This window comes from Pseudorasbora parva, chromosome 24 (assembly GCF_024679245.1).
Source record: "Pseudorasbora parva isolate DD20220531a chromosome 24, ASM2467924v1, whole genome shotgun sequence".
Lineage (NCBI taxonomy): Eukaryota > Metazoa > Chordata > Actinopteri > Cypriniformes > Gobionidae > Pseudorasbora > Pseudorasbora parva.
The window spans coordinates 26,400,383-26,472,471 of record NC_090195.1 but is presented as its reverse complement, the minus strand read 5'-3'; the positions used below and the strand labels follow the sequence as shown (position 1 = coordinate 26,472,471).

At 41.2% G+C, this 72,089-nt stretch overlaps 2 protein-coding genes across 3 annotated transcripts; both read right to left on the bottom strand.

The window, feature by feature from the left end:
• Window positions 1-195: 195 nt before the first annotated feature.
• On the bottom strand, window positions 196-2,084 carry LOC137064081 (uncharacterized). Of its 2 annotated transcripts, none has more exons than XM_067435415.1 (2): window positions 924-2,084; window positions 196-876 (listed from the first exon to the last, which is right to left on the bottom strand). In XM_067435415.1, exon 1 carries the CDS (start codon window positions 2,070-2,072, stop codon window positions 1,290-1,292), a length of 783 nt encoding a protein of 260 aa, XP_067291516.1. In that variant the 5' UTR covers window positions 2,073-2,084; the 3' UTR covers window positions 196-876; window positions 924-1,289. The 2 variants fall into 2 exon arrangements, with proteins under 2 accessions (XP_067291516.1, XP_067291517.1); XM_067435416.1 differs by having other exon boundaries at window positions 196-873.
• A 29,428-nt stretch (window positions 2,085-31,512) lies between these two features.
• bloc1s5 (biogenesis of lysosomal organelles complex-1, subunit 5, muted) lies at window positions 31,513-41,103 on the bottom strand. Its single transcript, XM_067434807.1, has 5 exons — window positions 40,908-41,103; window positions 39,492-39,574; window positions 39,225-39,354; window positions 35,753-35,811; window positions 31,513-31,806 (listed from the first exon to the last, which is right to left on the bottom strand). Exons 1-5 carry the CDS (start codon window positions 40,927-40,929, stop codon window positions 31,633-31,635), a joined length of 468 nt encoding a protein of 155 aa, XP_067290908.1. The 5' UTR covers window positions 40,930-41,103; the 3' UTR covers window positions 31,513-31,632.
• Window positions 41,104-72,089: the final 30,986 nt, after the last annotated feature.

Genomic DNA, 72,089 nt, shown 5'->3' with positions numbered 1-72,089 from the left:
GCACGAACTCATCAGCCAATGATGCTGCCCCCTCAGGAGACTGCACTTTATGTTCACTAATATACGTCGCAATTTGATCAGAAACAGAACCTTTAAACTACTCAGTTATGATCAATTCAAGGAAATTCTCAAACGTTTTAACATCAAGCGATGCACACCAACGTGCTGCATGTCGTCTTAAATCCCTCACAAACTCCAAATGTGTCTGTTCCCGGTCCTTTTTACACGACCTAAAACGCTGTCGATACGTTTCTGGCACACACTCGTATACTTTCAACACCGCAGATTTAACAACGTCATACTTTTTACACACCTCTATGCTTAAAGCAGAAAAGGCTAACTGCGCTTTACCAACTAACACACACTGCAGCAACGGCACACAATCAGTCTTAGACCAACCTTGCAATTCAGCAATGCGTTCAAACAGAGTAAAGAAAACATCCGGATCAGCCTCATTAAATTTAGGAACAAGTTTTAGACTTTGATGCAGTGGAAAGCTTCTACAAGCACCACTCTCCTCAAAACCGTAGCCACCAACTTTACTTTCCTTCAGGAGCTTAAATTTACAATACTCCAAGTCCATTTTTGCCTTTTCTAATTCAAGTCTACCCTGTTCAGACTTCTGCTTCATCCGTTCATATTCCATTTGTAACTTTAACAACTCTTTCTGTTGGTCAAACGTAAAAAGTAGAATGCAGAGAGGTTACACTCTGTACTCCCTGAATTTCATCCCCATAGTCCAATTTTAAAGTGAAGAGTAGGGTGAGGCGCGGGCTGTAGGTCTTTCCCCTCCGCGACCCTTACTTGAGCCCAGCAGTGTTTCAGACGGTCGTCCTCTTGCTGCTCGCGGGCGAACGCCCCGGCCCCCAACACCTGCTGGAAGAGATCATAGAAGAGGTTAGCAGATTGGGGGTTGGACTCACCATCCTGGGGCTGTCAGAGGCCAGCAGCACAGGACGCCGTCTGGATCTCCGTGCTGTCCGGCGCTTTGGGCGGTTCCCGGGCTGGCTGGCAGGCTGGGTAGCGGGGACGAGGAGACGGTTGTACCCCGGCCAATCTCTTCCCAGCAGTACTGGAACCGGCAGAACCGGCAGACAATCCCCACCTCGATGGGCCAGGTGCCTGGGGCAGCCGCGATGGCGACGCGGCGCGCCGGAACTTCTCGGGTATCGCCGTGCACACATACGATGGGTACGGAGGTCTTTGATTCCACTCGCGGCGGCAGGACAGCCGCTTGCACTAAGCTGATGGCGCTGCCGGAGTCCAGGAGAGCCAGGAAGGGACGGCCGTTAATCTTCACCTCCGCCCGTGGCGCGTTCTCGGTGTGCACGGCGCAGCCTGCCTACTGGTCGCAAGGTACCCTCCGGCGTGCGTTGCTCCTGGACCACCCTTCGGGGAAAAGGCGGTGCTCGCTCCCCGACCTCCCGTTGGTAGGTGGCATCCGCTAGCTCGATGGCCTCAACCAACTCGTCCTTGGTGGTGGGCTTCCGCATCCCGACGGCTTGACAGAGGTGGCGCGGGAGAGCCCGCAGAAGGCGGTCAACGACGTGCTCCGCTACCTGGATGGCGGTGGGACCCTCGACCAGCAACCAATGTTGAGCGAGTCGGGAGAGATCCGCGGCTTGGATTCGGGGTGGGCGCCGTGGGTCGTATGCCCAGTCATGGAAGAGTTGCGCCGCGCTGATCGGCGAGAGCCCGACGCGCCCCAGAATCTCTTTCTTTAACTCTGTATACGAAGTGCTTTGCGCGGGGGAAAGGGCAAAGTATGCTCGCTGGGCTTCCCCTGTCAGCAGCGGGGCGACGATGCGTGCCCACTCGTCCTCCGGCCAAGCCTCACGGGTGGCGATGGTTTCAAACATCTCGAGATACATTGCAACGTCATCGTTGTCTGTCATCCTCGGCAGCAGTTGGGTTGCTTGGATGCTAGGGTCAGGCAGCGGAGCGCGTTGGGCAGCCGTCGCACGGAGTGTGAGCAGCTCCCGCTCTGCGGTATCTTGCCGGGAGGCCATATGCTCCATGATCTGCTGCTGGCGGATGCTCACCTCGGTGAGGTGCTTTAAGAGTTCCTCCATCGCTGCAGGGAGGAGCGCCACCTGGGGAAACAGAAAAAAACAGTGAGTTTCTGTCGAATGTGCGCCGGGGGCGGATTTTTTCAAAATAAAATCCAGGAAAAAAAAACTCTCTGGGAAAAAAACCACTCCACGAGAAAACGTGGTACTTCTTCACGCTTCTGCCAGCATTCTCCACCAGTGTGATGGGGTGAAGAAGCACACGACACAGGATGGCAGATTCCAGATGGCAGATTCCCCGAAGGGTAGATTTTATTAGTGAAGTTGATGTAGAAAGTGAAAGTGTGGCGTGAAGAGTGCTCGGTGCTCGGCGTGTTCCTCTCTCTCTCCCTCTTTAGTGCTCGCGGTGATGTGGGTCCGTGCTCTTTCTTCCGTAGTGGGGCGGGGGGTGTATATATATACACACAGGTCCTTCTAAAAAAATTAGCACATTGTGATAAATTTCATTATTTTCCATAATGTAATGAGACAAATTAAACTTTCATATATTTTAGATTCATTGCACACCAACTGAAATTGAGATTTTGGCATACAGCTAATGAAAACCCAAAATTCCTGTCTCAAAAAATTAGCATATCATGAAAAGGTTCTCTAAACGAGCTATTAACCTAATCATCTGAATCAACTAATTAACTCTAAACACCTGCAAAAGATTCCTGAGGCTTTTAAAAACTCCCAGCCTGGTTCATTACTCAAAACCGCAATCATGGGTAAGACTGCCGACCTGACTGCTGCCCAGAAGGCCATTATTGACACACTCAAGCGAGAGGGTAAGACACAGAAAGAAATTTCTGAACGAATAGGCTGTTCTCAGAGTGCTGTATCAAGGCACCTCAGTGGGAAGTCTGTGGGAAGGAAAAAGTGTGGCAAAAAACGCTGCACACCGAACCAGCTGTGAAAACAGCCCTTGTAGTTGCTCTTAAAGACAACAAAGAGAGATGATCCGAAGAACACATGACCCGCTGCTGTGTCTTCACACCAACACCGACTGAAGAGATCTCTTCCAAAAGGCAGGCTCTTTCTCAGTCGTACTGCGACGTGAAGAGTGATATCTGCCATAAACAACAGACTGAGGCTCTCTATACAGGATGCGACAAAGCAACCATTGTAAATCCATTTTTTTGTTTGTACTAGAAATACATTAGAAATAGAACATGTCATCAGTTTACTCTCTGGAGTTTGTTGTCAATTCAACTTGCATCCAGTGTAGATAGCATCACACTGATTATAATGGAAATTATAATTATAATGTTCTTTTTGCTTTTGTCGTGTCATGTTTGAACCACTTGTGTCTTGTGTAGACAAGGTGTGAGGGCACATTATTTCAAAAAAATTATAACCACCGATAAATAATTTATAATAAACACTAGCCTGGGAAAACCCAGACAACTTCCGGCAAATTTAGATTTGCTTTGCAAGTAGTCTGGCAAAGAGCTAATTCAAACCCATTTCTAATCCATCGAAATCGCGGCAACGTTGGGGCGGGCTTTACAGATGGCGACAGCACAGTAACGGTAAAGCAGGATGCCGCTGTGGAATATCACTCGTTCGAATCAGCTATCACTTCTGTTTTAAGTGATTTAAACTTTAAAGGGGGGGTGAAACACTCAGTTTCAGTCAGTGTCATGTCAATCTTGAGTACCTATAGAGTAGCATTGCATCCTGCATATCTCCGAAAAGTCTTTATTTTTTTTATAATTATATAAGAAAGATGCGCTGTTCCGAGTCTTTCCGAAAAAAGCCGAGCGGGTGGGGGCGTGTCGTGTGAGCGGAGCTAAATAATGACGTGTGCTCGCTGCTGCTATTGTGTTGAGTCGAGTGCGTCGTTGTAACGGATTCACAGAGGCAGGATTCAAAAGCAAGTAATTCAGTTTATTTGACGGATAGTGTCACAGAAGTCAAAACTCAGAACAGTGAAGAAGTCCGGATAAGACAGAGCAGTGAGAGAGGCTCTGTTGGCGACACGGGCAGGCTGTGAGCAGCTGTGACTCGGGAGGTCGGTACAGGTAATCCGGGAAGGGATCCAGCGTTTCACGGAAGGGGGAAACGACAACCAACACGGAGACACAAGGGGAAACATCCAACAACGCTCTGACAAAGACAAGAGAGAAACAGAGAGACTAAATAGGGTGAAGGTGATGAGTTGCAGCTGGTGCAGGTGATCAGCCACAGGTGCGTGATGAGCCAATCCCAGGCTCCGCCCTCACCTACATTCAACACGCACCCAAGAGTGAGACAGGGAATCCATGAACCGTGACAGTACCCCTCCCCCTAGGAGCGTCCCCTGACGCTCCCAGCCGACCTTACCTGTTGATTGTAATCATCAATAAGGGAGTGATCCAGAATGTCCCTAGCAGGAACCCAACTTCTCTCCTCCGGACCGTAACCTTCCCAGTCCACCAAGTACTGGAAACCTCGTCCCCTCCGTCTAGAATCCAGAATGCGATTAACCGAATAAGTTGGTTCCCCATCTACGAGTCGCGGCGGTGGGGGAACCGGGACTGGCGGATTAAGGTGGGAGTGAAAAACAGGTTTGATTTTGGATACATGGAAGGCGGGATGAATCCTCCTGTACGCCGGAGGGAGTTTGAGGCGGACTGTCACCGGACTAATGATCTTGGTGACAGTGAACGGGCCGATAAATTTGGGAGCAAGTTTATTAGATACGGAGCGGAGAGGAATGTTCTTGGTAGAAAGCCACACTTTTTGACCGACGACGTAAACGGGAGGCTTAGACCGGTGGCGATCAGCTTTAGCCTTGGTGCGCGCTCCCACCTGGAGCAGAGTCTCACGGGCTCTGGTCCATGTGCGATGACACCTCTGGATAAAGGCGTGAACAGAGGGGACCGCGACCTCGGAATCCAGACTAGGAAAAATAGGTGGCTGGTAACCTACACTACACTCAAATGGCGAAAGGCCCGTAGATGACACTGGTAACGAGTTATGAGCGTACTCAACCATAGAGAGTTGCTGGCTCCAGGATGAAGGATTCTTGGATACCAAACATCGCAACACTCTCTCCAGATCCTGATTGGCTCTCTCGGTCTGACCGTTGCTTTGGGGGTGATAACCCGAAGACAGACTAACCGTGGCTCCTAGTAATTTACAAAACTCCTGCCAAAATTTGGACACAAATTGGGAACCTCTGTCGGAGACCACGTCCATCGGGAGGCCATGTAACCGAAAGACGTGATCTACTACAGATACCGCTGTCTCCTTGGCTGAGGGTAATTTGGGCAAGGGAATGAAATGTGCTGCCTTCGAGAATCGGTCCACGACGGTCAAAACGACCGTCTTGCCCTGGGAGGGCGGGAGGGCGGTAACAAAATCTAGAGCGATGTGGGACCAGGGTCTCGAAGGAACAGACAGCGGCTGAAGTAACCCCTGGGGAGGTTGGTTAGATGTCTTACCAACCGCACAGACCGAGCAAGCCAAAACGAAACTGCGAATGTCGCGAGCCATAAGTGGCCACCAAAATCGTTGTTTTATTAAACTGCAAGTGCGGTTTACCCCTGGATGACAGGCAATGTTGGAGCAGTGACCCCATTTGAGGACCTCGGATCTTAACCCCTCCGGAACGAATAAACAACTCGGTGGGCCGCCGGGCGGGGGCGTTACCCCTTCTAAGGCCACTTTGACCTTCGATTCGATCTCCCATGTGAGTGTAGAGATAACTATCTTCTCTGGCAAAATACACTCGGGAGTAACCGGGCGTTCGGAAGCATCAAAAATACGAGATAAAGAGTCGGGTTTGATGTTTTTAGACCCGGGGCGGTACGAGAGAACAAAGTCAAAACGTCCGAAAAAAAGTGCCCACCGAGCCTGCCTGGAGTTGAGTCTTTTAGCAGATCTAATATATTCAAGGTTCTTATGATCCGTCCATACAATAAAAGGTACCCCCGACCCTTCAAGCCAATGACGCCACTCCTCCAACGCTAACTTGACGGCCAACAACTCTCTGTTACCAATGTCATAATTGCGTTCGGCAGGAGAAAGACGATGGGAGAAAAACGCGCACGGGTGCATCTTGTCATCTGAGGGAGAGCGCTGTGAAAGAACCGCTCCTACCCCCACCTCTGACGCGTCGACCTCTACCACGAACTGACGTGTGGAATCAGGGGCGACTAAGATGGGAGCCGAAACAAAGCGGCTTTTGAGTTTGGCGAATACAGCCTCGGCTGTATCGGACCACCTGAACGTCGTTCGGGGAGAGGTCAAGGCAGTCAGAGGTGCGGCTAGTTGGCTGAAATTGCGAATAAAACGCCGATAGAAATTGGCGAACCCCAGAAACCTCTGTAGGGCCTTACGGGAATCTGGACTTGGCCAATCCATCACAGCCTTAACCTTGTCGGGATCCATGCACATTCCCTCCGATGACACGATGTACCCTAAAAAAGGAACAGACTGTGCATGAAAAGCGCATTTCTCCGCCTTGACAAAAAGCCCATTCTCTAGCAACCTCTGAAGCACTCGTCTGACGTGTCGAACATGTTCCTGGAGAGACGAAGAAAAAATCAAAATGTCATCCAGGTAGACATATATGAATTGGTCGACCATGTCTCTCAACACATCATTGACGAGTGCCTGGAAAACCGCTGGGGAGTTGGAAAGGCCGAAAGGCATGACCAAGTATTCAAAATGCCCCCTGGGGGTGTTAAATGCGGTTTTCCATTCATCCCCCTCCCTGATGCGAACCAAATGATAAGCGTTACGTAAGTCCAACTTCGTGAAGACGGATGCTCCCTGTAACCTCTCGAAAGCTGAAGACATCAACGGCAAAGGATAGGTATTCTTTACCGTGATGTTATTCAGCCCTCGGTAATCAATGCAAGGTCGCAGAGAACCATCCTTCTTCCCCACGAAGAAGAACCCCGCCCCCGCTGGAGAAGAGGAAGGGCGGATGAATTTGGAGGCTAGAGAATCAGAAATATATTTCTCCATGGCCTCCCTCTCTGGAATAGAAAGAGAGTATAGTTTGCCCTTAGGCGGAGACTTACCTGGGAGTAAATCTATAGCACAGTCATAGGGACGATGCGGAGGGAGAGAAGCAGCTCGGGACTTACTGAACACTTCCTTCAGGTCGAGGTACTCCGGAGGCACGTTAGACAGATTCACCGTCTCACTCTGAAAAACAGAACGAGAAACAGACGAACAAGCAGACACCAAACAAGACTCATAACATTTATCACTCCACGCAGACACAGAGTTTTGTCCCCAGTCAACCCTTGGATTGTGTAACTCCAGCCAAGGGTGACCGAGGACAACGGGAGCCAAAGGGGAGTCCAGGATGAAAAATGAAATGCGTTCGGTGTGGTTGCCGGAAGTGATCAGTGTAAGTGGTTCAGTGGTGAATGAAATGTCAGGGAGAACTTGTCCGTTGAGTGCGTTGACAGAGATGGTGTTCTTGAGTGCAATGGTGGGTATGTTAAGTTTGTGAGCAAGGGCAGAGTCAATGAAGTTACCTTCCGCTCCCGAGTCGAGGAGGGCGAGGCTGGAATAATCCTGAGCTGCCCACAGCAATCTCACCGGGAGGAGAGTGGAGGATGAGGTCTTTTCCACGGAGATCCCGCCCGACAGTAGCCTTCCTTTTACCGCCGGGCGTGGTCTTTTACCGGGCAGGAGTCTAGCAGGTGTCCGTTCCCGCCGCAGTACAGGCAAAGACCACGGGATCTCCGTCTCGCCTTCTCCTCCCGGGAGAGCCGAGCTCGACCCACCTGCATGGGCTCCGGGTCGAAGGTGTAGCTGACCGCATCCGTAGCGCTGGCCTGAGGGCATTCGACACTCCCATGCTGAGGCTCCATCCTGGACCTCAGCCGACTCAGACGAGCGTCCACCCTCAAAGCAAGATCAATGAGACCGTCAATCTTCTCCGGAAGGTCGATGGCGAATATCTCCTTCTGGATGCGGTCAGCCAGCCCATGCAGGAACATGTCCCACTGTGCCTCCTCGTTCCACTTGCACTCGGCGGCCAGGGTGCGGAACTCGATGGAATAGTCCGAGACCGAGCGGTTACCTTGGCGGAGTTCTGCGAGTTGACGTGCCGCTTCTCTTCCGGTCACCGCTCGGTCAAACACCCTTCTCATCTCTGCCGCCAGCGTCTGGAACGAGGAGCAGCAAGGATGTTGGTTCTCCCACACCGCCGTTCCCCAAAGTGCGGCTCGTCCGGAGAGCAGGGTGAGGACGAATGCCACCTTGGATCTCTCTGTGTTGAAAGTCTGCGGTTGAAGAGCGAAAAACAAGGAACACTTGGTAAGGAAGGCTCTGCAATAATTGCTCTCACCGGCATAATTCTCGGGGGTAGGCAGACGTGGTTCCGGTTGCCGCGATGCAGATGGTGTGTGGGGAATCGGCGGTGGGTCGGGCACAGTGGGACCGACGAGTTGTTGCATCTGTTGGGTCAGCTCGGCCACCCGTGCCACCAAGGTGTGTACTGCCTGTCCTGTGGCAGTTAAGTTCGCCTCCTGCTGGTCCAGTCTCTCGTTGCTGCTGGTCAGTAGGGCGTTGATACTCGCTGAATCCATGGTTGGTCAGAGCGTTCTGTAACGGATTCACAGAGGCAGGATTCAAAAGCAAGTAATTCAGTTTATTTGACGGATAGTGTCACAGAAGTCAAAACTCAGAACAGTGAAGAAGTCCGGATAAGACAGAGCAGTGAGAGAGGCTCTGTTGGCGACACGGGCAGGCTGTGAGCAGCTGTGACTCGGGAGGTCGGTACAGGTAATCCGGGAAGGGATCCAGCGTTTCACGGAAGGGGGAAACGACAACCAACACGGAGACACAAGGGGAAACATCCAACAACGCTCTGACAAAGACAAGAGAGAAACAGAGAGACTAAATAGGGTGAAGGTGATGAGTTGCAGCTGGTGCAGGTGATCAGCCACAGGTGCGTGATGAGCCAATCCCAGGCTCCGCCCTCACCTACATTCAACACGCACCCAAGAGTGAGACAGGGAATCCATGAACCGTGACAGTCGTAAAGCTGTGTCATCCCTAACAGCGGGAAAAAAACTTTATTCAAAATAAAAATATGGCTTTTAATCAGATACAGCCATACATCTATGATCCGGAATCAGACCCAGAGGCTGCAGTTGAACAGGAGCAGCAGCAAAAACGACTAGAGCAGGACGTCTCTATGTGGTACAAGTTATACACTAACTATATAATATGCTTAGCGACTTGTGTTATTTACATATTTATACTTGAATTATATCGTCGTATTTTTGTCTTTGAAGGTGTACATGTGGGAAGTGCAGTTGTGCACGTGTGTTTGTGTGTTTACGCGTGGTTTGTGTAGACAGTAAGCGGACTGGTTTTGCACGGCAGGTTAAGTTAGTGTTTACATAGAAAGACACGGAATAGTAGCGCATTTGAATGAAGAAGCGTGCTTATTTAGTTCAACATATTTCCCCCCTCTTTGTGTATTGTTGTTTGGAGTGCTTTTACAATACACAAACATAAAGTTACACATATAGTGGCCAGCTAAACAAATGTACACGCACTACACATCGCATGCTCCATTGATCAATTAACTATACGTGATCATGTTTGGGCTACTTGATGGGCATTGGCAAAAACACAGACATTTGAAGCAGTCTCACTCACCGCCTGCGGTTCTAACGTTGGGACTGCTCCATCATTCAGCATTAGGCGATCGGGAAAATCCGGCGTCGAGCTGGGCCTTGTTTATGAAACAGTCGGCACCGAAATGCAGCGAACAGATATAAACATTCGCGCAACTCAGTTGCTGATCCGGAAAAGCAAATTACATCCACTGTTGCCTTAACGCGGGGTTTTTGGGGAATCTGTGCAGGACTGTCTTGGTCTGGCAACCAAAAATGCACTTTTTTGGTGACATTTTTATGTGCACATCACCTGTCCAGCATCCTACAAGCCAGCGCTTTGATGGGCGTAGCCTGTTACTTTCGCTCTCTCCCTCTCTCTCTCTCACGCGCTTCCGGTAGAATTGTCCGTAAGGCCCATACAAGGAAATTCCGCCCCCATTAACGTCAAAGGGGACGCATGATCTCAAAAAACTTGCCGAAACTTATGACTAACCGGAAGTAGTATTTTTGACAAAGAAATACTCCCATCAAACGTCCACCTTAACTTTTGAAACTTTGTCTATGTTTAGTATGGGATTCCAAGTCTTTAACAGTGTAAAAAGATCAGTATGCATGAAACAATATTTCACCCCCCCTTTAAATTTTTGTTAAAACCCAAGCAAAAAACAACACTTGGCTACCAGATGTGGATTACACCAGCTACTTTGATGAGGAGAATGGGGAGTGTGATCATGTGCTTACACCACACAGCAGCTCTGGATCTGGCCTTTCTGTGCTTATTTCCTCAGACGAGATCTGGTAATCATGTAAAAATTGTAAATACTTGTAAATAAATAACTACCATAACTATGAAGTCTGAAATGTTCTAACACATCTGAAATGACTGAATTTAAATAAAGTTTGGGAGACACAATTTTCCAAAGACTCCTCAATATTATTTTATTTTCCTAATATTGAAAACCGCATTCTAATCGCAATACAAAAGCCTTACAACGGGGGCAAATGCGGTCAGGGCTTGCTGGTTTGTGTTCGACCATCAATCCAAGATGTTTCAGTTGGTCTGAGATGCTATTAGGTTTTTCAAATTTTGCAAAAATATTGATGGAGTGGCGATGGACACCAGCTATTATATATTTCTTTTACAACAACGGCAAAAGTTGTCAGAAGCCATTGCAACATCTTCCTCGAAATCACAAACAGAGAATTGCTGTCTCAGATGTTTCTCCGTCACTCTGCATTAGGGCTGTCCTCGACTAAGGATTAAGACATTCGAATCAGAATTGTCGAATCTCTCTATGGTCGACCGATAGTCAAATCATCTATGTGTGTGTGAATGGGTTGGGAGGGACATGACACACGACACAGCAGAAGGTTAAAACTATTTTTATTTACCTTTACACGTCTGCACACAGCAACAACTTTTAATAAAGCGACCAAAACTGCCTGCCAACTGACAGACGAACGGACAATGGCTTTATTATTTAGGTTTAAATAGCCTAAAAGGTAATGTGGTGGATAAACATTCATAAACCGTTTTCTCATAACATGTTAAAGCCGTGATTGAAATACAGAACATCACACAAATATATAAAAGAACATTTTGATAATAAATAAACCTAAAAAAAATACCTGCCTAGAGAGGAAAAGGGACCCACTTTATATTAGGTGGCCTAAACTACTATGTAATAACATTGTAATTAGTAATTTGATACAATGCACTTATTGTGTACATACATGTTTTTACATTGTACTTACATTTTAAAATATACCAGCATGTAATTACATCTGTAATTAATTTCTGTAGTTACATTTGTAATTACACAGTTGGCACTTCCCGTACACCTAACCCTACCCTTAAACTGACCCACACCACCACACCTGTCCCTAACTCTACCCGTATCCCACCTCAATATCAGCAAAGGTGCTTTGCAATACAATATGGGCACAGTAAGTACATTGTACTTATTTTTTGATGTAAGTACATAGTACTTAAGGCCACCTAATATAAAGTGGGGCCAGGAAAAGATCACTTTGAGTGCGTTTACAAGCACGTTTGTAAGCCGATTGTGCCTAAAGGGGGTGAAGAACGCGAAGCTCAGCCCCGCGCCTCAGGATCTCACACAGCCACCTGATGCGCACATTATATACACGCGAGCTCAATTTTGAATTGACTGACAAATGAGCTGCACGAAAGCGCTCTGTGGAGCAGGATTTTAAACAACTTCCTGAGTGGCCGCAGACAGGCGCTGAATGCTGCCGCCGGTGTGTGTACACTCATTGAACGTGTTCTAATTTTAAAGGTGTGGTGCGAAGCTCGGCGCCCTTAAAGGGGTTGCACACCGATGCTCAGCTCAGCGCCACGACACGTCTTTAAAATATTAAGCACCCCCATATTGCCAAAATGGTATGATCCTCGTTTCATAACACATGCGAAGATTCGACCGTGAGATCGGTGGTCGAATCAGGCTTCGCATATCAATGCATCGAATCTTCGACTATTCAGGGTCACCCCTACTCTGCATAGGCTATATAATCGTCCGTTGGTGAAATTATTTATCTATGAAGCTTTGCCAGAATATAACTCAGTTACTACTGAGAATGGTCTGGTTTTAACCAGGCTAAATAAACACTGCAATTGTCACAGATTAAGTGGCACCTCAGTCAGCACGAGATCACCATACTCCACACACTTGTTTGCGTGATTCCATCCCCCCCTAAACCAGTTCAGTGGAAACCGCCCTGAACTCATCATTCTTAAGATTTTATTGGTCATGTCAATCACAGTAATGATTGCCTACATCAAACACTGATCCCTAAACCCATCACTGTAGCCTTAACCAATTAAATTAGCTGCAGGGTGGGATTTCCACTGAACTGGTTTGGGGGGGGAAAGGCCACTCTTTCCCCAGAATACTAATTTCCTGCACCTGTACATAATCAGGACTCCTTATTTCACCTCCATTCCTCACTGCAGTGTCTGGTCTCGTCGCTCATGCACGCAACAGACTCCTGCCATACTTACCTGAGGTACTTACCTGCTAGATTCATCCTGTCAGTCTTCTGTCTACCTCCGCCACCCTAGAGGATCTTCTTAATCAGCCATCATCACCTGTTCACCTGCTGCTACTGTGGGGATCTACACAGGCAGGCACACAACACAGCTGCAACACATTCACCAAATACCTGGGATCACATGATGTTTTGGGAGGTCACATGACTAATCGGGAAGTGATAAGTGTTTGCTGGCTGCAAGTCAGACTCTTTTGTGTTGATGCTAGGCACGGTTGTGTGAGTTGGGCTCCCTTTCATTGCAGGGTGATTCTAGAAGCACCTGTCTACTCTCTTCACGGAGGACACAGGATTCTGAATGAAGGATTAACATTTATGCGATCACCCCCAGTGTGACGCGAGCTGCTAGGCTGCACTGCAACGGAACATTCACCTTTTTTTTGTGCTGTATCAATGTGCTGTGGGACAGTTGAGCATACTGAGAAGGGACCAGGCCAGCCACTGTTTGTTTTCTTTATTGTACCCTGTTGTTCTTGTTTTTTGTTTGATTGTATGTTTGGTTATTCGTGATTTTGCCCTTGGGCCCATCACTCATCTGTCACCTTCATAGTATTATTGTGTATCTTTTCATTTTGATTAATTGTGGTCAATAATGCGGGTGGTTCTCCTCCTTAACTATGTTTTCTGCGTAGAATATTCCTGTACAAGGCCGGATCATCACTGATGCTTTACCCCTTCCCGTCGGGGGACCACACTGGGAGAGACACTGTATTGGTGTGTACTTGTAGCTACAACATGGTGTGATATTTTGTAGTGGCTTCTAAAGATATTACGTGTGTAGTGCTTGCTGTGTTGCATGTTTCGACTGGTGTGGGGTTTCTGTCTCTCCAGGGGTCTCCGGAACAGGGGTTTTGCATTGGCTGATCTGACCTTCTTAGACCGAGGGAAACTCCACCAGTCATTTATTGCAGGATTTTTAAGATCCATTCTTAACAACCTGTTACATCTGTTTTTACCCAAGTGTAATACATTTTTATACTTTTTCATATATGCCTCATGTTGACTGTCCCTGTGTGGGGAAAAACTGAGTTAGCCACACTTTATTCACTGAAAGATTTGTGGATTCCTCCTGCCCATAATCAAGGGGTGTCGTAGTCAGACTAAAAAGACGGTACTGCTTGGCAGGTACCACACTACCAAAGAACGCGCAAGAGTTATTCAGCCTACAACCCAGAGCCTATCATCATTGGGTGCGTTTACATGCACGTTCTTAAGCCGATTATGCCTAATAAGCCAACAATGAACATGGTCATGTAAACGCAGTACCCGTTTTCGTTTATCAGAGTAAGGTCATAAACGGCATAAGCATAAACCGGTTGAAAGGTTTAAACCTTTGAGCAGCTTTAAACCCGAGCTAGCGTTTTGCATGAATTAAGGACATATATCACAAACGCTTACTCTTTTAAGACCCAGAAAATTGTAAAGATGTTCTCTCTTCTCATGCAGCAGAAGTAGAAGACGTCCAATCAAAACTCTGCATGATGGATATTATGAGCCGTAAACCTCTTGCTTCACCTCCGACCTCTGCTTTTTTGAATAAAGTGTTACTCTGATTCCAGTCACTGTATCTGTACTTTTTTGTTGCCTGACAGCAATTTTCCAGATTCTAGGTTTTGTTGTATGCATTGTTGTAAGTCTGATATAAATTTAACATTTTCCAAATTTAATTAGAAGTAATTTTAGGAACAAGCGCAGTTGATGACCTCAGTTTACTTGTATAATGTGAATAAGAAAAACAAATAGGGCCATTTTTGATTTCACATTGACCTTAATTCCCTTGACAGCCTAGACACCCCCTGCTAGATCTCTCATCTCTTTCACATGCTCTAAGGGTGAACATTTGCCACTGCCAAAGAATTTATTTCAACACCTGTTTTACTGAGCACTCAAGAACCCTGTAGTGCAGTAATGCAGAGTTATTAAGCTGGTCACAGCCCACCTCTCACTGCTGTTTTCATTTGGAGAGGCTCATAATTGCTATTGCTATAGAGAGACACAATAGAGGTAGTGTGAATGGCAAGCTCAAATACCTCATAATGAATAGCCTCTTAAAATGAATACCCTCTGCTGCAGGAACAATAACACTTAAAAAAATCCTCCCTTTTTTCAGTTTCTGTCCTGGTGGCTTTTCTCTCAGATGATGAGTGCACTTTTTAATTTAGCAAGTTAACAGTGCACATTAAGCAGTGCCAGGGGTCCTGTTAAGCGTTTAGACCCAATTGAACACGAGGGTTTATTAGGCCAGAGTGTGTGATTTTAGCATGGTGTTAAAGATCTTGCAAAATGTTTGAGAAAGTCATGGAAAGAGAGAAAGTCCACATGCAAAATGTTTCTAAATACAAGGCCTTATTATTATCTATCTTGTTGCAGTTTTTAGGCAGACCAAAACCTAACATTTCCAAATATCAAAACACCAAAAGCTTTAGAAGATGACAAAATTAGCATGGTATTACTCTGTTTATATGTTACTATGAAAAAAACATTATATTCCTTAAAGAAAAATCACATCTCCACAATACTTCTCAAGCCCATATATACACTCACCTAAAGGATTATTAGGAACACCATACTTATACTGTGTTTGACCCCCTTTCGCCTTTAGAACTGCCTTAATTCTATGTGGCAGTGATTCAACAAGGTGCTGAAAGCATTCTTTAGAAATGTTGGTCCATAATGATAGGATAGCATCTTAATGGAGATTTGTGGGATGCACATCCAGGGCACGAAGCTCCCGTTCCACCACATCCCAAAGATGTTTTATTGGGTTGAGATTTGGTGACTGTGGGGGCCATTTTAGTACAGTGAACTCATTGTCATGTTCAAGAAACTAATTTGAAATGATTCAAGCTTTGTGACATGGTGCATTATCCTGCTGGAACTAGCCATCAGAGGATGGGTACATGGTGGTCATAAAGGGATGGACATGGTCAGAAACAATTCTCAGGTAGGCCGTGGCATTTAAACGATGCCCAATTGGCACTAAGGCTCTAACATCCCCACACCATTACACCACCACCACCGCACAGTGGTAACAAGGAATGATGGATTCATGTTCTCATTCTGTTTACGCTAAATTCTCTACCATCTGAATGTCTCAACAGAAATCGAGACTCATCAGACTAGGCAACATTTTTCCAGTCTTCAACTGTCCAATTTTGGTGAGCTTGTGCAAATTGTATCCTCTTTTTCCTATTTGTAGTGGAGATGGGGCGGCAGTGGCTCAATGGTTCATGTAGGTTGTTTACAAACCGAAAGTTTGGTGGTTCAATCCCCGGTTCCACCTGACCAAGTGTCGAAGTGTCCATGAGCAAGACACCCAACCCCAGCTGCTCCCGACGAGCTGGATGGCGCCTTACATGGCTGACATCGCCGTCGGTGTATGAATGGGTGAATATGAGGCAAAAATGTAAAGCGCTTTGGATGGCCATAGGGTCTGTTTAAAGCGCTATATAAATGCAGTCCATTTACCATGAGTGGTACCCGGTGGGGTCTTCTGCTTTTGCAGCACATCCGCCTCAAGGTTGTGTGTGTTGTGGCTTCACAAATGCTTTGCTGCATACCTCGGTTGTAAAGAGTGGTTATTTCAATCAAAGTTGCTCTTCTGTCAGCTTGAATCAGTCAGCCCATTCTCCTCTGACCTCTAGCATCAACAAGGCATTTTCACCCACAGGAATGGCGCATACTGGATGTTTTGCCCTTTTCACACCATTCTTTGTAAACCCTAGAAATGGCTGTGCGTGAAAATCACAGTAACTGAGCAGATTGTGAAATACTCAGACCGGCCCATCAGGCACCAACAACCATGCCACGCTCAAAATTGCTTAAATCACCTTTCTTTCCCATTCTGACATTCAGTTTGGAGTTCAGGAGATTTTCTTGACCAGGACCACACCTCTAAATGCATTGAAGCAACTGCCATGCGATTGGTTCATTAGATAATTGCATTAATAAGAAATTAAACAGGTGTTCCTAATAAACCTTTAGGTGAGTATATATACTCAGTCCTGACCTATAGGTGAGTAACTTGACTGACCTGACCACAACCCGATAGAAAACTTTTGGGATGAATTAGAGTGGAGACTGTGAGCCAGGCCTTCTCGTTCAACATCAGTGCCTGACCTCACAAATGTGCTTCTAGAAGAATGGTCAAAAGATTGTAACTTCATAGTAACGTCATATTAAACCCATATTAAAATTAAGAATGGGATGTCATTAAAGTTCATGTGCAATTTGGAAAATTGTAAAACAAAAAACAAAAAAAATATTATTAGAGTATGTTTTAAAAGACAATACTATTTACTACATCAACATGTCATAATACAATTCAGTGTGTTACAAGTTGTTTCTTGGTAATTCCTTTTTTTTAAATGTATTAGAAAATTTCAGTAAATCCTACACCATTGTTTTTCAGTACAGGCAGTACAGCCCTATACTAATTAAACACCATAATTCATAACTCATTTGAAAACAGTAATTAATAACAACATTTAATTATATATTAAATTATTTTATCACATTTAATATTCTAATACAATATTATATTAATACAATTTATAAGACTTAAATTGAAGATGTCTGTCCATACTCAATGAATTGGTGAATAATTTTTTTAACAGGTTAAAATTAACCTACAATGCTTCATAAAAGAGAGTATAAGTAATTACTCATCAACACTGATCTATTTATTGCAGCCCTTTGAGGCCATACTGGGTATGATGGTAAGTCGGTGCGGTTAAGGGGTCACAGGTTTCGTAAGTGAAAGCCTGGTCAACATAGACCATTCCATCAAGTGAGCTGTATAGATGTCCCTGTGTTTGGATGAATGTTCATCTTCCTGTGATCAGACATTTCCTTGACCGTGTCTCAACATTGTTTTCTGACTGCTAAGTTCTCAATGCCTTTCCCCACACAATTTATGTTGGCAGGGTGCTCAGCTCCCCGGCCGGGATCACCACGGTTCCTTAAAAAACAGGAAGGACTCAGAGAAACTGATAGAGAGTAGATGAAAAACAAGCTTGTGTTCCTGTGCCGCTGGTGCAGCGGGACTTGCTCTGATAAACTCCAGCGGTCGTGCTCCGTGCTTAATGCTCATCTTTTCGTACGGAGGGTCTATCTTGAGCGCAGCAGAGAGGAAATGATTGCTTCAAATGCTGCTTCCTGTGCAAGCCACTGAAAAAGGAGGGAGGTTTCCTCTGGGGTCAACAGGCAGAGGCGAAAGAGTCTTTGTTCCAAACAACATCAATTCTAACATTGACGCACAATGCTGATGTATGTTGACTCTGTTATTTTGGCCCTCCAATAGCCTGCACTCTGGGTTTCACCCCCTATGGTGAAAATCATGTTTTTAGGGTTGCTTATATGCCTATGTGCAGTTTTCAATATGCTTCAAGACAAACCATGTGCATATTCACAATTTAACACAATTGATGAGAATATGCTGCATAAAACGACAGTAAGAGAAACCGTCTCAAACATGCAGTTTGAAATCGGCAGTGTTTTTTACGTCAAAAACTAGCTATTAACCAATCACTTCAACTTGTGGGCAGGCAGGGTTTATCATATCATTATTATGCTGTGAAGCAGGGGAGTCTCTAGAGAGGTTATTGCGGTATTTTTTTTTTTTTTTGTTGATATGAAAAATCGGATATATTTTTCTATATAGGATAAAATTATGTACAGAATATGATACATATTACAATATTATGATGGCCTTTCTCTTAAGAAGTTGTTCTTAAGCTTTTCTAAGTATACTTATTTTAAAAGGTAGCTGTCTGACTCTGAGATGGTAAATGGGAACATGGTTTGAGTAACATTAGCAACACATTATTAGCAGTTTGATTAATGTAGTCAAGCTAATGGTAATCATATTAATTACAGTTAAGTGTCCGACGTTGTAGAGAGTGATATATAAAATGCTTTACCATTATGATACATCAGTGCATACTAGATGATGTATGAGTGAATGGAGATGAGACACATTTGCATATTCATGGTACATGAAATTAAGCAAGGGTTACATTCTAGCTATTTTAAGGAATGAAGATATTTTTGCCTCACAGGATTTTTTTTTTAAATATGTAATTTTGGTGAGAAAATATTAGTTTTAAGTGATATGAGATTGCGCCGGGGGTATACAGGGCCCATACTCATCCTATTTACCACTGGGAAGCTGAATAAATTTAATATCCATGTTTTCGAGTTGGACAAGTAATAAACTTTAAACACGGCAGAGGGGAGAACGATTGGTGTGGCTAATATTCTTCATCATTTTTTTCACAACAGATCCATCATCTTGTAGTTAAAGTATTTACATATATAAATAGTCATTTTAAGCATGTTTTGTAAAAAGAAAAAAAAATAGCCTGTGTCAGAATCATCAGAAAGCGGACTATCTTGGAGTTCTGAGTTTCTTCTTGGATTTAGGATTAAAGAATGAATTTCTTTGATTCTCCTGCATTGTGCTCGTACTACATTGCCACACACCTTGACACATATAGCTGCAAAGTTATGGTGCAGCTCGTTCACAATAACATAATTTCCATAGAGATGTTTAAATTGGCTGACAGAAATATTAAATAGCTAAAAGGGCCATAATCACACTCTTGGGATTTTTTTGTTTTTTTTACCTTTCCTGTATTTTCTGTCTATTTTCTTTTCTCAAGCAAAGCTGCAATAGCAAACAGACACAGATGAAAGGTGCCTTGTTGGCGAGGCAGGTCCATGTTTCCGCGGTGTCACTCCTCATTAGCTGCCAATGACTGACTCGGATTTGCCATCGAGGAGACAACCTCAAAATATCTGCCTCTGCAAATCTCTCACACTCAACGTGTAAATGCCAATGGGAACTCTATAGCCCTGGTCTGAGAGAAACCTCGGATATGAAGAATGACAAAGCCAAATACTGACATATTCCAAGCCCAGTTCAGCTGCTTTAGTAACACTGGCAACACTTTAGTATAGAGAACACACATTCACTATTAACTATGACTTTCAAATTTACTGCTTAGTAAGGTAGTTTTTGTAGCATAAAAGTTTAGGTATTGGGTAGGATTAAGCGATGTAGATTGTAGAATAAGGTTGTAGAATAATTGCATGTATAATTTCACTTTTTAACTTTAGTTAGTGTGTAATGTTGCTGCTTGAGCATAAACAGTATCTGAAAAGTTACTGAAAGTTCAATGCAAACGGAGATATTGTCTTTTAAAGTTATGGCAGTTTATTGCCTACAAAAACGGACGGTTTGGACTACAACGAGCTTCTTCGCGGGTTGGTGACATCATAAACCCTTGCTAGTCACCGCAGATGTGACTTCTGCTCGTAATAGTAAGGGGCCTGGCATTTCAGGACAACCTGTGCTTGGCACTTCAGCCAAAAAAAATACATGAAACTACATTTGGCCATCTAACCAATCTAAGACATTGCGTTTTTCGGAGGGATGGGTTTAAGCAGGAAGCAAACGAGTCGTTCAAAGGACAGTGGAGACAGCGGTGTGGAATAAAGGTCAAATATAAGAAAAAAGAAAAAAGAAGAAGAAGTATTAAGACATTTTATACTGCGCCCCATAAAAACAACCAAGCCTAGAAAAAAAACAGAGAACCACCCCTTTAATATCTGCTTTATAAGTAACCCGTAAGACCTTTGTTCATCTTCGGAACACAAATAAAGATACTTTTGTTGAAATCCGCGTGTAAAACTGCCAAACTGCTGAAATCACATGACACTGGCGATCCGAATCATGAATCGTTGCACTGAGTTTTATTTTATTTTGGCCATGTTAAGCATGAGAATCTTTTATTAAAGGGGTAGCTCACCCAAAACATTTAAATTCTGTCACCTTCACCCTCATGTCGTTCCAAACCACTAAAGGCTGCAACATATTTTGCAAGAACAGAGAAAAAAGTTATCGCTCCCAGGGCTGCGAGAACAAAATTACGTCATTTTGTTCTCGCAGCCCTGGTTTGGGAGTTCTCGCAGCTTGTTCTCGACACATCGCCTGAGCAGAACTTTTTTCTTGCGGGTGTCCGATAACTATTGTGTGATTGGTCAGACATTTAAAGTGGGCGGGGTTAATGTAGAGACACGCAGATGATCAGCACCTGCTTTTCTCGTGAAGAATGAATGTACTGGCCAGAATGAACTTTGTTCTTGTTCTTGCCACCTCGAGAAAACGAACACATTTCTTTGTCCTTGCAAAGTATGTTCCAAGCTTAAGACTTTTGTTTACAGAAAGCTCTCAGATTTCATCAAAAAGATCTCCATTTGTGTTCCCGAAGATGAATGAAAGTCTTATAGTTTAGAACGACGTGAGGGTGAATAATTAATGACAGAATTTTCATTATGCAGTTAAAAGTGTACTGTCATGTTTGTACTTCTCTGGGCCCCCTGTTTGTCTAGTGACCTGGGCACATCTATGGATTTGGGGCCATACCATGCCCAGTGCAAGTTATAGGACATGGAGCCAACCTTGGCTGGTCCATTTGCAATCGTCTTCCTTGGTCCACATGCCGTGGGGCCACCTAATCTTTATTTTTAATCAAAGGGAATATTTAGGAGATAAGCATTGAGTTAGAAGCTCAAACTCCTTTGTTCAAAGCAATTATCAGAATATAGCACAGTACAACGCCAAAACTGAGGCAAACTGTTTGAGAGACCCATAACTCTTGCTTGACCAGAAAGCTGTAATTTATAATATTTATAATATTTATAATACTAATAATTAATAATAATAAAAAATAATAAACAGCGTATTATATAATCTGCTTTTTTAAAAGCTGGAAAATCACACCATGACCCAAAAACATTTCAAAGAATCTAAAACAAGTTATGTTTATATTTTATTTCCTGCCCATTGCTGTATGTTGATGTACAAAATATGGTTTCATTCATCGAAATATATATTTCACAGGTACGTCCACACAGAGAAACATCTGGACAACCAACAGATTTGTTTCACTAATGTTAGCAGTGTGAATGCTTTGGGCTGTAGATATAGCATGTGAAGAATTGACAGTCCAAACACTCCACCCGTGTCAAAGGCAACTCAGATTAATTAAATGTGCCGTCTGACCTTTACTATTGTGTGGAAAGCAAAGGGACATGTGAGGAGAAAGGACAGATTTCTGGCCAAGGTCTTTCTCAATCTAAAGCAGGTGCACAGATGGCCTTAAAAACATTCAGACATGTTTAAAAACATTTAAGGAAAAAAAAACTGTCATACGAGAGGGTTCTTGCAGTTCCTGACTGATGTGAAAATGCCTATGATTAGATGTAAACTTGAAGGATTAAAGGGGCACATACAATCAATCAACTTTTTATTTATATAGCGCTTTTACAATGATGATTGTTTCAAAGCAGCTTCACAGTGTTAAACAGGACAATATTGCAACAAAAACATACAGTATGTGCCATGATGGACATTTTTATATGGACTGAATGAATTCATGATTGTAAGACTCATCTTGAAAGACTTGAAGTTTAATATTAACCTGACAAAGATTTCACAGGCTTGAATTCATAAACATATTAAATATAAATAAATATAATTCTAGCTGAGAACTTGTCAACTTTATTTATATAGCGCTTTTACAATGACAATTGTTTCAAAGCAGCTTCACAGTGTTAAACAGGACAATATTGCAACAAAATTTGATTTTTGATTTAGAAAACATCATCTTATTTTAATTTATCATATAGTGACAGTGTTGGCAGATCAGTATTAGTTTATACAATTAATTAAGACCTAATAAATTAATTTTTATTTGGATATTTAGTTGAATAACTTGCATCAAAGTTTTAGTGTCCCCAACTGAGCAAGCCAAGCCAATGCGACAGTGGCAAGGAAAACAAAATTCCATCAGGGCATGATGGAGAAAAATAAACCTTGGGAGAAACAATGCTCAGTTGGGATGCAGTTCTCCCCTGGCCTATTAACAAACAGTGTATGATTATTATTCTGGCAACCTTACAGGTCAGAAATCATATTAGATAGAAAGAATGTCTTGAAATAATACACTTACTCGTATGTCATTCCAAGCAATACAATTTTTTTTTTTTTTTTAGTACAGTGAACTCATTGTCAGGTTCAAGAAACCAATTTAAAATGATTCGAGCTTTGTGATATGCTGCATTATGCTGCTGGAAGTAGCCATCAGATGATGGGTACATGGTGGTCATAAAGGGATGGACATGGTCAGAAACAATGCTCAGGTAGTCGGTGGCATTTAAATGATGCCCAGTTGGCACTAAGGGGCCTAAAGTGTGCTAAGAAAACATCCCCCACACCATTACACCACCACCAGCAGCCTGCACAGTGGTAACAAGGCATGATGGATCCATGTTATCATTCTGTTTAGCCAAATTCTGACTCTCCATCTAAATGTCTCAACAGAAATCGAGACTCATCAGACCAGGCAACATTTTTCCAGTCTTCAACTGTCTAAGTTTGGTGAGCTTGTGCAAATTGTAGCCTCTTTTTCCTATTTGTAGTGGAGATGAGTGGTACCCAGTGGGGTCTTCTGCTGTTGTTGCCCGACCGCCTAAAGGTTGTGCGTGTTGTGGCTTCACAAATGATTTGCTGCATACCTCGGTTGTAACGAGTTGTTATTTCAGTAAAAGTTGCTCTTCTATCAGCTTGAATTAGTCGGCCCATTCTTTTCTGACCTCTAGCATCAACAAGGCATTTTTGCAGTACATTTTACAGTACTGTTTAAAAAAATGACATAATATTGATGTTGACAACAACGCAAACAAAGTACATGATTATGATGTTTTTTTGTTTTTTTTATAGTTTATTGCAATATTTTTAAATTAATATATTTTAAGCGCGGGGGGGGGGGGGGATTTGGGGGGACACACGAAACACTCAGTTTCAGTCAATCTCATGTCAATCTTGAGTACCTATAGAGTAGTATTGCGTCCTTCATATCTCCGAAAAGTCTTTAGTTTTAATTTATCTATAAAAGAAAGATAGGCTGTACCGAGTCTTTCCGGAAAAAAAGATGGAGGCGTATCGAGTGGGCGGAACTAAAGAATGACGAGTGCTTCTGAAAGCTGACATCGTCATGCGTGGAAAAGAAAACGTTACCCTAATAAACCATGGCTATCAATCAGATTCAACTAATACATATATGATCCAGAATCAGATCAGGAGGCTAAAATAAATTCAACAGGAGAAGCAGCAGCATCAGAACATCCGTCTCTGTGATATGTACTGTATTTAGTGGCCTGTCAACATTTGCGTTTGTTTATTTGTGGATTATGAGGACATGATTTGGTTTATGGACTATTGTATGTGACTAAACCTTAGCAGTAGCAGGCAAAACGGTTTTGCACGTCAGAGAGTGTATAAAAAAACAATGGAGTAGTGGATTTGAATGAAGAAGCACGCTTTGTGTGAACATCCCCTAGGTTTATGTTTGGGTGGTTTTACAATAAACAAACTGACACCTATAGTGGTCAGCTAAACAAATGTTTTTAAACACACAACATAGATCGCAAGCTCCATTGATAAATTAACTATACACGATCGTGTTGTTTACTGATGTTTACTTACGCGACAATAGCCAACAAAATAGACGTTTGAAGCAGTTTAACTCACCGCCTGCTTCCACAACAGGACCGTGAACCTTTATCGTTGGGACCGCTACGTCAAAAACACACTTCTTTGGTAACATTGTTGATTTCGTGAAGTCCTGTGACAGCAGTGACCGTGGAGATCCACTTTTGCGACACGACTGAAGCGTGATGTTGTGACGCTTCCCGTCATTTCTAAGTTCAAACTGGTTCAAATGCAGCGCTGGCTTCCCGGAATGCTATGCGGGCGAGTTAAAGTCACTTGACGTCACCCATAGGAATAAAGTGGAGCACGGCGCGACAGAAGTGTTGCACGGACGAGTGGATCTGCAGCTTGAGAGCAGTGTTTATGGGCGTGCATTTTCTCTCTTGCCCAGGTCACCCGCGTGCGCGAGCACCCTTACGCGAGGTCAAGCGGACGGGAGGTCAAGCGGACTCGAACTCGAAAAAATCTCTCCAATCCCCTCTCGACGGACCTGTTCCAGGACTCCTGGGAGCAGAGCGCTCGGGCCGAATGCATACAAGTATATAAGCAGATTTTGAGCCCCATTGACTACCATAGTAGGGAAAAAGATACTATGGTAGTCAATGGGGCTCAAAATCTGCTTATATACAAACATTCTTCCAAATATCTTCCTTTGTGTTCAGCAGAAGAAAGAAATTCATGCAGGTTTGGAAAAACTTGAGGGAGAGTAAATGATGACAGAATTTTCATTTGAGTGAACTAACCCTTTAAGGGACGCAGCGGCCTCGGGTGAAAGATAGCTTGCATCCCTTCTCAGCTGCCACCAGAATGTTGGCAAAATCCAATAACGGAGGATTGGAGAGACAGGCTGAGAAGGGATTTTCGCATGACTTGCACAACTTGTGCAAGTCGGGGAAAAACGGAAGGCCCCTGCGAGGAGTTTGAGCCTGGCGCTTGAAAAAGCGGTTATCCAAGCTAGAAGGCAGCCAGACTTCCTGCCTTTCTTGTGGCCAATCCAGAATAAGTCTGGCCACAGCACAGGTCGACACCTCAAGCTCATCAATAGCGGAAGGATGAAGAGGCGAACCCGCCTGCATCTCACCCGCCTCAATGCCTAGCCCATCAGACCCCTCGGAATCTGATAGCTCCAGAATCAGCACATCCACCCCGTGGTATGAAGCCGCCATGCAGGCTTCCACACAGGGCGGGAGAGCCTCTAGATCATCCGACGAGGACGCCTCAGCAGTCCCTAGTCCCGCAGCAAGCTCTTATTGTGAGCTCCAAGATCTGCGATGCCGCACTGCCTCGGCAGATGCGGGTCCAGCACCCCAGGGCCCGCGAGCTCGACCGCAACACTCTGAGCGGCAGCACCTGGCAATCAATGTGCTGCACACCCAAACACTCAACACACAGTCGCTGTGTGTCCGTGCCCGTAATAAAACGTAATAAAACCCATGTCTTTTTTCTTTTTCTTTTTGGACAAACACTAAAAAGACAGACAATATTCACACAGAGCGCTTCAGTTGAAGAGCGAAGAAGCTGTGGGTGCTTTGTGCCGGCATCCCTTTGTAGCTTCTGGGTAAGCTGTCACGTACTACGTCATCACGTACCGTCAATTAGGTATAGACAGATTTCATTCATGCTTCAGATGCATCACTCTGTGGGTGCTCCCCCGGTCAAAGCTGATTCGAAAGACCACTGTTCGACAGCCTCTCTGTTTACTAGTAGCACGCAAGTGCAACTCAGCCATAATTATGTTAAGCCCCGCCCACCAACTCTATACACAATGTGATTGGCCTGACCAGAGTTTGGTTTTTACAGCTTAGACGCGTATTGAGAGTTGCTAGATGATACTCGCGGCAGATTAGATTTGCTGCCGCTAGGGTGCGTCTAGATTTCAAGGCTAATGTAACAGTCGACTCTGAGTCAATTAAACGTATTGTTTTTCAAAAAAAAAAATTCAAGCCATTTCAATGTAATGTCAAGACGAAATATTAGCATTGCCCGTCCACTTTTTACAAACATAGACACCAGGGAAATCTTTAACCAACTCAAACACTGCAGTGGATACTGGATAGGATCATGTCGTGAAGACGCTGTGCTCTACAATGTGTTTGTGTTTCATATTGTGTAGGTATCTGGCTAACTCACGTTATCTTACTGAAAAACTACTGTAAATCAGCTGTGAGCTGCAGCATTGCCTAAAACTGTGTCTATTAATGCATATTGTCTTGAATTCTTACTACTTTGAGTAAAGATAAATGATGGAGCAAGATTTGTTTTGCAAACGTTAGTGCTGGGGTTAGGTTAGTGCTGGGGTTAGTGATACAGTTCCACTATGTGAACCAGAATAAATTAGAAACCCACGCAGGATTGTTTGATGGACGCACACTTGTTAATGCAAATGGTGAGGAATTACAATTGAGACATCTCAAAATGTACCTGGTCAAGTCCAACGATCTTATCTTAATCATCTTAATCATGTGCCGCAGTCTCTTTTGGTCCTTAACATGCATGCGTGCATGGCACCATGCATGGCACTATTGCTATGGAAACATCCAGGATGCCTTTATTCTAAGGCCTTGCCCTGCCTAGGGAACTCAGATCATAATATGATTTACCTGATTCTAAATGCATGGCACCATGCATTTAGAATCAATTTCAACTCAAGTATTTAAAGGTTAAGACCCTCTCTTTACTAATTAACCATTGATCTTAGAGGGGGGAACTATTATTCTGATTTTGCTAAAATCATTTCAAAAAAATTATCACAACACCATTCTGTGAAACCCTGTAATTTCCTCTGTCTAATCACAGAAGAAATGTCAGACTTTAAAAAAACAACAGTGCTGTGTCATCAGCATATTTCAAATAAGTGTGGGCTGAAGAAGAAGCTTGACATTTATTAGTGTATAAATAAGATGTCGACCTGAACGCACCCTTGTGGTGCTCCTGTATTTATAATATTTGAGTATGATATACATGAGTTAAATATGACTTGACTACAATCCAACAAGAAGTCATAGATCAATAACACCAATTGGGGATTTACTCCAAAATGCACCTATTTTCTCACCATCAGGTGGGAAAGTAAAGACAGCGCAGCTGAAGTCGATGAACACAAATTGACCAGGCTCTCAGCATGCTCAAGGTGCTCATGTGCCTCAACAACTCTCTCTGCATGATACGCAAATTGATTTGGGTCTAAAAGAGGTTAAACCTCATGGAGAAGTTGTTTTAAAATGATTCTTTAAAAACATTTCATACCTGCAGAGGTAAGGGCAACGCGCAGATCATTAAGTTACTTAGGTCTATTCTTTTTAGACACAGTCACTATTAGAGATAGTTTCCATAGACTGGGAATGAAACCTGTCTCTACTGACAGCTGGAACAACCTATGAAAAGGCTGTGCCAACTTATCAGCACACACCTTTAGTGTGCTGCTGCTGATACCACCAGGTCCACAAGCTTTATGGGGATTTACATAAAATAAGATTTGACTTAATCCATCAATATCTATACCCTTCATGTCACTAACTGCTATGATGGCCTCATTTTGTCTACTTTAAAATCATGTGTCAAATCTACAATAAAAATTGCTCAATTGGTTTCGCATATTTTAAGGTTGTTCGCTGTTACTATAGGGTGCTTCTTGGGCGTGTATCCTGTGATAGATTGGACTCCTTGCCAAGCTCTCCTAACATCAGTTATGGAAAAAAAAAATATGTAAAATATATAAATCAATATGCTGATTTACAGTCAGTGATCTTGCTTTTAATCTTTTTCTCTTTCTCTACTTCCTCCTTATTTAAACAGATGGTTTTTCTCATTAAGTAGTTGCTATAACTCTGGAGTGAGCCAACGCTTGTTATCCATAGTTTTCAGTCACGTGACTGTCACAGAGTCTTGGAGGGAAAAACCGCCATAGAACTCCATTGAACAGCAGCACAAACCTGTCAAATTTCCATCTTAAAACAAAAATATGTAAACAAGATGCACGTTTTGGGCACTTATGATCCATATAAAGCACCTGCTGCATTATTTTTAACTCCAAATATAAAAATACGGGACGGTTTTAAAATGCTTAAAGGTATAGTTCACTTTAAAATGAAAATTCTGTCATCCTTGATTCACCCTCAAGTTGTCTCAAACCTGTATGAATTTGTTTCTTCAGCTGAACACAAGGGAATATTTTTTGAAGAATGTCAGTAACCAAACAGTTAATTGGAGCCATTGGCTTGCATAGTAGGAAAAAATTTTACTATGGAAGTCAATGGCTCCAGTTAACTGTTTGGCTACTGACATTCTTCAAAATATCGTCCCTTGTGTTCAGCTAAAGAAATAAATTCATACAGGTTTGAAACATTGCACCAACAAGGATTCAGTTAAACAAAGTTCAAAGCTAATCTGGGATTTATTGATATGGGTTTTATTTTTAAATCGCATTGTTACACCACTTGATTTTAAACAGATTAATTTTACAGTAAAACCGTTATAGAGCTGATCAAGCAGACAGAGGGTAAACTGACAACTTCTTTTAATGTACTAAAACAGTGATATTAAAATATCAAATTCAGCTTACACCTTTTTGATGATGCATACTATAAAGGCGAGATAAAACCCAGAATATGAACACAACATTTTCTTTATAATGGGTTTCGAAGGGAAAAACACCTAGCGAGAAACCTTGTGTTGCACTAATATTCTGTGTTCATTTGCTTTCCTGTAAAAAGTGTGCTACATCAATAAGGTGTATATTGAATTTGGTATTTTAATATACTGCATTAATACTGACTACAAACCTGGTAAAAATGACTGCCGGGCAATGGTTTTGCCCTTCAGAGGGGCGTTCCTTTAAGTGAAGACACCTAAAAAACAATGGATAGGGAAGGATGGATGATTTTTGGTGGATGATTATGTCCTCACAGAATTGTACATACCCTGAGATACATTGTCAGTCCAGTCGGTCACTACATTCCAGTCTGTGCACTCCAGGCAATCCTGAAGCGCCTCAGTTGCAGCAGCAGTCCAGCATTTAACCTCCACATTTTTTTGCTTTCTCGCTGTGTAGTCGGGACACATAGGTAGTCATCAGGTAAATCATATTATGATCTGAGTTCCCTAGGCAGGGCAAGGCCTTAGAATAAAGGCATCCTGGATGTTTCCATAGCAATAGTTGAGGCCAAATCGCAAGGCCTCAGGCAGAGCGCTAATAGTTCAATGTCCTTCGTGCAGATCAGATGCTTCGTCGTAAAAATGACCAGGATTACTGAAAGTATTGTTGATTAACGCACACAACTCCACCTTTCCTTTTCCTAGAGTTACGGTTGCGGTCCATTCTTACCAGCATGTAGACCTCTAGATTGATCGGCGAGTCAAGATCCGCTTCAGTGAGCCAGCTTTCTGTCAAGCAGATAAGGTAGTCGGTGAGATACTGAGTGCAGAACCGCAACTCATCTGCCTTATTCCTTAGGCTTTGGACATTGCTGTGCATAACAGATGGAAGTGATTGTCTGTACGGCTGTCTTTTCACTCTTTCCCGAATTCCTCCTTTCCTGCCACGTTTCCTTGCTTTGCCGTTGTTGCCCCTGACACATCCCGGTGATAGCAATGATGTGTTGTTGGGATAAAGATGCATTGCAGGGGATTTAAAACTTAGCAGAATGTCTTGTGTGTAGGTGATTAGGGCTTCCTGGCCAATATACATTTAATGGTTGTAGCTGGCGGCATGTTTAGTTAAGAAAGTGATAAAAATCACCAGCAAAATAACTGGGTTTGGTTTCATTCTAGGCCCTAAATATTAATCTGTCTAAAAAACTTAATTTATCAATATTCATCAATATTATGATAGATTGTAAAACAATTACTAAAACAAACAAACACAACTGAATGACGCACATATACACATAGTCATTGCTCGCGCATGTGCCACGTTTGTTTGTTTGTTTGCTTTGTTATATTGGTTGTGTGCTTAGGGGTCATTATCCTGTTAGAAGATAACCCTTATCCCCAGTTTGAGGTCCAGAACGCTCTGGAGCAGGTTTTCATCAAGGAAGTCTCTGTGCACTGCTGCATTCACCTTTCCCTCGATCCTGACTAGTCTCCCAGTTCCTGCCACTGAAAAACATCCCCACAGCATGATGCTGCCACCACCAAGCTTCACTGTAGCTTGATGGTATTGGCTAGGTGGTGCCAGGTTTCCTCCAGACATGATGCTTGCCATTCAGGCCAAAGAGTTCAATCTTTGTTTCATCAGACCAGATAATTTAATTTCTCATGGTCTGAGAGTCCTTCAGGTGTCTGTTGGGAAACTTCAGGCGGGTTGTCATGTGTCATCTGACCACTCTACCATACAGACCTGATTGGTGGAGTGCTGCAGACATAGTTGTTCTTCTGGAAGGTTCTCCTCTCCACAGTTAAATGCTGGAAGTCTGTAAGAGCATCGGGTTCTTGGTCCCCTTACTGACAAAGGCCCTTCTCCTGTTGGTTCTTCCATTTATGGATGATGGAGGCCACTGTGCTTAATGAGACATTCAATGCTGCATAAATGTTTCTGTACCCTTCCCCAGATCTGTGCCTCGATACAATGCTGTCTCGGAGGTCTACAGATAATTCCTTGGGCTTCATGGCTTGGTTTGTGCTTTGACATTCTCTGTTAACTGTGGGACCATATATAGACTGGTGTGTGCCTTTCTAAATCATGTCCAATTAACTTAATTTACCACAGTTGGACTCTAATCAAGTTGTAGAAACATCTCAAGGAAGATCAGTGGAAACAGGATGTACCTAAGCTCAATTTTCAATGTCATGGCAAAGGCTGTGAATACTTATGCACATGTTTTTTTTAAAAATACATTTGCAAAGAGTTAGGACAAAATTCTTTCACACTGTCATTGTGGGATATTGTTTGTAGAATTGAGGAAAATAATTCATTTAATACATTTTTGGAGTAAGGATGTAACATAACAAAATGTGGAAAATGAGAAACTCTGTTAATACTTTCCGGATGCACTGTATATTATGAAAAAATGAAACTGTTTATTGAACTTTGATGCATGTTGAAGACCCCAAACCTAAATTAGAACATTTTAAAATGTATAATAGAAGCACTTTAAGGGTGTGAAAACATTACATTCAGTTTGCACTTAAATATATTAGTTTAACTTAAGTTTATTACTCCAATATAAAGAACTATTTTTAAAAGCAAGTTAAAGTGTACTTTCTTTTTCAAAAGGAATGCAATGACATGAGAGTGCATATATGACAGAATTTTCAGTTTTGTATAAACTATATTTATTTGATGTCATCATCAACATCCACAACAACAAGTAAATGATTGGACTATACTGACGTGTCATCAGTAAAAACACATTGCAGTCACACACCCGGTTGAGGTTCAGAAGCTGCTGTACTTGGCTAAGTCTTTCTTCATTTCATCGTATTGAGTGCTGAGTCGGCCCACAGCTTTAGCGTGCTCTTCATCCACCTCCTCCTTCAGATGAGACTGCTCTTTCAAGAACTCCTCCCAGTCCTGCTTCCGCCTCTCCATACACAACTGAAGATGTGTGCTCTAATCACACACACACACACACACACACACACACACACACACACACACACACACACACACACACACACACACACACACACACACACACACACACACACACACACACACACACACACATTATCAGCTATTAAAAGAATTTTGTTTGCCATTTGACCATTACAAATACAGTCTCTATGTTTGCAATATACTAGTTACTACATACAACAAAGTGTGCAATGCCTTCAATTTTTGAGTTAGTAAAACAGAATGCTTCAGAAAAAGATAAATATTTATATTTGTAGTCTGCTACACTGCTGTTATATGACCTCGCCTGACTGTTTAATTCAGTAAAATGGCGTGTCAGGTATATGGTTTGTTTTATGGACTTTTAGTATGTTTTTCATTGTTTCCCTGTTTTTTCTGTTCCTGTTCCCTTTGTTTCCGCTTCTCATTTGTTGTAGTGTTAAATTTGTCACCTATTTTTAATTTAGTCTTAGTCTTGTGCTCAATTTCCTTGTTAGTTTTAGTCAGATTTAGTCACTCTCATATCTTTTTTTGTTAGTCAAGTTTTAGATGACTAAAAGTCTCATAATTTTAGTCTAATTTTAGTCAAAAGACAACTCAAGGTATCTTAGTCAAGTTTTAGTCGACTAAAAGTCTTGTCATTTTACTCAAAAGAAACCTACATGTACTTTCATGTGCACTTAGGCTAAATGTTATTGTTTAACTTGATTTCCTAACATATAAATTTGCTTTTTTTACTTAATTACCTTATTATGATGTGAAGAGGCCCACAGATGCATAGATAAGTTTCATAAAATATATATATAACCTGCATAATGTATATATCACAACACCATAGCTAATGGGTTGATTTACAGTGTAGATGCCTACATTCAGCATTAGCTTATAAAATGTTATGAGACTTTTTAATCCTGTGATGCCTGTAATCCCTCATGCAATGTTGTCATGAAAACCGGTACACAATATTCACTTCAGGAGGTTTTATTATTAGTAGTAGTATTATATCTTATCATATACCTTATAGAAAAGACGACAGTTGCATTTGTTTCTATTGAGCCAGATTTCTCAAAATGTGTGTGGGCACTTATCCTGGGTACCATGACAATAGTGCGAGTTATAGTAAGCATGAGCGCCGGCGCCCACTGACGGTTCGTACTAGTCATTACAGGAACGCGCACACAGCAGAGCTCATTATTTTAACTTATTTAATACAGTTTCTTTCTCGCAAAACTGTATAGTATATGCCTCTTGAACACTTACCATATATGGTGCTCGTCTCACTGTATTGCGTAATACTTTTGTAAAATATTTTGTAATTTTTTAGCCTGGTCGCTTATAACTGCCATTATAGGAAGGAGCACATGCAGGATTATTTTTTTTAAATTCTGCTTTTGAGGTCCAAAAAAGATATGGGATTAAGACATAGGACTACAATTAGAGCAACAGCAGTAAAAGGATGGCTTTATTTTCATTTCAGGGTGAAATATCCCTTTAAGTTAACTTACCTGAATGTGTGGGTAATTAGCCTTTAGATGTTGCTTAAGGTTGGTGGTGTTTTTTCTGTATATTTTTTGTCCGCAGTGCTTCCCATCAGCTATAATGACACATTCTGACTTTTTGTCAATATCATTGCTCGTAAAATGCGACTGAATATCGAGCCTCTTCCTTCTACCTAGCATGTTGCCAGCGCTAGTCGCTCGTGTTCGCTACTGTCTATGGGTGTTGTGTTATTGCTCCATGTAGTTTCGTGTTATAGCCACAGGATGGTTAAGGAGACCAGTATTTGAGTAACAGCACAAACTAATTCTGAATATTTTGAAGGCGTAACACCTAAATATTCTATCTCATGATGAAAAAGTAGAGACAACTGTAGATGAAAATGAAGAGATTTTATCTTAGTTTTTTATTTTATGCAAAACATTTTAGTCTCATCTTTTTTTGTCAACAATAATGCATGTTAATTTAGTCTTAGTCAGTGCTTTTGGACATTGGTGCAGTCTCGTCATCGTCTAGTCTTAGTCAGGGGAAAAAAGATGTCATTAGCGAACATATTTAGTCTCGTCTCGTCTGATGAAACCGTGTCAATTGGTGTCTCCTCTGAATTTGCCTCACCGACACGTCATGCTCAAAAAACCCGTCTACGGCGTAATAATTTCGATCTTTCAAGTACTCATACTCTTGTGTAATCGACGCACCATCCTAAATAAACCTGTCTCTTGCGCCTGAAATTTTGAATATTCCGATCTAATATGATTTTCTGATTTTCTGATACAGATTTCTGACCTGTAAGGTTTCCAGAATAATAATCATACACGGTGTGTTAATAGGCCAGAGGAGAACTGGCACCCCGACTGAGTCTGGTTTCTCCCAAGGTTTATTTTTCTCCATCATGCCCTGATGGAGTTTTGGTTCCTTGCCACTGTCGCCTTTGGCTTGGCTTGCTCAGTTGGGGAAACTAAAATTATGATCAAAGTTATTCAACTAAATATACAAATAAAATGTATGAATTAGGTCTTATTTAATTGTATAAACTATAATACTGATCTGCCAACATTGTCGCTATATGATAAATTAAAATAAGCTGATAACATCACTGTTTTCTCCAGAGCGACTGTACAGCCAAATCTAATTTTGTGGCAATGTTGTCCTGTTTGACACTGTGAAGCTGCTTTGACACAATCGCGATTGTAAAAGCGCTATATAAATAAAGTTGATTGATTGATGAAATTAACACTAATTTGTTGTCATAGTACTACTGATGCACGATATATCGTCCACACACAACGGTACTGGCCGATATGTGTTCACTGAGAATAGCTCAGTCAAGTTTGCTTGTGCATTTGCTTATGTTTATTATAAGTTATTTATAACTTAAGCTATGTTTATTTTGTGTATATGCTTTGGCTAAGTTAAATTATGCGGTGGTAAAGATCCTCTTTAGCTTCAGCTCACAGCTCAAACAGCAATGCTCAACATTAATAACCATGATTGGGACTGACATATACAAAACATTTAAGCTTATTGTAATAAAATGTTGTGATTTTTTTGGTTTTAGTTGCTGTGTTTCAGCGCGTTGTTACACAAATAACATATCCACAACAGGAGTTACAAATTCTGATAAACACATAATTTCTTGTGCATTCGCATAAATTATCTGATTAATCTCATATAGGATATGTTTCCTTCAATTAATTAGCCCACTCACAAAGTACTTAACCAGTGTTCATTCAGCTCAAACAGCAATTCTGTTATTTAAAACAGTAATATTCATTTAAGATGTTTAATTTTCAACAACATTAATGCATTATTAATTATAACTAGCACTTTTAACTTAATAATTAACTTTTCTCGTATTACTTTCATCAGCAATATGGTTTAATTAAATGCATGTGCATAGGCCATTCCATTTTATTTATCCATTAGACATGCAATTACATTTTTTATCCATGTAGTCCAATAACTTGTTTGCTTTATTTATGCATTTCTTTGTAAGGTTTTTTTGGGGGGTAAAGAAAGTTAAAATATTACAGTTTAAAAATATATATATTTATTTGTTTTACTTTTTATAACATTTTAATGTAATAATAATAATCAAAAATATTTATTTTGCCAAAGACAAAAGACATTAATACAGTGTAAAAATATTATATATTTATATATAAATGTTGAAATTATTACTTTTTATTTATTTTTTTGAACAAGATGAGAAAAGCAGGATACTTGACAGTGTTTAATGTTTAGTTATGTTAGGTTTTAGAACAGTTTAAATTACACTGGGTTGCTATTGTGGCGAAGAGTGGAGCTTTTGCTTAGGCTGAGGACTGATTCATAAAGGAGATGTTTATGCTGCTTTACTCTAATGCTAATTAGGAGATCACCCCTACTGCAAAGTTCAGGTTGCTTCTTGTGTGCAACATGATGCATTGCTATTTTCCTCATGTACCTGTTCAGCCTCTAGCTCCCTCTGCTGGATCCTCTGTGCCATATGATTTGCAGCTTCAACTGAAAATAGAAAAGCAAACGTCAACACAATGTCAATTATTCCCATTAATACATTAATCATTTTACCAAAATAATATTCTTAATGACTTTCCTTGGCCATGTCAATAAATAATACAGATCTAATGTTTAAAACCTCCATTCAATAAATCCATTCATGAAATTTCATCACTACTAAATATTGTACAGTCAACTGTTAGTGGTATTATAACAAAGTGGATGCAAGAAGTAAAACTCAGCCACGAAGTAGTACGTCATGTAAAATCACAGCGCGGGGTCAGCACATGCTGAGGCGCACAATGCACAGAACTTAGCAAATTTCTGCAGAGTCAATTTCTACAGACCTCCAAACTTTGTGTAGCCTTCAGATCAGCTCAAGAACAGTGTGTAGAGAGCTTCATGGAATGGGTTTCTATGGCTGAGCAGCTGCATCCATGCCTTACATCGTCAAGTGCAATGCAAAGTGTCAGATGCAGTGGTGTAAAGCACGCCACCAATGGACTCTAGATCAGTGGAGATGTGTTCTCTGGAGTGACGAATCACGCGTCTCTGTCTGGCAACCCGAGGGACGAGTCTGGGTTTGGCGGTTGCCAGGTGGTTGTGAGAACAGTACTTGCTCGACTGCATTGTGCCAAGGGTAAACTTTGTAGCAATATAGTATATAAGAATTAAAAAGAGGACAAATTGGTGAGTGTCTCGCTGGCTCATCTATGACCAGGACTAGGGATGTCAACGATTAATCGATGATCTATTAATTGTCGATAAGACATTTGATCGATAAGACTTATCGATCATCGATTAAGCAGGGTCATGCACGTGCGTGCGGCTCAACCGCGAAACGGGAGGAATAATGATGCGAGCGTGCCCGAGTTCTATTTGGGACCATTTTACAGCAGGAGTTACTCCTTCATCACTCCTTCATCCCTTGCATGTGCATTCACAGCCTTTTGTTTTGTGCAAATGTAAGTTGTAATATTGTGTTTATTTTGTGCAGGCCTATCTTTAGCTGATTTATCTCATAAGGATACATTTGGTTAATAATTAACATTAGAGGTGAGCGGTAGTAAAAGCGTGGTGGTGATCAGCTTCAGCGTGCAGCTCCAACAGCACTAATAATGACTATGATTGGGACTGTCATATTACACAACATTAATGAGAACACTATTGTAATAAAACATTGTGATCGTTAATTATTTGGGTTAATTTGCCGTGTGTTTTATTGCGTTGATCCAGGAAGAGCGCATGCACAACATGAGTCACGCATTCTGACTCGCTCATGTAACTTAGTTCAAGTTCACTTGTGCATTCGCATCAGATTGTGCTGAAGTAATTTGTAATATTACATTTATTTTGTAACGTTATGTATGTGTTCAATCATATAGGATGCGTTTCTTTTTGTGAAATAAAACGCACTAACAAATGGCTTCAGTCAGTGATGGCTACCGGTTTTCATTCAATGCTTCGGCTTTAGCGCACAACGAGCAATGCATAATAACGATGATTGGGACGGTCATTTTATATAACCGAAATGAGAACACTGTTTTAATAAATGGTTGTAAAGTCATTGGGTTTAGGTGCCGTGTTCAGAGCGTTGTTTCAGGAAGAGCGCGTCTCCCATTCTGAATATGAATATCAGCAACTCAATTCAAGTTCACTTGTGCATTCGCATCATTTTGTGAAGATATATAATTTGTAATATTTTGTTAACTTTATATAAATCTGATTAATCTCATATAGGAAGCTTTTTGTTGAGTTAAATAACGTGCTAGCAAAGAGCTTCACTGTAACTTACCAGTGTTGATTCAGCGCATCCGCTTCAGCTCGCGCAGTTCAAACAGCAACGCACGACTAATAATAACTATGATTGGGACTGTCACATTACATAACATTAATGAAAACAATATTTTAATAAATCGTTTTGAATTAATTGGGTTTAGGTGACGTTTCAGTCACGTTGAACGTTGTTCTTGCAAGTGCGTCCACCAATTCTGAATTAACAGATCTGAGGCGGCATTTGTGTTTTATTACATGTTATATTTGGTTATTAAATAAGTAATTTAATTAAATTATAAATAACATCGACTAATTTTACAATCCCATAGCCCTTTGTTTAGATAAAAAAAAAATCCTTCTCATTAATTTGGTGAAGAACATGGCGTTTTGAGCAGCATTGCACATAGTCCTACTGTCATGCTGTCGGCTATAGGCCACTGCTGTAGACGCATATTTCAGTATTATGGTTAACGATTAATCGATTAATTGATCGTTAATTTAAACGACGATCGATCATGGAAATTTGTGAAAATTGACATCCCTAACCAGGACAGCAAGCCTTTGTGGTGTATCGAGAGCTACGATATCCAGGGTAAATGTCGTCATATCTCCACGAAGGATGAACAATATTCAACAGGACTAACTGTCTACAGAAGAGGAAGCAGTCTGAAAGGCTAGTACTGGCTACTAATCCGGATTGTTAGTAAAAAAAAAACATACAAACAACAACATAAAACCAACTTAAATACACACCACGACTCCTATTTCCACCAAAACTGTTGACTGGAAGCTCCACTGAGTCAGTATTCATGGTCAAGCAGCTATAGCCAAACCACTTGAGCCAAAGCCTAATACCGGTTTCATTGGTGCCAAACTGCCAACAGTGCAAATCTTGGGCTGTTAACAAAGCAAAACGTACGGTTCTCTGACGAGTCCACGTTTACTGTCTCCATGGGAGATCATTGTTCAATATTCATGGAAGTTACGGTGTGGAGAAGCCCCAAAGAGGCTTAACACACAGAATTTTGCATTCCCAGAGTTAAGCTCAGGGGTGGATCAGTGATGGTTTGAGTTGCAATGTAAAGGCATTCCCTTAGTGCTTGATGGGCGCAACACTGCCAAGGACCAAAGAACCATTCTGGAGGACAATGTGCACCTAATCGTTCAAACATTGTACACTTATGGTGGGGTTATGTATCAGGATGACAATGCATACACACAGAAAGATTGGAGACAGAATGGTGCGATGAACATGAAAGTGAAGTTGAACATCTACCACAGCACTGGATCTAAACATGTTTGAGATACTTTGAGGTATTTTATTGAAGCAAGTCAGAAATGTGTTCCTCCACCAGCATCACACAATGACCTGGCCACTGTTCTGGAAGAGGAATGGCTCAAAATCTCTGGCCACTATGAAGGTTTTATATCTGTCATTCCTAAAACAAACTGATGCTATATTGGCTGCAAAAGGAGGCCCTGAACTATACTAATAAATAATTTTAGACTAAAAACAGGCTTTTCAGTTTCATTGTCCAACCCCTGTAAATTTATACACAAACACACTGTTTTGGCATCCCTTTTCTTCCTGTTCTGTCTGACACTACACCACACTCTTTATTATAATAATAAATGAAACTTACGGCGTGTGAGAGCATCACACAGTTTCTCATGCATACTCTCAGTGCACCGCGGCAGATCATGCTCATTAGTGTCGGCAGTCATCTTATTCAGCTTTTCAAGCAGACGGCATTCTCTGAAAGCACGCTTCTCCTGAGGGAACACAAGACATTTGTAGTGTAAATTTGGTTGTTGTCAGAATGTCACATGCCATTTGGATGCCACCATATGTTTTATTAATTCATTTTAAATGCAATTATCAGAATAAAACGTAAGAAAACCAGGCCTGCCTCAAACTCTCTGATGAAGTATCTTATTTCACCCTGCAGGACCGGCCTGTGATCAATCAGTCTGGACTGAATATCACCAACATCTGTGAAGAAACAAATACTGTGACATATCATAATAATAAAAAAAGAGTACCAAATTAAACATATATAATGTGTTTTAAAATATATTATTTCATGTATATTTTTATGTGATAGTTTATCTAACATAGTCTTTACTTTGACAAATGTGCCTTTAATGCTTTTAAAGCCACAATATGTAATTTCCCGTCACTAGAGGTTGCTTATTCAAAACAAAGGCATAGGTTGATGACGCCTGGATTTTGCAGAGTTTTTAGAGAGATATTTTATAATAATGCTACTCTGTGCGTTCACTCGGCAGCTACTATGAGCCACTTGTTGCACACTGCAGTAAGCTAGATCGATATTAGGCATGGTAAAACATGGGACATGATGAGATTTAAACAATAAGACTAATTATGTTGAGAAATCATTAGTTTTCTGTTGATAAATGTATGCAAACTGTTGTTCACCTGTTAATAAAACACACAATATATTAAAGTGTCTTTGGAGTTTCCTTGGTTTCTATAAAATAAAACCAGAAATTAAGGGTAACGCTGGTATGTCATTGATATAAGCAATGCAGGGACATAGGCGATGCACGGACATAGGTGATGCAAAGACATAGGCGATGATATAGGTGTCCTGGTTAAAATAGCTTATATCTCTGGATTAAACAGTATTTGAAACATTTGGGATAATGCAAGTATACAAGTCAACAAAATACAATTTTTCTAGTGGTTTTTGGATATTTTAATCAAAAAACTTACATATTGTGCCTTTAAAAATAGTTCTAGTCACAGTAATGGCATTAATTAACATAACTTTTCATAATATTTAAACGTGTGTGTGATCATTATAATCATTATGCATTAAGATATATATATATATATATATATATATATGTATGTGTGTGTGTGTTTGTGTGTGTGTGTGTGTGTGTGTGTGTGTGTGTGTGTGTGTGTGTGTGTGTGTGTATTATATTAACTAATCTAAAATGGAATTATAATTAGGGATACATATTAAAATAAATAATGAACCTAGGAAAAATGTCCCTACATGTTTTCATGCACTTTGATGTGCAGTCAGCAGCATTTTTGCCCATCATATTTATAGATGTATAAAGTTATTCAGTTCAGTTGTTCAGTGACTTCATGTCAAGTGTCAAGTAACGTTACAGCCAAAGAATATCGATATGTCGGTAGAAAGCTCACTACGCCTTGAGTCACAGCCATAGACAAGTGCTGACATCTGCTAGTGTAAATATCAATACACATTTGACTCTTTATCTGAAACTGTTAGAACTGCAAATTAAAATGTTTACAATGCGACATACTGCACATAATCAACATAACTCACCCTTAACTATCTTCTCCATCATCACGATGGAGTTAATCTGACAGCCTTTCACGAGGACGTTTATTATTCTGTCAAATGTTCCTATCCACAAATTCTGATGATAAGGGAATGAAAAAGTTAAATATTTCTTTGCAGAATGATACAGACAAAAGTGGGTTTCACATACTTCCAAGGGTCATGTGAAAACAATAACAAAACATAACTACAAAATAAAAGTCCCAATGTGCACTTCAAAATAAAAGTGGCTATATAAGACAAAAGTCCCTACAGGACAAAGTTACAGAAAAAAAAAAAAACTTAACGGCCAGCAAAAAAAAAAAAAAAAAAAAGACATTTAGACTTCCGCAAAACAGAGGACAAACAACATTGGACCTTACTGACTTTATTGTATGGAAAACAACAGCAGGAACAACACGAGGGTCAGTTAATTGTTGTTAGTCTTATTTAATTATTATACAATATTATGTAAAAAAAAATCTAATATGAAGTATTAATTAATTAATGCTAGTATTACTAATAGTAACTGTATAGTTGAATATTATGCATATTTCTAACACTGAGGTTTTTAATATTACCAAGATCCAACCTCTCTGCTGCCCCCTGAAGATGAAAGCACGTCTGCAGTCATGACTGTTTATTATTAAAAACTTTACACATTTTAATAAGCTATCTTTATTCGTATGCTAACTATAGGCTACTCCAAAAAAATAAAAAATAAAAATAAAAAAACATTGGAGAGAACATTTGACCTTTAGTTATTTGTAACTGTACCATTTCATTCGGCTTAGCTTTTTGTTTTATAGAGTAATAAGGGAGAGCGGGGAACAACCTATTGCTTTTTGACTTTCTCAGTTTGTGTAAATCCACTTAGGGTTTAGAATATTGCTTTTTTTTTTTCGATTTTCGATTCTGTACTGCTGATCCGAGAACTGCAACCGCTACGTTCGGTTACACGCGCATGCTCAGTATCAGCAGCTCATGAGCTCTCATCAGTTCTCTGAGCAAAACATGTCTCAGTTCAGCTAACGGTTGGAGTTACAACATCTACTTCAAGATATTAGTTTATTTCTAGTCGGAGAGACTGTCACTCATGTCAGAAAGTTAATAACTATAGTAACTTGTTGTGGGATCGGCGTTGATTTGAGACGCGAACCGTTTAGAACGATTCAATCCGATTTGGTGAACTGGTTCCGGTCAATCCGGTTAAAAAGAACGGTTCGTTCGCGGACATCACTAGCAGCAATGTTCTTCCGCAAGAAGCATGCAGTTATGTTTATATTAACCGCTAGAGTACAAAAAGTTACGGACTGCAGCTTTAAAGGAAGTGTATGTAAGATTGTGGCCAAAACTGGTACTGCAATCACTTTCAAATTACTGTAGAGCGGTGTCTTTATTTAATTTTGGCACAATTGTTTTACCTAAGTAAATAGTGTTGATGATATGGCAACTAACTTTTAAACCATGTGTTACAGCTAACACCGCACACCTAGGTTGTGCCCCGCTCACCCCTAACTTTTGGTTTGAAGCGATAAAACTTATTTTGAAATGACAGATTTGAAACACCTGAGACTAAATGTCCTTTAAAGATTTGTTAAATTAGGCCTACTCAACAGATGCCAGCAGACATTATTGTTTGGCAAAAGGCACAGAAGTTGAGAAGTTCACTGAATTCAATACGTACTCAGAAAGTATGGGCATTCGGACGTATAGCCATAAACTTTTTAACAGCATTTTATTTATTCATTTTAATAGCAAGTGTCAAAATAAGTAGTTATATAATAAAACCAGGCCTTCCTCCAATTCCCTGATGAAGTATCTGATTTCACCCTCCAGTATTGGCCTGTGATCACTCAGTCTGGACTGCTTTGTGTTTTACAAAACAGGGTGTGGGATAATTCATCAGAACATATTACTTTTTCCAGGTATCATTGCGTCTCTGTGCTACTGCTTTGGCTACAAGTGATTTTGCTGTGGTAGGCCATAAATTAAGTCTGATGAAGCCCAGTATCATTTTTATGGATCACTTCGGTGTTGGTGTTGTTCAGATGTCTTAGAGACTGCATTTTGTGAAATTTAGCATGTTGTGTGACATCTCTGAAGTGATCGCTGAATATACTTACTGTTATTCATTCAGTCTGAAAATCAAATGTTCAACGTGATGAACAGTTTGAGCCTGTAGTGTGCTTACAGAGCTAACTCAGAAATATGTAAAGAATAGGATCATTGCAACCTATTTTCTTCTTCTTTTTTTCTAGAGTTTTAATTTACCTTAATGTCTGCCATGGTGCTTACAAATTGTAGTCTATTACTGAATGCAAATTACATAATAAAAATTGTTAGTTACATAATCTATTAAATTACTGATTTTCAGACTACTTTTTGATTAGCTTTTGACTATTGCTGGGCAATCACATCCAAAATAAAAGTTTGTCCACACATAATATGTGTGTGTAGCCTACTATATATATTCAGTATGTATATAGTATGTAATTAATATATATATATATATATATATATATATATATATATATATATATATATATATATATATATATATATATATATATATATATATATATATATATATATATGGTGAGTGATTAAAACAACACAATGAAATGTAAACACATTTTCTCATAACTTGTAAAATCATTATTTGATTTAAATTAAATTAAGATTATGTTCAGAAATGGAACCTGGGTGAGTTTAAAATTAATGAACTATTCTTTATTTATTTTATTTACTATATATATATATATATATATATATATATATATATATATATATATATATATATATATATATATATATATATATATATATATTTTTTTTTTTTTATTATTATTTATTTATTTATTTATTTTTTGGGAATCTGATAATGTATTACAGATTACATGTTATCAGTTACTACCCAGCACTGAATTCTTGTTATTTACCACCATTATTAAATCTAACAGACTATATATATATATATATATATATATATATATATATATATATATATATATATATATATATATATATATATATATATATATATATATATATATATATATATATATATACTATATATATTTATTTAATTTTTTTTTATGTTTGCAAGGAACTATAAAAGCAAGTTCCCATATTAACAGCCTAACCTCATGCTAAAAAAATTCTACTCTAAAAAAAACGCATTTATATTTGTACATTTATATTACATTTGTTATTTTTATATGAGCTGTCCTTTTATTTTTTTAAATCACAAATTACATTGGCACTAGATGGAGACAAAGTATTATTTAAGCTATGATTTTCCGGCGTACTTTGGTTTGAGAGATAAATGACTGAACAAGGAATGAGAGAGAAAGAGAGAAAAAAAGAATACTCCAATACAACAATATTTAAGGTAATATGGCAATGTGTTTACCCAGGCTATTGTACCCTTTACCCTTTACCAGGCTATTGTAGAATGAAAATGATTCTAGCTATTTGCTCAGTTTTTTACTTTTACTTAATTGACATTTGCACTTACTCCATTTAAATTTGTAACATGTTAAGTTAACATTAACCATTGTGTTGGGACTACATGAATCATTTATGTTGCATTGACTGAAACTGAGCAGTGTATTTCTAGTTCCCAGCATGCTTTGCATATGGATAAACCAGGACAGTAAATGTTGAAATTGAAATGAAGTGTTGTTTAATGGGTTTTTAGATAAGGGAAAGACCTGTTAACGTTTTATGTTCAGTTATATTTGACATTTTAAATAATTTATGTTTGGAGTTTAGCATTATTGTGAAGTGTATACCTTGTGGTTAGACTGGGGGTGGCTAGTCTGTGTGAAATTAATCTGATTTTCTAAATTGGTTCTAATATGCCAGACCAGTGACACATTTTTTTTATTTATTATTTGATCCTTATTTGCAAGCTATAAATTTAGCAAGTGAACAAGAGTTGTATTGGTTATTAATATTCTTTATTTTTTAATAAACATGATCATTTAGTTTTAGGGCCAAAACATAATTGACATGGAGCATGTATGTGTGTATGACAGCTACTTACATCCTAAGCCCATGCTCATCTTTTCACCACAATGGTACCCCTCAAAAAAAAAAAAAAAAAAAAAAAAAAAAAAAAGGATCAAAATGACTAAAACCTATAAGCACTTAAACTAAACCAGGTCTTTTTATTTTCTTAAAAAAGTGAGTGCACTTTTTTTGAGTGTTTTCTTTGAGTGTACATCTGATTCTAAATGTTCTATTTAAATTAAATGTTGAAGCCATATGTAGATATTTATTATTAATTGTAGTAAATTTTGACATATTTATAATATGATTTCCATTCATATTTAGGAGCAAAAACTGCTTTATTTTTTTGTTTGTTTGTTTTCTTATGAGACTTTAAACTAGTATATTTTGTGTTCAGTATGTTAAAAGTGAGAGGAGTGTGCATACGACTGTCATTGCTGTGATGTCTTTCAGAATCTTCATCTTCTCTAATACAGCTAATGCTGAACTTCATGACACCAGCATTAACAGCTGCAGAGCATGCCACTCATTTCTTAATGCCTTGGGTTCATATTGTTAACATTTTTCATTGATGGATGTTAGATGGATCAACAAGTGTAAAATCGTGTTAGAATAATTTCTGATTAGGATTAGGAAAAGTCATCACAAGGATATTTATTCATGAATGTTTAGTTGATCTACTGATTATTCTGAGTTTTTGGGCATCTCACAGACTACATATAAAACATAAGGTTTGCTTATATAACACGCTTTCGCTGGAAAAATGAAAAGATGTACTGAAACTTGCATAGCTTTATATTTTATGGTTCAAGTGTTCATTGATGAAGAAAGGTGTGTTTTCTTAAGCTTTCGTTTAAAATAATTATTTAGTATTTTGAAAGAAGTTACTTATGCTCACCAAGGCTGCATTTATTTGATCAAAATACAGTGAAACAGTAATATTGTTTTGTGTTTTAACATATTTTAAAATGTAATTTATTCACATTCTGGCAAAGCTAAACTTCCAGCATCATTACTCCAATTACTTCAGTGGCACATGATCATTGAGAAATCAGTCTAATGCTGAAATTAATGTTGAAAGCATATGTGTACAATATTTTTCAGGATTCTTTGATGAATAGAATGTTCTAAAGAACCACATTCATCTGAAAGCTTTTGTAACCTTATATGCTACTGCTCAAAAGTTGGTTCAGAATTCTTTTCTTTTTTGTGTGTGTGTGGAAATAAATAAATACTTTTATTCAGCAAGGATTGACCAAAAGTGGCAATAAAGATATGTATAATGTTACAAATCTTTTTCTTTCAGACAAATGCTGTCTTTTGTATACTTTGTGTACATCAAAAGAATCCTGAAATATGTTTCTTGAGCAGCAAATCGGCATATTAGACTGATTTCTGATCATGTGACACTGAAGACTGCAGTAATGATGCAGAAAATACAGATTTGCCAATACAGAAATACATTACACTTTAAAATATATTCAAATAGAAAAATAAAATATTTTAAATTGTAATATAGTGCACAATGTCTTTACTGTATTTTGGATTAAATAAATGCAGCCTGGGTTAGCAGAAGAGACTTTTTCAAAAACATCAAAAATCTTAGCGATCCCAAACTTTTGAATGGCAGTGTATACCGTGTCCCTTTTTTCAGGATTCTTTGATAAATAGAGTTTAAAAACAGCTTTTGATATAGAAATCTTTTGTAACATTATTCTAAATGTATTTACAGTCTTTTGTAAGTGCTATAAAAGTATTAATTTATAAATTGACCCCGACGTTTTGAACAGTAGTGAATATACACTGGCCCTGGGGCTAGTTGTCACAAGGCTATAGTGATGTGGGTTTGAGTCACAAGTCCAATTACGCAAATGATCTTGTTTTCTCAAGTAGTGGTTTTGTATGCTGGTTTCAAACATATAAATCATTCCATGAGACCATGGCAGAAGCAATGTCATAGGGGGTTAGGGAATGCAATGAAAGTCAATTTAGAAGCATATGCCGTATGTAAAGGCAACTTCAACTACCATTAATTGTGTAATGCTACCTTTTTATTTTACTTTTGGAATTTTGCTATAGGTTGTTTAATGGCAAGTTACCACTATGACAACTTGCCCCATATAGTATGACAACATGGTCAACGTGTGTTCTTGATTAGCTTAATTTTTTATTCAAATAACATTGTTAACTTAAAGGGTTACTTCAGTGATTTAGCATTAAGCTTTGTATTTAAATTGGGTCATTAATGTAATAGAAATGTGAAAATATTTTTGAATTTGGTACTTTCTAGACTTTCAGGAAATGTAGGTATTTAAGGTATTTTTGACTTATGGGGATAAAAGACAACAACTACCAGATTGCACTTGCTTCACTGCCCTGTGTGTGTGTGTGTGTGTGTGTGTGTGTGTGTGTGTGTGTGTGTGTGTGTGTGTGTGTGTGTGTGTGTGTGTGTGTGTGTGTGTGTGTGTGTGTGTGTGTGTGTGTGTGTGTGTGTGTGCGCGTGTGTGTGTGTGTGTGTGGGGGGGGGGTCATATCTACTGATATAAAGCCATATGCTAATCGCTGAAGTAAACCTTTAAATAAAATATGGCATTGTTTTCGGGTAACACATAATAAAAGCATGTGCCTCAGTGCAGGCCTTTATTCAATACTTTGATAATAGTTATTTTGTAATAGTGGATTGATGTGGTAAAAATATTGGTTCTTTATTGACCAGTGACTTTGACTTTAACACACTGACATGATTGCATGATGAAAACTGTAGTTAGTAACATGATCTATTACATTACACTGATCAGGCATTTTGCTGCCAAAACAGCCCTGACCCGCTGAGGCATGGACTCTACTACACCCCTGAAGTTGTGCTGTGGTATCTGGCACCAAGATGTTAGCAGCAGATCATTTAAGTCCTGTAATTTGTAAGTTGGGAGTCCATGGATCGGACTTGTTTGTACAGTACATCCCATAGATGCTCGATTGGATTGAGATCTGGGGAATTTGGAGGCCAAATCAACACCTAAAACTAGTGTTGTGCTCCTCAAACCATTCCTGAACCATTTTTACTTTGTGGCAGAGTGCATTATCCTGCTGAAAGAGGCCACAACCACCAGGGAATACCGTTTCCATGAAAGGCAATACATGATCTGCAACAATTACTTAGGTAGGTGGTACGTCTCAAAGTAACATCCACATGGATGGCAGGACCCAAGGTTTCCCAGCAGAACATTGCCTAAAGCATCACACTGCCTCTGCTGGTTTGCCTTCTTCCAACAGTGTCAGAAAAAAAGGTACATTGCTGTCACTAGGGCGGTACCCTAAGGTACAAAACCAGAAAGGTACTAATATGTACCTTCAAGGTACTAATATGCACTCTCAAAGTACTGATATGTACCTTTTAAGGTACTAATATGTACCATTTAGGGGTGAGTAAGGTACAAAGATGTACCTTTTCACATTTTTCTGAGAGTGAATAGTGCATCCTGGTGCCATGTTATCTTCGCTATCAAAATCCAGTGTTCTGTATTTTGCGTACGTGAGTTTTTGTTGTAGATGGCTATAAAAAAATAATTTAAAAAAATAAAAAAAATTTAATTGTGTACTGTGCTAATTAATTGAGATTTCTTACAGCTCTTACAGGTTGTTGGCCTTGTTTGTTTCGTTGCTTCTATTGCTCTCCCCTTTTTTTGTAAGTCACTTTGGATAAAAGCATCTGCTAAATGATTAAATGTTAAATGTGTTCCTCAGGTAAGCGATACCTACATCCGGCCATCCTTGTGATATAAAAGAAAACGTGATTCATCAGATAAGACCACATTTTTCTATTGCTCTGTGGCCCAGGTCTGATGATCACATGCCCACTATTAGCGCTTTCGGCAGTGTACAGGGATTAGCACGGGCAACAAACTACAATGTACTGTGTATTATGACACCTTTCTATCAGAACCAGCATACATTTCTTGAGCAATTTGAGCTACAGTAGCTCGTCTATTTGATTGGATCACATGGGCCAGCCTTCACTTCCCACATGCATCAATGAGTCTTGGCCGCCCATGACCCTGTTAACGGTTCACCACTGTTCCTTCCTTTGACCACGTTTGATAGATACCGACCACTGCAGACTGGGAACACCCCACAAGAGCTACAGTGTTGGAGATGCTCTGACCATTGTCTTCTAGCCATTACAATTTGGCTCTTGTCAAACTCACTCAAATCCTTACGGTGTCCCATTTTTCCTGCTTCTAACACATTAACTTTGAGGACTTAATGTCCACTTGCTGCAAAATATATCCCACTAACAGGTGCCATGATGCAGAGATAATCAGAGATATTCCTCAGGGTCATTATGTTATGCCTAATCAGTGTACATTCTATAATCTGAAAACTGGAAGGCTTTCTGAACATAAGCAATAGGCTATTTTAAAAATTACAATTTAAAAGATAAAAAGAAGAATTAGCGAAAATCAATAATTTATGAATAATCTATTGCCATTTTGTGTAAACTAAGTAGCCTAATCATGTTATCCCCCCCCAAAAAAAAATTGTAATTGTAGTCTGATTTTTTTTTTAAAATATACTATTACAAGTATATCATTTTGAACTTAATCCAGATTGCATTAAATGACATCAGGGACAGTTGTGGCTTTATGGTTAGAGCGCAGGCCTTTTAACCTGAAGGATCAAGTGTCAATACTGGCAAGAAAATGTAGGTTGGGGGAGTGAATGAACAGTGCTCTTTTCCACCCTCATTACCCACAACTGAGGTACCCTTGAGCAAGGCACGCAATTGGTCCCCGGGCAGGGGAACTTTGGAGTGAGTCGAGAGACTGGTGAAAAGGAGCAGCGTGAGTGCAGAGAGTGGCTGCCTGGAAAGTGAACCACATTAAAGTGTTATATACAGAAGTGTGAGTTTCAGATGAAACTCTCATGATATATTTTTGTTTTTGAAGTGCCTGAATAATTTACGTGCACTGCACAGTCAGACTTCGTTCCCTGTCTCCTTCATCTCCATAGCTTTCCCACAGTGTTCAATACTCACTGCTGAGTGTGTGCACTTGGAAAGGTAAAAATTCACAGAACCCGAGTAAAGGGCACCACTTCACTTTTAGTGCTGACATTCAAACCACTGTACAGATCCGTTCACATTAAGTAGTTGCTCACTGTCCAGCGTCTTTCAGTGAGATCGTAACATGGTAAATTTGCGTGGCTCTCATCTCAAAGGCTCCATTCTCCTCCTCCTCTTTGCTTTCCCATTCTTACATCATCTCCTCTTGATCTATCTTCAACCCTTTCTCCAGGGCCCTCATTATTTGTTTGCTCTGGGTTTTTTCTTAGGATCCTTTTTACACGTCATAAATGTGAACAATGTAAATTGCATTTCCTATGCTGTGTATATTACAAACCCAGCAGAGCTTAATATGATGCCATCTGACAACATGCCATGAGCATTTCAGAACACAGCTTTACTTTTGATCTCTGTGCTAATGTTTTGAAAGCTTGAACCTTGGATTGGAGGAATTAGTGTGTAGTGTTATGACAAAATGATGCATGTAATTTGTATTAAATTATGAAAAATGTGCATTGAAAAAAAATATGATGGCTGTGTTAATGGTTTTGACAACACTGACTTTAGTTTTCAGTTGAGAAAAACTACAAATGAAATGCAGGCATTCCCCCCACTTTTTTAAATGTTCAGCTGCATTTTTGTAGCTAAGACTTTAAGGCAATACGGAGTCCATTTGGGGACATTGTGGTGGTAAAAAACAATAAGTCAATGCTCTTGGGTTCTTTCGCAAATGTTTTGCATTTACGTGAGAAACTTTGAGTTGGCTCTCAAAACCTTTTGTGCTCCCTTGCAAAAACGTTTGCGTTCCCTAGCAAAACCTTTGTGTTCTTTGCGAGGGAACGCCAAGTTTCTCGGTGGAACGCAAACTTTTTGCAAGTCAAAGCAAATGAAATATGATTTAATTTACATAAACATTCAGCACAGAAATCTGAGCTTTGGATTAAGCAGGGTCAAAATTCTTGTTTCATTTTGTTGACATAGAGTTACAAACCCCTCTTTAAAAACCTTCAGAATATAGATAGGGAAAAAAATGCAAAGTTTGGTGTATGTAAGTACTACTGAAGTAGAGATTTCTATTTTGGTTGTTATTGCGTTTAGAAAAAAATGCCTTAAAAGACCTGTTGTAATTGAAATCTTCAGACTCAAATATGTCAAGTGTAATAAAATAAACACTTAAATGTGTACACTGGATGTTTTCATTCAGCTAGTCTTGAAATTTCAAAACTGAACCGGTCCTAAAAAACAATGGCCTTGCCTTAAGTTTTGAGTTTGTCTAGAAATTGACCCGTAGGTTTAATTTACTCACTTTAATATTATATAACTTGTAAACATGACAAATATTTTAAGATGATATGATTGGGATTCACAAGATTTGAATTTAATAGTGTGGAGGTCTTGTGTTTTGCTGTAGAGCTCCTCACTCCTGGAGCAGTTTGTGAACTGAAAGTGTTTAGTGGGAGGTCTGAGACAAGCTTTACAAAACATACCCACCAGGGCCAATTTGAAAACACACACACACACACACACACACACACACACACACACACACACACACACACACACACACACACACACACACACACACACACACACACACACACACACACACACACACACACGTTTCCCCCTCCTCGCCATCTCTGGCCACGGAGCTCACATTACCCAATGGGTATCATTATTTTACAGTGAATGGCTTTCTCTCTCTCGTTCTCTTGTTTACTCGCTCTCACTGTCTTTTATCTTCCTTTTCTTGCCGCAGAGGCTGCCCCAGGGACTCGGGAGGCGGGTGGTGGCGTGGAACAGGTGGAGGACCTATTGTGACCCGCGGCCCTAGTGAGAGCTCTGATCCTGGGGCTGACCAACCTGCCCTGCTCTCTTGCTCTGCCTCTCTCTCCGTCAGTCAGATCCAACCCTGGGCGAAAGAGCAGGTCACCAATCCTGGTACCGTTTTACCCCCTGAGAGTCCAGCAACACAGAGAGGAAAACAGCCCGTCACGGCCGGTGTCGGAGTTAGACTTTGCGTTCTCTCGGGGGCTGAACAGAGTCCACTGGACCCCTCCTGTAGTCTGAGAATCAACATATGCACTTATCATCATGTGCTTTTCTGGAAACCCCAGCAACCCTGTCAGGCCCGTCTGGCGATGTTAAACTGTAAAGCTCTTTGGGTGGAATCGCAGTGTCTTTCACAATTAATGTTCATGGCAGATTTGAGGGCCAGGGAATATGGATGTGCGCGCGAGTGTGCGTGGACTTGTCACTGTCACTTCCCCCTGCGGATTTGCGTCGGTGTCCGAGTCAAACTGCCGGCAACAGGCGGAGAGATGCCCAAACCTGTGGAAGCACGGATCCCGTGAGGAGCGCGCAATCAAAGTGACAGGCCGGCGGTGGAAGTGGGGACATTCTCCGTGTGTGAGCAAAACAAGTCCGCTGGCAGCGGCTCCCCCCGCCACCTCTTTCCTCTCCTTCTTGGCCGTGTGTAGGAGTGCAGCGATCTCCTCTGACGCTTGTGGAAGTTTTAGCGGCCTGCGGTTTCCCGGACTGGATGCTGGGAGTGCCCAGGGGTGCCCGCGTTGGGAGCGGTGCCGTGCCGGATTAGGACCTCGCTGGCTGAGTTTGATGGCAGACCTGGAAAGACAAACCCTGCCAGGCACAAACTGCTCAGCCACATGATGTCAGGAGGACGAAAAAAAATCTAGCCATGCAGCGGCAGAACGAGCAGACAGATGACACCCAGCAGGAAGCTGCAGCCAAATCTGTAAGCATCCACAATCCAGCTGGCTCGCCCTAGGGTACCTGTCTCACAGAGGAGACTCCACAACACCCCGTGAGCTGTCAAATTAACTCACAGATCTGGAAGGACGGAAGCGATGTGTCCCCACATACTCAACAGGGGCCACTATAAAGTGCTTTAATTCGTCATTGCCTCCTCCACTTATAAATTAAAAATATAGAACATAATGAAACAATAAAAAAAATAATAAAAAAACCCACAACATACACGTTCAGCACGGAAAGGCAAACATTCCCACCAGCATGAGTAAGTGCACACACACTGCTGAAATGTAAAGCCTGTGGTGGTTTACAATCATTGCCCATTGCTCTGCAGTCACCTGGGACATGTGTTTATATAAAAAAACACACTTTTATCATTCTGTTTAATACAAATAGTGACCTCATTTCTGTACCGCATGTCTGAAAAGACTTTAAAGTCAACATTAAAATAACCAATTGTTGTATGTATTCTAAATTATTTATCTGTGTACATTTTAATTTTATTTGTATATTTATGTGCCCTTGTAATATTAGTCAAAATAACTTCCCCTCCCATTTGAAACAACAACCCTTCTATCATGACGTGTTTACTGGCACGAGGGTGGGACAACTTGTCACTCACATGAGATCACAACAATAGCACATGACAGTCTAATCAATTGCTTGGGGACAAAAAAGTCCCGTCCCACATTTTTTTCTCATTCAAGAAGAAAATACTTGTTTCACTTGGCTATATATATATATATATATATATATATATATATATATATATATATATATATATATATATATATATATAATGATTGTTGACCATATGTGGTTCTACGTTTTGGAACGCTGCACTCTCCTCTGACTGTCGACCGTGTGGCTCTAGAAATTCTCTCCAAATTTAATGTGACAAATTTTCTCAAACGGGGAGCAGCGATGTTATGGATAATTTTAAATAAAGCAGAAATTTGATTATATTTAATAAGGTTTTCAAAACTCAAAATGTTATATTTACTTTGTACTTTACAGTGATGGTACTGGTGAGGCTTTTTATCATGAATTTGTATGGCCCTTTTAAACAATGATTCAAGTAATTTTAACGATGTTTACACGCCTGAGACCAACTAGACATGCAATACAGAAGGTGTGGAACAATCATAGTGTTGAGATATATATTTGAGGCATCCTTAGTTAATGAATTTCTAATATGTTTATAGTTCATCATATTAAATTTCAATTTATTACTAAGATTTTTTATGTGACTTTTAAAACTACGGTTCGAATCAAGTAATAAACCTAAATATTTGGTTTCATTTACTTTCTTAATTGTTTGTCCATTACTGAATGTGGAGCATTTTAACTGTGATGATGATTAAAAGGGCAGTGACAGGATGCACGTAACTAAGCAACAGAGTCTGTTATAGATGACAAAGTAGTATGTCCCAAAGCTTACACACTCAAAAGTATGTACTTTTACTTCAAAAAAGGAGTACATACCTCTAGGTAGTAGTATAAGTAGCTGAACTAGGACTCAGCGCCTGATTTCATCCATACATGAAACTTGGAACTGAAGTTCATCAGACCAGAGAAACAGTCTGAGAGAGGTGCATTTTTATTTTGCAACCTCCAAGTGGGTTTTCATGTGTCTTCACTGAGGAAAGGCTTGAGTCTTGCCACTCTGCCATAAAGCCCAGATATGTGGAGTGTTGCAGTGATGTTTGTCATTCCGTAAGTTTTTCTCATCTCCATATATGTTCATGGAGCTCAACAAGAGTGACCATCCGCTTCTTTGACCATCAGCTTCTTCATCGTTTGCTCAATTTGGCCAGAAGGTAAGCAATAGAAAGAGTCCTGGATGTTTGAAAAATTTTCCATTAAGAATTATGGAGGCTACATGCTTCTGTGAACCTTCAACACAGTCTTCCACAGATCTGTGTCTTGATACAATCCTATCTCTGAGCTCTGCGTACAGTTCCTTTGACCTCATGCCTTGGGGTTTGCTCTGATATTTATTTTTTAGCTATTAGGCCTTTTATTGAGAGGTGTTTGCATTTCCACATCATAAACATTTAATTGAATTTTCAGAGGTAAACTCCACTCGAAGTGTAGTAACATCTACAATTGAAATAGGAATGCTAAATTTCAAATGTCCCAGTAAAGGATATGAATACTTGTGGAATTTAATTATTTATGTGTTTTATTTGAAATACATTTTGCAATGTTATCACACATCAAGTGTTTTTTTAATTTTTTAATTTTACTTTATACATAACCCATGATTCTTCTCTTTTTGAAAAAAATAAAAAAATAAAAATAATAATAATAATAAAAAAATAAGATTGAAGATCACTGTATTATCATTGCACCACATTATTTATGATCAGTATTTGTGCAATTTTGCTTGTTTCTCTATGGTCTTTGGTCTTGCCTGACTATTGAACCTAGTCCAATTGAAAGATTCAGTAATATTTGGCAAACTGTTCACTAGGAGTTTTTAATCTTTGATGACAACAACACTTTTTTATGTCAACCTTCCAAAACAAGTTATGGCTATGTAGGTGGCAGCACTTTAGCACAGCCAACCAAATCATTTTACTCAATGTGTGTAGGGCCTATAAAGACATCATCTTCTATTAGTTTTGAAGTAGTCATCTCAAAATGATTTAAACTTAATTATTGCTCTGATAAATTGACATTTCACAGTTGTTAAGCGGTTTTATAATATCCAATTCCTGATTTGTGCAGCTCAACAACATTTTATCATACATCATTACTGTATTCTAGGGTATTTCCCATATGTGATGAATCACTACTGGAAAAAGTAAGTCATGAGTTTACACTTAAGTGTTTCTAATCGCCAATGTGTATTTTAAAATGCTTCATATTAATAGGAATATACTGAAGTTGTTTGAAGATTTTTACATTTAATTTCTAGGGATTGTGGCACATGTTTTTTGAGAACTTTAAGTTTAATCTATTTAAAAATTGATTTTACTTCAATTTAAGGTTACATTTTATAAATAGTTTTGAATGAATGACTAAACACACCTGATATGTCTGGTGGATCTGAAATTTAAAGAACTATTGTTTCCTATATGAATATATAATTTTTCTTAGACCATTTTGCTCAATTTTGCCTGCCGTGCAAATAATTGTGGAGGGAACTGTATGAATTTCGGTTAGACTTTATTTCGATAGTCCACTTTAAACATTCTACTAACTAGAAGTAACTTTGCAACTACATGTCAATTAACACTCATTAGAGTTAGACTCACTGTTAGGTCAGGGTTAGGTGTTAGGGTTTGGTTAAGTAGAATTATTTGACGTAGTTGCAAAGTTACTTATAGTTAGTCAAATGTCTAAAGTGGACCATCAAAATAAAATGTTACCTGAATTTCTTAACAAAACTTAAAACAATATAAATACACATAAAATGGATAGTGAAGTAAAAGCCAAGACTACTGCCACCAATAATTTTCAGAGCTTCATTCACAAAAAAAAGAGAGTGAAACAGGTTAACAAAGCTACGCACAGCTCTATCTTCCGTTGTCCTTTCATACATTTCCGACCCAAATCAACTGTTTATTTACAAAGAAACTCCCCATGAAATGAAATTAAAGACAATAACATACCACATTAAGGAAAGGGCTGTTATCAAGCACCAAAGAGAATGTTACATGTTTATCTGTGAGTGTGGCTACATAAAAAGTGTCCTGGAAGGTTAGTCACAAGATGAGAGGTAAAGAAATAAAAATCTTAAAGCAAAATCAATCAGTAAACAGGAATATTGCAGTTATGTACATCTTGGCTGTGTCTCGAAGCTGGATTTGTGTGACAGTAGCTCCATTGTGCTAGTGTGTCGTGTTAACGGCATAAAATACAGCTATAACCTTTCCACCCACAGCAAACTCGTCCCAAATATCTTTGATTATGGAGCAGTACGGGCCCTCAGGGGCCACAGCACTTCCAGTTCAAACACTTTGGACTCAGGGATGGAAGTGTTGAGGAGAGCAGCCCAATAACAACTGTGGCGATGATGAGGGGAGTTAAGGAGAGTGATGAGAAGAACAAGAGATTACGCCGCAGTGCAATAACAGCAGCTTTGTCCCGCGTCCTCACACCCTCCAGAAGGGTGCAAATGTCGATTTCACGCCAGCCTCGAGCGTATGTGTTTTTCAAAGGGCCAAGAATCAGCAGTTTGTCATGTGCGCTTAAATATAGCCTGAAAAATGAAGATCCACAAGGAGTCTCTAACAAGCGGATGATAGCTCATCATACAATATGATTCCCTTGAGCTGAATGACTGAAGGGCTAAGCAGGATGAAGCATCCTCAGTCATGGATCCAGACGGCCCACAGGTCTTCCTCTGAGTGGAAAGTGAACACTTCCTCTGCTGAACCCTATAGCGCTGCACATTTCTCAAAGCACTGTTGGGGTTTCTAAAATCAGATAATGTCATAATACGGCAATTAACAAGGACTAAGTAGTTATCGTTTTAATTTCTCGCATATTTTTTTCTATATTGACAAGACCAACGTAAAGTAGCCCCAAGAAGCATTTGGACAATTAAGTCATGCTTAAAATGTCTGAAAAGCACTGCAACAACACACTTTAACAGCAAGCAGCACAATTAAGTCATATTTAATTTGTTTTTCATGATACAAATTTTAAAGCTGCTTACAGAATGTTGTAGCCTGACGTGGTCATACTCAATTCTAGTCAGAATATGAGTATGATTCTGCTCCATTGGTCTGTAATTATGGGGCATTTTTCAACCGAACCAGGAAAGACATCAATTGGATAGACCTACAACCAATCAGAGCAAGCGACGCATAACATTAGTTGTCAAATATTAACAGAACTCAACTGCACTGTGTTGCCAAGTCTGCGTTTTTTTCTGCGGGTTGTTTTCGATTTCACCGTGTTGAAGCGACCTCAATTATGTGATATATAGACCCAGGAATACGAATTTTAGCAGGCAACCTTACAAAAAATAACACACATTTTACCCTCCAAACGCCTTTTTTTTTTTTAGAGAACCAGAGAATGTTGTAGCCTGACGTGGTCATACTCAATTCTAGTCAGAATATGAGTATGATTCTGCCCCATTGGTCTGTAATTATAGTTGTCAAATATTAACAGAACTCAACTGCACTGTGTTGCCAAGTCTGCATTTGTTTCTGCGGGTTGTTTTCCATGTCCTCGTGTTAAAATGGACTGCATTTTATATAGCGCTTTTAACAGACCCTATGGCCATCCAAAGCGCTTTACATCTTGCCTCACATTCACCCATTCACACACCGACGGCGATGTCAGCCATGTAAGGCGCCATCCAGCACGTCGGGAGCAGCTGGGGTTAGGTGTCTTGCTCAAGGACACCTCGACACTTGGTCAGGTGGAACCGGGGATCGAACCACCAACCTTTCAGTTTGTAGACAACCTACAAGAACCACTGAGCCACCCTTGAAGCGACCTCAATTATGTGATATATAGACCCAGGAATACGAATTTTAGCAGGCAACCTTACAAAAAATAACACACATTTTACCCTCCAAACGCCTTTTTTTTTTTCCAGAGAACCAGAGAATCTATTTTTCCAGAGAATTTCATGTGTCCATTCAATCCTTCAGCGAATGGGGGATACATTAATTACCTAAGCTACCTATCTTCCCGCACTAGTTGGGGTGGAAAAAGGACAGGGCTTTACATGGAAAATGTTGATCACTGCTGTTCCTACTTACCCATACAGTGAGACTATTGGAGAACACTGGGAAAGTGTGTCTATTCCAACAGAAAGGGAATGGGAATGAACACAAGGGAAGAAACAAGCTTTACTCAGAGATTGCAGAATCTCGAAAATGTATTAGGTGTTGCCCTTCCCGCAGCCCTATAAATGTCTGACAGTGACGCTTTGTGCACTGACACCCAGGAGGAATTAAAATTCCCAGTGGAGTGAGCTGGGCACGGCTCACCTTGGGATTGGTACGCAAAGATGATGGCATCCACTAACCAGTGGACCAACCTCTGCTTAGATACAGTCTATAACGGAGTTCTTAGTTCCGGGAAAAAGGAGGCGGGAACCGGCGAACATTTAACAAAGACTTAAAAATAAACAAAACGAAAGTAACGCGGGCAGCAACTCACGGACAGTTGCCACATACACAAATAATAAAACAAACAAAACACAACGTGAAAGTCCTGTCGTGGCCCTTCACTGGTGTCGCACATCTTTATATGCCTCTGAGCTCCATCATGAAAGGACTCGGGACCGATATGCCTTGCAGGGGACACTCATTCTCAATTACCCACCAGCTCGCTCGCGGCAAACAAGCCTACCTGTGTGGCTTCGAAACGCCTCCAAATCAGCTGGACCGCCTGGGAGTCAATTAGGTCAGGTTACCTTCATTTATATAGTTATTTTACAACAGAGAATGCTTTAAAGAAGCTTTTCAGTGATAATAGGAAATACATTTATTTGCTTAAAAAAAAATCTTGGCGCCACTTAAACAACACCATCCTCAGCTAGAACTGAAAACCCCACAATATGTTGCGGACTGCCATCCACACGGCAACAGCACCTAAAGGTTGGAGAACGCAAACCATGAAATTTAGTTTTGAAACTATACCACCACCATCCCCACGCAACTCCCAAAAAAAAGCTAACCTGCAAAAAAGCTGACAGCATGTACGCAAACACCACCTGTTTAGCCTATAGGCAATCGCATTTGAATACGTATGTGTGCATATGTGTTTTTATCTGTACAGAGGGGAAGGAAAGGAAGCCTTCACATGGGGAGAGTCTGGTTGACACGGTCTCTGCCAACACTTCAAGGCTTCATTGTGGTCATGTCTAGGAGCAGATCCACCATCTGATCTGGATCCGGCAGACTACAGTAAACCTCGGAATAAACAGAGAGACTAACATTAGTGTAGATGGCATTCTTTTATGATGCAACGCGTATATATCAGATGTAACGGTAAGTGTTCCCGGTTCCAGCAGACCTAGTTAATGCAGATTTAGGTAATAGAAAATGATAATGTTCTATGCATATGCCATATTAAAGATGTGTTTTTAGTCTAAATTTAAACTGACATAGTGTCTGCTTCCCAAACATAGCTAGGAAGACTGTTCCAAAGTTTAGGAGCAAAATAGGAAAAGGATCAACCATGAGCAGTTTATTTTGATATTCTAGGTCAAAGGTCGTCAACCCGACTCCTGGGGACCCACTGTCCTTCCAGTCGGATCTCGCGAAAATGCGTATACATAGTATGAGTGTGCAATGTCGTGGAATGTATACGCCAAAACTCATTTTGGCATGCATATGCTACGCTGTTTTTCGCGTGCATATGATACGCACTTAATGGCATATACCAGCGGTTCCCAAACTTTTTTACCTGCGCACCCCCTACTATGTCCCGAACGGGTTCGCGCACCCCCAAAACCCACTTAAAAAAAAAAAAAAAACACCAACAAAGCTTTGCTTTATCGCCATATAAGGACTCATGTTTAATCATGGGCAAATAACCAGAACACAAATGACAATAACAACATCAAAAAAGTTTCAATATAATGCAACAAAGCTACCCACAAGCTTCCACTTTTAAGAGGATGTGACAGACACAGGCTCAGTAACACAAAGCAAGTTTATTTTCAGCCCATAAAAGAAACATTGCAGCAACAGGCCACTAGGCCTATTCAATGACTGTGGAGCTAGCATTATCATCATCATAACACAACGGTTATGGAAATTAGAATGAAAGTACATTGAATTAGCTTATTGAAATAACCAGTTTTCCCCGTTTAAATGCAAACCAGTAAACGGACACCACAAGTAAACCACGTTTACATGACTTTTTATAAACCGGGTTATTTCCTTGTAGTGCCGTCAAAAATAATAGTACGTATATCTGACTATTGAGTTTTTCAAATGTTACGTCAGTTGTGATGTTAAATAAAGCGTGCTCCGTGTCAGCGGGAGATTTACGGCTCAAATTATCCCTAATGCAGTTATGCAGCGTTTTGACTGAACCTCTTCGAGGCTACTTCTGCTGCATGAGAAAAGAGAACACCTCTTCACAATTTTCTGGGTCTTAAACGAGTCTGCGTTTGTGATATATGTCTTTATGTCATGCAAAACGCTAGCTCGCTCTGTCTGGATGCGTTTAAATCTGCTGTAAGTTTGCGTTTTTGTTACCTATCACACATGCTCACTTCAATAAGCAGACAGAAAGCAGGTTAATGCGTTTACATGCAGCGCAAAATCGAGGTAAGAGGCAAAAAATGTCTCAGGTTACGTATGTAACCCTAGTTCCCTGAGGGAACGAGACGCTGCGTCGAAACGCTGTGAGAACGCCTCTGCGTTAATGCGTCGTGAAGCGCCTGTAGAACCATTCCATCGGAAAAAAGATCGATCGACGGCGTGATGACGTCAACGACCGGAAGCTATAAAACGTCCGTGAAAACAAACAGGAACTAACTTCTGATAAAGCCTGAAGTAAGTGATCACGGACACGCCGGGAGTATGGCAGAGCGACGCAGCGTCTCGTTCCCTCAGGGAACTAGGGTTACATACGTAACCTGAGACGTTCCCTTTCGGGGAACTCGAGCTGCGTCGAAACGCTGTGAGAACGCTTATACCCACATCGCCATAGGACCAAGTGTCTCGTATGTGTGAAGCCGAAGCGCACACGGTTACGAGAGAACCTGTGCCCCTACTGTAGATGCCAGGTCTAGTTCGTAGAACCTGACGAAGGTAGACGGAGACGACCATCCGGCCGCGTTGCAGATATCGTGGAGGGAAGCCCCCGACAAGAGTGCTTTAGAAGCAGCCATACCCCTGGTTGAGTGCGCCCGGACAGCCAGTGGAGATGGCTGCCCGGCAGCTTCATAAGCAAGTGAGATGGCCTCGGCCACCCACTTGCTCATCCTCTGCTTGGATACTGGAGCCCCCTTCTTAGGGGGTCCAAAACAGACAAATAATTGTTCAGATTTTCTCCACAGGGCAGCTCTGTGGACATATGTATCCAGTGCCCTCACAGGACACAGCAGATTTAACCTTTCCTGGTCTGACGTCATAAACGGAGGAGGACAGAAGGCTTGTAGAGTGATGGGGCCCCGTGGGCTCGTAGGAACCTTGGGGACATAACCCGGCCTGGGATGCAGAAATGCTTTCACCATCCCTGGCGCAAACTCTAGACATGAGGGCCCTACTGACAGGGACTGAATATCTCCTATTCTTTTAAGAGACGAAATGGCCAACAGGAAGATGGTTTTTAAGGTGAGGAACTTGTCCAAAACCTCCTCCAGAGGTTCGAACGGTGGTCCGGACAAGCCCCTCAGAACAATGGCCAAGTCCCATGCTGGGACCCTCGAGTGCATAACTGGCCTCAACCTTAAAGTGCCACGAAGGAAGCGTGTAATTAGAGGGTGTCTTCCCAAAGACACTCCACTGAAAGGGACGTGGAAGGCACCCAAGGCCGCCACGTACACCTTTAGTGTGGAGGGGGTCAACCCTGCCGAGAACCTTGCCTGCAGGAACTCCAGCACTGTACCAACCGGGCAGTTAACTGGGTCCCACTGGCGTTCTCTGCACCATGCTGAGAAAAGTCTCCATTTCAAAGCGTACAGCTTCCTTGTGGACGGAGCTCTGGAGTGTAGGATGGTCTCTACGACCTCGGCCGAGAGACCTTCCTCTATGAGCCTAGCCCCCTCAGAGGCCAGGCCCACAGTTTCCACATCTCCGGGCGTGGGTGCAGGAATCTCCCGCCCGCCTGAGAGAGTAGATCCCTCCTGGTCGGAATCTCCATCGGAGAGCCTTCCAGGAGAGATATCAGGTCCGAAAACCATACTCGGGTCGGCCAGTTCGGAGCCACTAGAAGTACCTGGGCCCCGTCCCGGCGTACCCTCTCCAGAACTCCTGGAAGCAAGACAATCGGGGGGAAGGCGTACAGAGGCAGCCTCGGCCACTCCTGTACCATGGCATCCAGCCCCAGCGGGGCCGGATGGGTCAGAGAAAACCACTGCGGGCAGTGAGAATTCTCCGCCGAAGCAAATAGGTCTATCTCTGCTTTCCCATAAACCTTCCAAAGGAGCTCCACCACCTCTGGGTGGAGTCTCCATTCCCCGGGCCTCGGCCCCTGTCTCGACAGGCTGTCTGCTTCCTGATTCAGGGCCCCCGGGATATATACTGCCCTGATTGACAGCAATTTCCCTTGGGCCCACAGGAGGATCCGATGTGCCAATTTGTCCAACGGACGAGACCTCAGACCCCCCTGGTGATTTATATAGGCGACCACGGACGTGTTGTCTGTCCTGACTAGTACGTGGTGGCCCCTGAGGTCGGGCAGGAACTGTTTCAATGCAAGAAACACTGCGAGCATCTCTAGCCGATTTATGTGCCAGTGCCGCTGATGTTCCTGCCATAGACCCTGGGACGAGCGACCACTCATGGTCGCCCCCCAGCCTGTGAGAGAGGCATCTGTCGTTAGCGTTACGCGACGAACATGAGCCCCCAACACGGGACCCTGAGATAAAAACCCCGGGTTTTTCCACATGACCAGAGCACGTAGGCATCGCCGCGTGACTTTGATCGTGCGGAGCGGATTTCCCCTCGGGGAGAACCCTTTTGTTTTGAGCCACCACTGCAGTGGCCTCATGTACAGTAGGCCAAAAGGTATCACGTTGGACGCTGCTGCCATGAGACCTAACAGTTTCTGGAACTGTTTCACAGTGACGGCTCGGCCTAGCTTCTGTTCTTTGGCGGCTGCCAGGATCGATGCTATGCGTGTTGGCGATAATTTCGCCCGCATAATTACCGAGTCCCAGTTCACACCCAGAAAAGTGGTTCTCTGAGCCGGAGAAAGCACACTCTTCTTGGCGTTCAGCCTCAACCCCAGCTTCGACATATGGGCGAGAACAGCATCTCGATGCTGAACCGCCATCTGCTCTGTATTCGCTAGAATCAGCCAGTCGTCGATATAGTTCAGAATGCGGATGCCCTGCAGACGCAGCGGCGCCAGAGCTGCATCCACACACTTGGTGAACGTGCGGGGTGACAGTGCTAGACCGAAGGGAAGTACACGATATTGGTATGCCTCTCCCCCGAAGGCAAACCTCAGGAACTTCCTGTGATGTGGAAGGATGGAGACATGAAAATACGCATCTTTGAGGTCTATGGTGACAAACCAATCCTCCGATTTGACCTGCGCTACAATCTGTCTGAGTGTAAGCATCTTGAATTTGAGCTTGGCCACCGAGCGATTCAATAGCCGCAGATCTAATATCGGGCATAAGCCCCCATCCTTCTTCGGCACGATGAAGTAACGGCTGTAAAAGCCCGACTCCCTGCTGGGAGGGGGAACCCTCTCTATAGCCCCTTTTTGCAGGAGTGTCTCTACTTCCTGTGCCATTACCAGAGCCTGCTCCGGGCCCACCTCTGTAGGTAGGACACCGCAGAAAGGAGGTGGCCGACTTCTGAATTGAATGGCGTACCCCCTTTCTACTATCTGCAGGACCCAACGAGATATATTTGATAGACGTTTCCACTCGTCTAGAAAATCTACTAAGGGAACCAGCCTCTCGAGGCTGGCCTCTGGTGTATTTTGAGCAACAAGCACAGTGCCCTGAAGCGGCGGACCGGCAGGGAACAACTGACTTGACTGCTCGGGGGCCCCCCGAAGGGGGTGCGGACCACCCTCGGGTGGCCCGCGGAGACCGACTGCGCCCCGGCATTGCGGCGGGGTTGGCAGCGCGGCCCCCCGAGGGTGCCGTAGGGAAACGGGTACCGTTGGCAGGGGTAAACACCGTTTCCCTACGGGGGGAACCACCCTCAGCGTCCTGACGCTTCTGGCGTCAGGAACGCTTTGACGAGGCCTTCTTGGCGATCAGGACTGTCCGCAGATCAGCCCTGCCCCTCGAAGGCCTCGTCTGAGAGCGCCGCCCCTCGTCCCCACGCTGAGGGGGAGCTCGGGCAGCGACGCTCTGCTTTTGCTGAGCCCTGTGTGAGGAGCTCGTACTCGGCTTGGGCTGCTTGGTGGTATCAGCAGCAGCCCCAGGGACCTGGACCCGGAGAGGGAGGAACTGCTTGAGCGCCGCAGCTTGCTTTTTCGACTCCTGGAACCTCTCGGTGACAGTGTGGACTGCGTCACCGAAGAGGCCTCCAGGAGAAAGCGGCCCATCAAGCAGAAAGGCTTTCTCCCTCTCCTTGATATCTGTGGGGTTCAACCATAAATGCCTCTCCGTAGCCACCAATGCTGCCATGGAGCGGCCAACACATCTGGCCGTCTCCTTGGTGGCCCGGAGAGCTAAATCAGCTGACGTTCTTAGCTCAGCAACAATATCTCCCCCCACAGCATCACTACTATCCAGATCCCTCAGCAGGTCAGCCTGGTATGCCTGCACGATAGCCATCGTGTGCAGGCATGCAGCCGCCTGACCCGCTGCCGAGTACGCTTTACCCACCAGCGCCGACGTTGTTTTTAATGGTCTGGTGGGTAAAGTCGGGGCCTTAAGGGACGATGCCGATGAAGGTGAGAGATGGCTCGCGAGCGTCTCTTCGACCTTTGGCATCGCCCCATAACCATACTGTCTCAGCCCGCTGATGTTGCTGTAGACCGAAGTCTGCGGGCTGAAGACACGATATGATGCCGGTCTCCTCCACGATCTTGCCACCTCGGTGTGCAAGTCGTGGAAGAACGGCAGGCCCCGCCGCTGAGGTTCTGAAGCGCGAGATGGCAGGAAGCGTTCGTCTAGCTTGCTATGACGTTTTCTCCCTGCCTCAGATCTTTCAGTGGGCCAGTCGATGTTTAATCTGGCCACTGCTCGCGTCAAAACCTCAACTAGCTCCTCACTAGCAGGGGACTGAAGTGGCGAGTCTTCAGTATCGATGCTTTCAACGTCCACCTCCTCAGAGCTGGACAGATGAAGCACCGGCGACTCTGTCGGGGGGGAAGAAACCGCCATGCGTGCTTCCATGCCCCGAGAAGAGCCGCTGGATGGAGCAGGTGAGGGCAGAGATAAGGCAGCGCCCGTCTCTAACCCCTCTGCAACATCCAGTTGTGATCCCCACGACTGCAGCCTTCGCTCCGCCTCGGCGGCAGCGGGACCAGAGCCGCGGGGAACACGAGCCGAGGCACCCTCCTCGAAGAGTGCCCGGCGGGAGCGCAGCGTTCTTAATGGCAATCGCTCACAGTGCTCGCAAGCAGCCCCCTTGAGGGCTGCCTGGGCATGCTGCGCTCCCAAGCAGGCTACACAAAGAGAGTGTGTATCCCCGCTCGTGATGTAGCGTGGGCAGGGATGAACACACCTCTTAAAGTTACTGCTTTCACTCGCCATAATCTATCTATTTATTTTCTCTTTTTTTGTAAATATGGGAATATTTAACAAAAAGGTGGAAAAACTCTTGCAATAGACAGACAAAAACACCAAATAGACAGACAGGTTCACACAGATCGCTTGCTGAAGGCTCAGAAGCTAGTTCCTGTTTGTTTTCACGGACGTTTTATAGCTTCCGGTCGATGACGTCATCACGCCGACGATCGATCTTTTTTCCGATGGAATGGTTCTACAGGCGCTTTACCGCAGAGGCGTTCTCACAGCGTTTCGACGCAGCTCGAGTTCCCTGAAAGGGAACTCCCTGTTCCGACCGGTATATTCTTACACCGTTTATGACATTACTCCGATAAAAGAAAACAGGTTACCGCGTTTACATGACCATGTTCATTGTCGGCTTATTGGGCATAATTGGCTTAAGAACGTGCATGTAAACGCACCCAATACCGGTAATACCGGTATCACCAACTGGGCTTTTAAATCACTAATTCCGAAAGGAACATATGCACATGGCTGCTCCGGTATTAATAACGGAGCGGAGCAAAGTGAGTACTTTCAATGAATTCCTATGAAAGTTAAGCTTCCATATGCATGAACTGAAACCGTGCCAGTGCGCGCACACCGTGAATGACAGCTCGTAAGTAAATGCACACTCTGTGAGCAGATTTTAGTTTCGGTTAAGAATTAGCGCCGATTCGGGGGCGGGTTGCTTGAACTGTGGGTTCATTAGCTGTCACAGGGTGTTTTGGTGTTGGGTGATTCCTGTTTTTGAGTTCATCATGTTCACAGTCATATTTTGTCTTGCACTTCCTGGTTCGTAATGTGATCCTGCCATGTGCTCCTTTAGGTTTGTTTGAGATGTGCCTCGCCTCGCCCCGCCTGAAAAAAAGGCGAGACTAGGCGGCTGCAGTGAGGGGAGGAGTGAAAAAAGTGCAGGCAAGCCGGACAGTTCACTCTTCTCGTAGTGGATCAGACACCTGCGAGATCAGTTGCGGATATCGCGGGATTCACACTCGTGCGCTCTGTTGCTGATAAACTGGATGTAATTTGAGTTCTGTTGCTTTTATGTGACAATAAATATTATGAACAAGATACTCAAAGTTTTTGTTATTTATTTCCATTCGAAAGACCTGTTTATCAAGCTTTTTTACTTTAATTACATACATGTTTTTATATATTTTTATTAAATGACAACAATCACATAACCCACCGAAAGATCGCACTGTCCGAGAGTTTGAGAATATTCACATATAATTTATACACATAAAAACATGATATCAGAGTTTTAAAATCAAATATTTAAACAAAAAAGAACCATACATCACGGTTGCTTAAACCAATGAGCATTAACTGTCGTCAGTAAGTCGTTTCCCATCATGCTCTTGCTCAGCACAGTCGGTGGAGAGCAACAGCGCTCAACTGCAGAATCCGACACATCCACCTTTCGCTCGCGAGAGTTTTTTGACATACGTCAGCATGACATCAGAGCAAGGCGAACCGCCTTTGGACACATTTGTAACCGGCATGCATCTCGCGCTGATCACCGGTGATCGGTTCTGCGCAGATTTTGCTCATCTCAAACAAGCCTTTTGTCTTGTGCTCCCATGTCATGTTGTTAATGGTTTATTGGTTAATCATTGTTCACAGGTGTGTCTAGTCCTCAGTATTTGTGTATTTAAGCCCTCATGTTTGCCTTGAGTCAGTTATTAGATGTATGTGTAACCACTGTTGGTGAGTGGTACAGTCAAGTCTGTTTATGTCTAGTCAAGTTTGTTTAAATCAAATCAAGTCAAGTTTAGTCAAGTCTTTTGTTTGTTTAAGCCAAGTCTTTGTTTTATGTTTTGGATTTTGATTTATGTTACAGTTTAATAAAGAACTTCACTATGGTTCTCAACCTCACCTCCTCAGTGGATAAGTGTTACACATTGTATCCATTTGGTTAGTTTTGGTTTGCTTTCACATTGCAGTTATGCAAGCGCACTTAATATATGTAATAACTTTACATGACGCACTTCCTGTCATCATCTATGAGCTGCATCTTAACATTGATTACTAGGGGTGTCAACAATAATCGATTCGGCGATGCATCGCGATTCGGGGCATGAACGATTCAGCATCGATGCGGCAAAGTGCCATAATCGATTATGTCACTGTTTATTTTCTGGCGGACGATAAAGTTGTGAAGTTTCAAATACTTCCGGTTCCGAGAGAATAACAACAACAACAAGGAAGATGGCTGAGGCGGAGGGAGATGACCGCGATAGACGGGTTATTAATAACGCGATAATGATCCGAGGTGTGTAGGATTGTACGTATATTTTTTTGCATAATAATCAATGAATCTATAATGACGAAAAACGCCGCAATTCACCTTTATTCCACAAGGTGGCAATGTCTGATACGCAATGATGAAGTGACGTTTCACTCAGTTACCTCTGACAGAAAACGAAACAATAATTATAATCTGCAAAACTTGAAATGGCTCAGTGATTTACCACAGAGAGCAAGTACTAAACACAATCATATGTTAGTGTCACTGTCTCTTGATGATGGATGTGGTCAAGAAGCTGTCAGTGATCAAAATATTGATTTTGAAGACATTGAAAATGAGTTTGGAGAATATGCTCGAGATCGCGAATATGAGGCAGACGCTGAAAGTACTGGTAAACGAGCTCTGACGAGGACAGATGATGTTGGTATTAAACATCTGCTCAAACTGAATCCTTCCAAGCTCCAAAAGGTAACGAAATAGGTTTTATTTTATTCTTCTGTAGCTGCTACTCTAAAATCAGGAGTTGTATATATTATCACGACAGGTAAAGGTCTATCCATTTTAAATATAGATCTGGGTCGCTAACGACCTGAATATGTAAGAATGTTTGGTGAAACAGTCATGCATTTAAGGGCTAATTGCATTTTATTTAATTACATTTTATTTTATTTAATAACTTTTATGTCAAAGATACAGGAGACACATAGCAGCCAATAATGTTGTTTAATATCTGCTTGTATTGCCTCATGACTGATGAAAAATTTGCTTTGTGTGCAGTAGAATTTTGATGCATCACAATGCATCGTAGAATCGAATCGAATCGTTACCTGGTGAATCGTAATCGAATCGAATCGTGAAGGAAGTGCCAATGCACACCCCTATTGATTACATTGTAAAAAACAAAAAACAAACATTGATTGGTTTGTTAGCGGACGTGCGTCTGACTTCAGTGTGTTGTCAATTTAGCGGGTAACTTTGACAGGAATGAATGTACAGACACATATCGTTGCCAATACTGTTAATATTATAGCATTACAATCTGCAGCACCAACTATACTCGAGGCTAGTTAAAATTCACCAAATGAATGTCCTCGTTTTGCAAACATTTTATCGGCACCGACAAGAAAGGAGGAGAAGACTATTAGGCTACTTTTTTAGCCATTAAACAATGCATTTTGTTTCATAGTTATGTTTAAAAATTATGTTATTTTAAAAATTAATCTAAGCTATATTGATTATGAAAAGTGCACAGATGTGTAATATAGCTATGTAAAAGACATCAGGTCAGAAATGATTTTGACCACTTTTGACAATTTTTGCACTTGTTTTGTAAAAACCTTTGTATAAATTGTATCTTAATTTTAATAAATGTTTTGTCATCCATTTGCCTGGATTTAATAAATAAGCTTTAATAAATAATATAGCAGACAAACCATGACGGAGCGATCATTTGCGAAATACTTACCTACCTACCTACCTACCTACCTACACACACACACACACACACATATATATATATATATATATATATATATATATATATATATATATATATATATATATATAATAGGGCCTATATAAAAGCATACTGTTCACGCGAGCTGACTACACAAGCGGTTCTGTTTAAAATGATGCACGCTCCATCACTGCATATGCTTTGAGTTTAACCAGAGTTTTTTCACAAATCCTACTTCCAGAACTTCCTGTAAGTGGTCTGAAAGTCCTAACTATACAGATATAATGTACTTCCACACATGAAACGGACCAAACCTTTGTTCAGTTTGATCCGGATGGAGACTACCTCTTCTTGTCGGACAAAATTTCATCTGTTTAGTCCGGACTGCTCCGAGGGAGGTTTCACACCTGTAATTTTGATTCGGACCAAACAAAGTAGGAGGTCTGCAGGATTTTCCTGACGGCTTTTGCTGTAACCCTCGGTCTCCCAAAGTGTTGAGCAGACCCTCGGCTGTGCTTTTACAATTGAGCAGTGGCTGGCCAACAACAAAAAGGATCTCAAGCCTTAACAAGAAAGGTGAGTTGCAACCAGCGTGCTGACCTGGTCATGTTCCCATGGAGAACATGAACCACCCATGAATGCCATCTCAGCATGTTTATGTCCAGGGATGTCAGACAGCAAAATGCAATGATGGAGAGGCATCTTTAAAAAGACATGCAAAATGCTCTTTTAGAAAGGCTGCACTGTATGCACAACATAACCAATACTTTGTGATGAACTTCTACCTGGTTTTCTTGTTCCAAACGAATGATGATTGCTGAGCAGAATCCATTTAGAAAAGCTCAGCTCCTAAACAAAAGCTTAATGAGTGTGCAAATCTCACTCGCCAATGTCCATTGGTTTGTTCTGTACCACTTAAAAGTGATTGGGCTTGCAGGCGAGATCCCAATAGTTTTTTTACTGACGTTAAAGTTGTTAACATGTTTTGGTGATTCTCAAATTCACACAGGTGGACAGCAGAGTAGCAGAGTAATATGTCTCGGGCTGCTGTGAGAAATTATACTACAATACGGACAGCATTAAGTGTTTTGGTATTCTCAAATTCACACATTCCCTATCAGATAGTCACTGACATTAACATTGAATGTGACTAACTGACGTAAACATTGAATGTGACTAACTGATAGGGAATGTGTAAATTTGAGAATCACCAAAACACTTAATGCTGTTCTCCAAAAATATTTATTTTTAAATTTAGTTAGCTGATGCTTTTATCCAAAGCGACTAACAATAGAAGTAATGAAATCAAAAAAATGGAAACAATATGCTATGGTAAATCCCAGTTAGTCTAGTACAGTACACATAGCATTTATAAAAATAAATGAATAATAATAATAATAAATAGATCAAATAGAAGTATTGTAAGTGTTAGTATTAATGCGTCAAGTCAATTGTTTTATTATAATAAAAAAATGTCAAATTTAAAATAAAAAATACTGTATATAATGTGCATTCACTCACAGAGTTCTGAGCCACTGTTAACCTAGTCTGGTTTGAGGTAGTCTTATTTATGACCATGTTGATTGGTCAGAGTTTATGTTAGGCATATGTATGTTGAGAGAGCAGTCAGTGCCTGGGCCTCAGCTTCCTGCCTGCAGACATGCACGTAGTCAGTGAACAGTGAAGGCCGTGCAGCAGGGACACAGTCATGCAGGAGTAAAAGGTACATTTCTGGTTCATAAGCATATCCTGTCAAGGTTAATCCATTAGAGACAGCCGTCTGACTGCCAGCCACTGATGTGGCCACTGTATGCCCACAGAAAGCACCTTACACAGTGATGGGAAGATGTTCTGGGCAGCTCATTCTCAGTTCTGTAGACTTGCATATTACCCATATTAGTATCGTCAGTATCAACATTTGGTAAAATGAAATCAATATTTAAAAGAAAAAACACTCTACTGGCCTAGCAGTACTTTGGTCTGTCAGTAATAAACTATAATTACAGCAGTTATATAAAACAACAGCTTGATAACACATTAGAAATATGTTTCACCTTTTAAGGTAAATCAGTTTCACAACATTTAATAATTTCAACTCATGTTTATTTGATTATTTATGTTGTTTTATTTACTTTGTTCATTTTGCCAACTCTACATGATTTCTGCATTTCTGTGTTCATTACAGAAATATGACAAGAAAAAAGTAAATCATGGCTTTGAGAAAAACTCTTAATTTCACTCCAGGTTTAAATAAATTAGTCAGGATTAATTAAAACCTGCATTATAATGAA

Coding starts and splice junctions, on each gene's coding strand:
- LOC137064081 (XM_067435415.1), bottom strand. CDS start 2,072: ATGGAGGAACTCTTAAAGCACCTCACCGAGGTGAGCATCCGCCAGCAG.
- bloc1s5 (XM_067434807.1), bottom strand. CDS start 40,929: ATGATGGAGAAGATAGTTAAGG. Junction 35,812..39,224: donor GTGTGATGCTCTCACACGCC/GTAAGTTTCATT, acceptor TTCTATTTTCAG/TTGAAGCTGCAAATCATATG. Junction 31,807..35,752: donor GGGAGCTAGAGGCTGAACAG/GTACATGAGGAA, acceptor GTGTGTGATTAG/AGCACACATCTTCAGTTGTG.